This window comes from Nicotiana tabacum, chromosome 16 (assembly GCF_000715075.1).
Source record: "Nicotiana tabacum cultivar K326 chromosome 16, ASM71507v2, whole genome shotgun sequence".
NCBI lineage: Eukaryota > Viridiplantae > Streptophyta > Magnoliopsida > Solanales > Solanaceae > Nicotiana > Nicotiana tabacum.
Window position 1 is genome coordinate 9794378 of NC_134095.1, and position 72089 is coordinate 9866466.

General features: G+C 38.8%; 2 protein-coding genes across 3 annotated transcripts; both read left to right on the forward strand.

Annotated features, from left to right (window-relative positions):
• Positions 1 to 15443: 15443 nt before the first annotated feature.
• Positions 15444 to 22892, forward strand: LOC107831129 (uncharacterized). Of its 2 annotated transcripts, XR_001658286.2 has the most exons (5): positions 15444 to 16175; positions 19220 to 19705; positions 20085 to 20600; positions 22193 to 22463; positions 22680 to 22892. XR_001658286.2 is itself a non-coding variant. In XM_016658858.2 (4 exons), exons 1-4 carry the CDS (start codon positions 15675 to 15677, stop codon positions 22274 to 22276), a joined length of 1587 nt encoding a protein of 528 aa, XP_016514344.1. In that variant the 5' UTR covers positions 15444 to 15674; the 3' UTR covers positions 22277 to 22737. The 2 variants fall into 2 exon arrangements, 1 of the variants encoding a protein (XP_016514344.1); XM_016658858.2 differs by having other exon boundaries at positions 22193 to 22737.
• A 2888-nt stretch (positions 22893 to 25780) lies between these two features.
• LOC107831128 (patatin-like protein 2) lies at positions 25781 to 28849 on the forward strand. The gene is made up of 7 exons (XM_016658857.2): positions 25781 to 26051; positions 26157 to 26341; positions 26455 to 26641; positions 26780 to 26941; positions 27453 to 27755; positions 28026 to 28201; positions 28504 to 28849. Exons 1-7 carry the CDS (start codon positions 25920 to 25922, stop codon positions 28568 to 28570), a joined length of 1212 nt encoding a protein of 403 aa, XP_016514343.1. The 5' UTR covers positions 25781 to 25919; the 3' UTR covers positions 28571 to 28849.
• The last annotated feature ends 43240 nt before the right edge of the window (positions 28850 to 72089 follow it).

Genomic DNA, 72089 nt, shown 5'->3' on the forward strand with positions numbered 1-72089 from the left:
AGGGTTTTCACTATCAAGCCTCTCTCATTTTGGTTTTTTTTTCTTTAGCTTTCATCGCCTTATGGTGTCCGTGAAGATTTTCACCGATAAAACTTTCTTATTTGTATCACTTTCTAGCTGGGGATTTGGAGTGTTGCCGGTATGATTCTCTCTGCTGGGGATTAGAGTCCCTTCTGCTATGGAACAGAGTGTTATGTTCACCGGTAAGACTCTCATTTGTCTGACTTGGCATCTTTTGCACACTGATCAGAAGGTCTTTCTTTGGACCGTAATGTGGGATTATGGATTGGCTAGAAAGAAAGGGTATTAAAGGCTCAAAAACAAATCAAATTGGGGTTCAAAATTACAACATTCGGAACCATATTTGTTTACAACAAGCGCAACTCTTGCCCCAGTTTCTTGCTTGGGGATTTTTTATTTATTTTTTAAATTTTTATTACACCATGACCGAGCCGTGAGGCGCCTACGTATCCTCTTTGAGGAATCAGGTCGAACGTAGTTCCCAATTCCTCTGTTTTCTTCTGACTTTCTTTTGTTTTTTTGTTATCATTTTTCTTTTCTTCTTTTTTTTTTCATTTTTCTTTTGTCGTTTTGTTGATTTTTTTTCTTTTTCTTTTTGTGTTTTTTTTTCTTTTTCTTTTCTTATCTTTTTATGTTTGTGTTTCTACTCTTTGCTACTGATTCCGAAAGAGAGGTATGAAAGAAAACAAATAAGGCTCAAAGGGTTAACGAAGGAAAAAGTGTTTAGATAGCAGAATAAAATGCCTTCATCATTCCAATCTTCAAAACACGCCAAGCACAAACAACACCATTAAATATTCACCACATCTTCTGATTGTGCCGGACTTGATAACCATATGCATACATTTGCCTTTTTCTTTTGTCATTTTTAAAGCACCGTTGGGCAATACTGTCACTTGATTTTGTGGTTTTTCTTTATGTTTTATTTGCCCCAGTTCCACATGACTCGAGCTCCGAATAATCTCAAACCATCTGTATTCCTTTTAAATGTTCCGATCACCTCCCAATGGTTTTATGATTATCTTTTAAGATCAGGCCCAAACTGTGTGCGCATGTCATGTCACCAGAATCGGCGCTGAACAAAATTACAAAAGAACTAAACAAAAGACGACTGGAAATAATAAAAGACCGGATTTTGCATTAGACTAACGGTAAAATGGCTTGAATAACAAGACAAACAAAACAAACCAGAATACAATCTCGAAACAAATCTGGACAAAACTAAACAAACCGCTATGACAAAAAAATGGAAAGATAGGAAGGTTTGACACAAGGCAATATCCGAATTACAACCCTAAGAATAATTCGGAGAACAGAAATGCCAACAAAATAAGCCACCAAAAGCTTCTCTCATGCTAACCAAGGAACAGAGCGTCCTACCAATTATCGAACCTGGCATCTTAGCCACTGAGCTTCACATTAATATTGTCAAGACCATTACCAACTTCAATATCATCAATCTCAGTCAACAAGTTCCCAATAGGATTCGAGTGCTCCATGTCACTGTCATCGATCACAATCCTCCCTTTTTGGATCATTCTTTCTACTTCCCTTTTCAAATTTCGATAGCTCTCAATGTTGTGCCCTCTGACATTGGAGTGGTATGCGCATCGTGCAGCAGGATCAAAGCTTTTTGCACGTGAATCTGGAGTATATACGGGGAGCGGCTCAATCAAGCCAGCATGCCTTAGCCTTTCAAACAGACTTGCATAAGATACTCCGATAGGGGTGAGAGTCTTTCCTCGTTTCAGCAACCTCTCGTTCCTAAATGCTTGATTGGGCTGGAAACCTGATCCAGGGGGCTTCCGGTAGGCTTGTGAGGGTGGATAGGCCTTTTGTGGAGCTGGGTATTTGGAAAGTGAAACATGTCTTTGGGAGTCTCGTGGAGAGAAGTAGCGTTGGGTAGGGGAGTAGTGTTGACGAGTGATGGAGCTACTCGGGTAGCTGGGAAAGCTGCCATAAGTGGGTTGGGATGGAGAGTATGGGGGATCTTCCGTTATGGTATTGGGTGCTTGGGTAATGACAGAGTTCAAGAAGCTTGGCGGTGGAGGGGGTGGTGCTTTCCCAGTCATCCATGCCTGATACATGTCTGCCACATGTTGTCTCAGCATTTTCACTTCTTCTACCAACCCGTTGTTCCATTCGACCAGTTGTTGTCGGTCATCAGTACCGACCCACTTGGTTCTGAGGTTCTGAGGCATTGTCCTTTGACTTTGCTTTGCAGGGAGGAGCTACCACAACCAACCACTTTTCTATATATGAACAACAGCAAAGTGAAGCCATCACGTTAGTGTTAGGGCATTTGACAGATAATCATATATCAGAGATACGGTGCACCTAAGCAGTTAGACCGTTCTATCACGCATTCATGTGCGTCGTTCCGGCTTCTTGTAATTTTGCCCCTTTGAAAATCTCCCACATTTTCCTTTATTTTTCTTTCTTTCTTTTTTTCGATTTTTTTTTCATTTTTTTTTCTCTTTTTTTTTGTTGTGGTCGAATCTTATGGAGATTGCCTACGTATCATGACCCCGCATGAATCAGACCTTGCGTAGTTCGGACAAAATGAAAGGTAACAACAATGAAACATTTTTTTTCTTTATCAATTTTCATAATAAAACAAACTGGGTTTCAAGGGTTTAAAGATGACCTACAAACTCGAAAGTCAAACAACCCACATATTCTAATCAAAAGATTTACAAACTCAAAAACAAAAGGCCAGCTCCTTTTCTCCGTTTGACAAATGCAACCAAACGGTTATTTTTGCAAATGTGGCCCCTTTCACATGAATTTTGAGGTCGGGGAGGATTATTTTATGACACTTTACAAACTTGTCCGTTATTTTACGAAAATAGCCTTTCGACAACTGAAAGATACTCTAAGGCTATTTCGGCAAGAACAGTTTAAGACGCGGCCGAAGCTGGCTCGGCTTATTTTTGATTAAAAATCCAAATGGTATTCACCTGACCGCTGACTCTTTGTTTTTTTTTTCAAATTACAATAAAAACCTGGTATTGCAAACACGACCCTTTAGCGCCTCGGGGGCGAAGATTTTTAAGGCTGTGTGAGTCAGCTGGACCAAATCTAAAACAATGACCCACAGGTGGCTGTTTATGCAAAGTCAGCCTTCCGGCGTCCCTTTCGGGAACATTCGGCTATGTTTTGACAAAACAGCATCACCCGACTTCTTTATGACAAAATTAAAATTTTCACATGTTTTTATTTATTTGTTTGTTTTTGGTTATTTTAGCAAAAGGGGAGGTTAGACCCGATGAGGGTTGCCTACGTATCTCACATCCGGTGAGAATCAAACCGGCGTAGTTCGCCCCTCAGAAATAAAGCAAATAAGCTAACTCCTTTTTTTTCTCGAAAAAATACTTACAAAGAAGAGAGAAAATATTCCTGGATTTTGATTTTTGTTGTATATATATATATATATATATATATATATATATATATATATTTTTTTTTTTTTTTTGTTTTTGAAAAGAAACGACGGCTAAAAAAAATATATATATTTTTTAACTTCTTTTCCCTTTTTTTTTGGAAAGTTCAAAAAATCTTCTAAAGAAAAAAGGAAATATTTTTGGACTATTACTGTGGATTTCTGAAAGAAATACTACAAAAGAAAAGAAAAAATATTTTTGAATTTTGAATTTTCTTTTGAACTTTTAAACAAATATATTGAATTTTGAGAGAGATTAAAAAGAAATATTTTTGTATTTTTTTTTTGAGGTCTAAAAGACTGAGTAATCAAAAATATTTTTTTATTTATTTTTGGAATATGGTGGGCCGGAACCGAAGAGGTTTGCCTACGTATCTCACATTCGGTGAGAATCAGACCCGCGTAGTTCGGACAATTAACTGAACTATTTTAAACTTTTTTTTTTCATTCATTTTTTGCAGCAAATATAAAAAATAGACCCACATTTCTTCGCCAATTCTGGATCTTTTCCTTTTCGATTTTGGGCATTTTCATAAATAAAAAAAAACTATTTTAAAAATAATACCCTTTTTTTTCATTTTCATTTTCCATGGCAAGACAAACTATTTTCCTTTTTCTATTTTTTTGAAAGCGAGACAGAACAAAGATTCTCTTTTTTTTTCTATTTTTCCTTTGCTTTTAGTAAAACAAATTAATATAACATTTTTTTTATTTTCTCAAAATTTCGACAGAGTTTGACGGTATTTGGGCATTGGGTTTTTCAAAAATAAACAATTAACTCCCTAACCGCTAATTTTTTTTTTCAATTTCACAATATTCCTAATATTCAAACACCGGTCAGCATGCGGGCGCGAGACAAATAAATGCACGAAAAACAAATAGGATGCATCAGGATGGTCTTTTCATATCAGGTTGCTAGTCCTAGATGGACCCAACCCCGGTGTTGAGTCCCCTAAGTCAAATGCAACGTGATGCAAATAAGCGTTCCTACTAGGGATCTGACATGAAGTCACGTTATTCTATGTTCAAAACCTGGGTCGGTGTTCTAGACAGTGTACCCGAGCGGACAACTCGAGTTGAGGAAGGAGCTCCTTTCCGGGAACCAAAAGGTCGGCCGGCTTAGAAACTTTCCGAGCCTCTTTTATTTCAAGGTATGACACTAACAGAATAGGGAGTCTCAACCAGTAAGCACATCCCCGGAGGTAAGAAGAGAAAGGTTTCGGCACAGTTTATATACAGTTCAGATAATATCAAAGCGGTAAAAACATCATTTAGCACATTGAGCCTAACCATGTAACAAAATCAGATAGAACCAAATATAACAATTTATCTAAGCTCGAATTTCTAACCCTGAACCAGTGGTTCTGGGTTTTAGTCCCCAGCAGAGTCGCCAGAGCTGTCACACCTCCTTTTTCCGTCCCCGCGAGGGGTGAAAAAGTTTTTTCCAATTAAAGGACAATCGAAACAGGATTTGTTTATTTATTTCAGAGTCGCAACTTGGGAGATTTAGGGTGTCTCAAGTCACCAATTTAATCCCGAATCGAGGAAAAGAATGACTTTGTATTACAGTCTGCGAACCAGAAATCCGGATAAGGAATTCTGTTAACCCGGAAGAAGGTGTTAGGTATTCCCGAGTTCCGTGGTTCTAGCACGGTCGCTCAACTGTCATATTTGGCTTAAATATCTGATTTTTATACAATTATGAGCTCATGTGCAAATTTTTAACTCTTTACCGCTTTTATTATTATATTTTTAAAAGAATGTGAACATCGTTTAAAAACATGTCTTTGGATTGCGTCACATGAAATACACCCGTGATCCGGAACGTATTTTTATTCAATGTTTTGGGATTTGGATTTGGGTCACATAAATGCGCACCCGAGTTTAGGATTGTATTATTATTAAAATCGTGCCTAAAGCGATTAGCGTATTATTATTTCTGGGTAAGACCGTGGAATTTTGCCAAACGGTTCATCCCGAAGTCTAACCAATTTAAAAAAAAAATATTTACCGAGGGCCCCGCAATTTTTGTATTTTTATTCGGCGAGGCTCATCTCATTCTAATTTTTTAAGGAATTTGCAACGTCATGGACATGCATCTTGGACCACGTCACAATCAATGTACCCGTGATTGGAGACACATTTCGACTCCGTTGAGATTTGGATTTGGGTCACATAAATGTGCACCCGAGTTTTAAGAAGGTAAGATTAATTAAATCGCGCCTAAAGAGTCTAACGCGTTATTATCTTTGGGGAAGGCAGTGAAATTCACTAAATAGTCCATCCCTAATTCTAAATATTCAATTAAACATTTATTGAGGGCCCCGCAATTGGTGCGTTTTATTGGGCGAGGCTCATCTCATTTATTTTTAAAGGACAGTCCTAAAATGCTTACATTTTTCTCTATTAAATTTGTCTCTACAAAATAAAAGAGAAAATGTCTTAATTTATTTACATGCTTGAGTTGTTATAGATGGGTTTCGAATATGATTCATAAAATCTGAAAATGATGCAAACAGGACAGTCCGTTGCCAATGCGGGCCCAGGCTCAACGTGTATGGCATAAAACTAGACCTGAGCCGTCTTATTCACATGTTACTACCTAGTTACATTATACTAGGCATGTTCTCAGTTTGTCAAATTAAAAAAAAACTTAGCAATCTAATTTTAATCCTAGACCATTTACATGCTGAAATTAACCAATATTATTTAACTAAACAATATTCCTACCAAGTTCCGAAATGGTCTATTCGTTTGATTTTTAACTAGACGGAGTTACTGCACCATTTATTTATTTTTAGGCAATATATAGATAGTTCATCCGTTAAGCTATCGTCAGATGTTCCACTATATATATTAAAAAGCTACATGATTCTGATTTTTGTAAGTTAAATAATTTATATATACAAATAAAATTCAGAATATAATTAAAATAAATTTAGAACTTCAACTTCTCATTTTTTTTGTATTCATGTTTCATGTTTCAGTTTACAATAATCAGGTGTCAGTTGTGTACCTGATATTGGAAGCATAAGAAAAGGGAGATCAGCAGAAATTCAGTAGCATACAACAACAGCAACACCCAGCAACCAGCAATGAGAAACCAGTGACGGATTTTAAAACTCAAGATAAAAATCCAAAAAACACCAACAACGATCAACGGACAGAAGCCAAGAGAATCTTTTTAGATTTGAAAGACTAATTAATGTTCAACCCTTAATTTCTGAATCCGTTTATTAGAATATTTAAATTGTATATCAGGTGTATACTATTCTTCTTTTGAATTTCCAGAATGTTTTTCTTTTTATTTTTGGAGTCGTAGTATTTTCGGAATTTTTCTCTCTCTTTAATATCCAACTTTTTTTTTTCTCTATCTCTCTCTCTTTCTCTTCTCTTTTCTTTCTCTCTCCTTTCTCTTTTTTCTGAAAATCTGATCAAGTCTCCTTTTTATTACCATCTTTCAGCATTTTTAAACATAAAATCCACTATATTCCCACTCATCCCCCTTTTAATCTCACTACCTAATGTTTTATCCCCCAATACATTAAACAAATACACCATTATATCTTGTCCCCCATGCTTACATTAAACAAATACATTATTCCCCCCCCATTATATCTTGTCCCCCCATTATTGATTATTTTAATATTATTTTAATCCTAATTGACAGAGCACTCAAAATAAATAATTGTTCAGAATTTTAATTCCAAAAATACCCCTCTAACCTTACTGAAATTACCATTTTACCCCTGAACGTACTGCAAATTACCAAACTATCCCCATCAGCTATAACCAATCACATAATCAATCTCAACCAAAATACAGTAAATATGACCAATTTCTAAACAAATTTCAACAACAAATCTCATGAACACATTGAATCATACAACTTCAAATTAATGGGAATAAGTTAACCATATTGGGAACTAATCTTGGTTAACTTAGACCAAAAATGAATGAGCAAAGAGACAACAATATCAATCAACAAAATACATGATTCAAACTAAATCAACAAATCAAAAACCAAACACAAAAAAACTCACATTAAATCACTGGGGTTACAAACTAACTTCAAACAAAGATGAACATGAATTAAATATATTTTAAACAACAAGGATTCAAATGATTTAACCAACATTAACCATTTTTGAAAAAATATATAACAACACTTGAAACAAACTGAAGAAATAATTAATTAAACTTCAATTTGAATCTAACGACATTAAAACTAACAATTTGACATGAACAAACTGAAAAATTAACAAAACAATGAACACGAACAAAACAAAAATCAAACATTTACCGATTTTAGATTCGAGAATATCAAAACAAAATACGGACAAAAAGTGAAACTCAAAACCTACTAACCGGATCGAAACAACGAACAACGACTGACCAACGATGAACTCGAACTGTGTATGGACTGTTTCGACAAACCCCGACCAAAGTGAAGCAGCGACGAGCTACTGTGATGGAGAAGTCGAAGAAGAAAGCAGCAATGTTCGACGAGATGGACATGGTTGGACATAGCGGAAGCAACAGAAGGATCTTGGTTTTGGGAGTAGTCGCGACGACACAGGAGGGCATTTGGTTGGGAGCAACTGCTCGACGTCTTGGCTGGATCGTAGCAGAAGCAGCAGGAAGCAGAAGCAGGAGCAGCTTGGCCATGAAGACGATGAAGCCACGAGGGGCTAGCCATGCAGTCATGGCGACGGGTTGATGATGAAGATGCAGCAGCAGCCATGGGTGTCGAGCTCAAGCTCGAGCTTGACGAAGAAGATGAAGCAGCAGCGCGTTTGGATGGTGACACAGAAGAGGCAAAAGCGGTGGAGCTAGGCGGACATGGCTGGAGCTCGTCTGGACGTGGAGGAGATGGCTGCCATGAACGAGCTTCGAGCTCGACATGGAGAAAACGGGCTCCGTGGTGGTATGTCGAAGGTGATGGAGGTGTGAAGTGTGAGCGTGTGTGTGAAGGTGACGTGAGGGGGGGAGGCAGCCATGGTTGCTGCTCACGTTGGGGTCATTTGGGACGAAGGGAGAAGACGAAGAAGGGGGCGGGTAGGTGGTTTTTAGGGTTTGTCCTTGTTTTTTTTTGTTTTTGTCAAATGTAAGATAGGGGGTGTTGGGTATTTGGGTTATGGACCGGGTCGACCCGGTTCAAAATGGACCGGGTCATGGGGAAGGTTGGGTATTTTTTGGGCTTGTGGCTTGAATTTGAAGAAGAGCCCAATTCCGATTTTCTTTATATTCTGCTTTCTTTTCTTCTTTTATTTTTTCTAAAACTAAATTCTAAAAATCCTTAAATTATTATTAAGTTATAAAAGCGCAAATTAACTCCCAATAACAATTAACGCACAATTAAGTAATAATTAAGCATAAAATTGTACATTTGGACATTAAATGCTAAAAATGCAAAAGATGCCTATTTTTGTAATTTTCAATTTTTTGTAACACAAACTTAATTACTAACAATTATAGAATTAAATCCTACATGCAAATGCGACGTATTTTATATTTTTATTAATTTAAACAAATAAACATGCACAGACAAAAATACAAATAATTATACAAAAATACCACAAAAATACAAAAATTGCACACAAAAGGGAAAATTGTTTTATTTTAAATTTTTTGTAAGTAATTCTTTCATAGGGCAAAAATCACGTGCTTACACATATTTAATAAGGTTATTTTCTTAAATATGGGTGTGCATTTATGTAACCCAAATCCCGATCTTGACGGAGTCAAAATGCGTCAACAAATCACGTGTACACTGGTTGTGACGTGGTTCGAGATGCGTTTTCACGACGTTGCAATTCTTGTATAAAATAATAATAAGAATATTGATAAAATCGGTTTAGATGTTCCGGGAGAGAGCTTTTGTAGTGGGGCAATGCTTGGGCTTTCATATCGGCCATGTGGATCGTATGCATTTTTAGAAAATAAAAATCCTCATTTTGTACTGGCACCGCACTTTTGTCTTTCTAAGCCCTCATCCAAATCTCCATCTAGCCCAATCAACGGTCCACGAATTTTCGGGACTGACGACCTTGTGACACCTGCTCTAACGAAAGATCTAGAGAGATGCGGAACTGGCTTGGGAAGAACCCAAACTTTGCCAAATTATTTTTCCGACTCAACACTACAAAAGAGCCATCCGGCGATTGTCAAATGGATTCTTCCTCAGTGGAGGAGTGTTGTACAAAAGAACCCCGGATTTGGGATTGCTGAGATGTATAGACGCCAGTCAAGCCACGACAGTTATGACAGAGGTACATGCTGGAGTCTGTGGGCCCCATATGAGCGGATATGTATTAGCAAAGAAGATCCTTCGAGCAGGGTATTATTGGCTCACCATGGAGCATGATTGTATCAATTTCGTGCGAAAATGCCATCAGTGTCAGATACACGGAGATTTGATTCATTCTCCACCAATAGAATTGCATACAATATCGGCGCCATGGCCATTTGTTGCGTGGGGCATGGATGTCATTGGACCCATTGAGCCGGCAGTTTCAAACGGTCACAGGTTCATTCTGGTAACCATCGATTATTTCACCAAATGGGTGGAGGCCAAGACTTTCAAGTCAGTGACCAAAAAGGCGGTGGTGGATTTTGTTCATTCCCATATCATCTGCAGATTTGGGATCTCGAAAATGATCATCACGGACAACGGTACTAATCTTAACAGCAATTTAATGAAAGAAGTATGTCAACAGTTCAAGATTACACATCATAATTCCACCCCGTATCGTCCCAAGGCGAATGGTGCAGTTGAGGCAGCCAACAAAAACATAAAAAAGATTTTGAGGAAGATGGTAGAAGGGTCCAGACAGTGGCATGAAAAGTTACCGTTTGCATTGTTGGGTTATCGCACTACTGTTCGTACATTAGTAGGTGCAACTCCTTATTCGTTGGTATACGGAACTGAAGCAGTGATACCAGCAGAAGTTGAGATTCCATCCCTTCGGATTGTCGATGAGGCCGGGATTGATGATGATGAATGGGTCAAAGCCCGACTGGAGCAGTTGAGTTTAATTGATGAAAAACGATTGGCAGCAGTATGCCATGGCCAGTTATATCAGAAGAGAATGGAAAGAGCATACAATAAGAAGGTGCGCCCTAGGAAATTTGAAGAAGGGCAGCAAGTATTGAAACGGATCCTCCCACATCAGATCGAGGCAAAAGGCAAGTTCGCCCCGAATTGGCAAGGGCCGTATATTGTGACCAGAGTATTATCCAACGACGCTTTATGTCTGACAGATGTCGAAGGAAGATGCGTCGACATGGCTATTAATTCTGATGCAGTCAAAAGATATTATGTGTAATTTCTTTTATAGTTTATTTGTTTGTTTGTAATTAGCGCTTATCGGATAATGAAATGACGGAGGCAATTCTTTCTTCTATCCAAACATTTTTAACCTTTGCTTTACCCCTTTGAGCCTTACTTATCCTTTTATACCCCTCTCTTGGAGTCATTAATGAAAAATAAAAAAAATAAAAAAAAAGAAAAGAAGGAAAATAATAACAAAAACAAGAAAAAAGGTGAAGGTCGCAAGAAAAACAAAGGAGTCAAGTGAACTACGTTCGACCCGATTCCTCAAAGAGGATACGTAGGCGCCTCACGGCTCGGTCATAATGTAACAAAAATCGAAAAAATTCCCCAAGCAAGAAAACTGGGGCAGAAGTTATGTTTTTAAATTTTGAAAAAAAAAAGTTTGATTCCAAGAGTTGTAATATTTTACCCATCAAAGTTATTTTGAATTTTATATCCTTTTCTTCTAAAACCCATATTGATATCCAAAAAAGACCTCCCGATCAGTATCCGAGGGGTACCAAGACAGGCAAATGAAAGCCGAGAATAACACGCTGGTCCCCGACTAAATAAGGATCATGAGCTGAAAGAATTGATAGCCATAAGAATTCCCAGCAGAGAGGATCTTACCGGCAACACTCCAATCCCCAGCTGAGAGAAGCAAAATGAGAGAGTCTTATCGGTGAAAACCTTCACAGGCACCATAAGGCGACGTAAGCTGAGAGAAGCAAAATAAGAGAGTCCTATCGGTGAAAACCATTCGCGGACTGTTAAACAGAGTCATTCTTTCCTCGATTCGGGATTCAACCGATGACTTGGGACACCATAAATCTCCCAAGTGGTGACTCTGAAATAAATAAACAAATCCCGTTTCGATTGTCCTTTAATTGGAAAAAACTCCATTTTTGTACTCTCGCGGGGCGGAAAAAGGAGGTGTGACAATACGTCTCACATTTGTATCTAATATGCATAAAGTGATAACAAGAGCATCATAGTGAGGAAAAACCAAACTGTGTGTATCTGACTTATCAAAGATGATACTTTCTTCGAGTTCATCGTACAGTTCATGAGTGATCGACCGTTTGAGTTTTTGTGTGGTGTGAATTTTATGTTGTTGATCGATGCGTCATCGCCCCCTCCGATGATCATTTGAATGGTTCGAGTTGGAGAAGGCGGTTTTGGTAAGCCCTGGTGCTGTTCACATCCTCGAGCGAAGTTAGCCCTTCCTCAGTCGCTCAACAGCTCTTTCAAGTGCCCTTGGTGAAGCATGTTGACAACCTCTTGTCTTAGAGCGATGTAGTCCTCGATTTTATGACCTCGTTCCTGGTAGAATTCCCATAGGGAGTTTGACTTCCTGGTGTTCGGGTCGGACCTCATCTTCTGTGGCCACTTCACTTTTGGGCCGAGCTTCTCCAATGCGTAGACTATTTCTGAGGGTGAAACACAAATATTGTGAGCAGATAGTAAGGGAGACATACCTTTCTCGCTTCAGTGAGTCCCTGTTCTTGTCCTGGATGGGCCTTCGTCGTGGCAGGAAGACGGCATGATGACGCCTCTGACATATGGTTGATGTCTTTCTCAGTTGTATCGTGGACCTTCTTGATCCCTTCTATTGTCGTTTCTCATGTCTTTTATGGACTCGGCTTGTACTGAGGTTAACCGTTAGGTCAGTCCATTTAGGTCGTCTTCGTCAGCTCGGACCTCGGCACAATAGGCGTTGTGTATTTCATCCCAAGTGGTCGGGGGATGCTTCGTGAGCCGACTCAGAAATTTTCTGGTCGCCTTTGAGCCGCTTTTGTTCAACCTATTTTGGAAAGCTGCCATAACTATTTCTTCCGATACATTCGGTAAGGTCATCCTTACACGATTGAATCGAGTGAGGAAGTCCCTTAGTCCTTCTCCAGGTGATTGTTTTACGGCAAATATATCATTCACTCTTGCCTCTGCCTTCTTAACTCTGGCATGGGCCGTTACGAGTTTGTCGACCATCTCTTCGAATGTTTCAATGGAGTGCGCAGGCAGTTGTGAATACCAAGTTAATGTGCCCCCGGTGAGGGTTTCGCTAAAATCATTCAATAAGATGGAGGATACTTGCTGTTTGGCGAGGTTGTTGCCTTTTACTGCGGTGACATAATGAGTCACATGATCCTCAGGGTTTGTCGTACCCTCGTATATTTTCAGGTACGACGACATTTTAAAGGTTTTAGGTATGGAATATGGTGCGGTGTCGTCACTGTACGGTTGCTCGACAGACCGACAAACATCTCTTTTTGGTAAGAGTTTTGGGGCGCCCGGTATTTTGTCTACCTTTTCTTGATGCTCTTTCATTTGGTCTCAGATCATCTTGTTTTCGTTTTCCATCTCTTCCATCTTCCTTAAAATGACTGTGAGGGTATCGTCACCTGCATTATTAACATTGTGAATGATACCTACTGCGGGAGGAGGAGGGCTATGTTGCTCGACTGCTATTGGTGCAACGCAAGTTCTTGAGATCTCTTTGATCGCCTTTTGGGTGGGTTTGTCGAGGATGCTTGTCAATGTGTTTGTCAGCCAAGCTTCGAGCAGCTTCTTTACCCTGATGGTGCCTCTTCCGTTGTGGACGTAGAAGCTCCTTTACCGTGGGATGTTGTGATGCTACCATGAGGAAGGGGTGAGCCACTTCGCTTGGGAGAGGTATTTGGTGTTATATCCTCACCCTCTATTTCAGAGATCTCGTTGATGGTGTTTAAGAGGTTGGCGGTGAGATCGGCTACCGCCTTAATCTTTTCTTCTCCGTTACCTGCCATGTTAGATCTGTGTACACAAGAGAGTAAAAGGTTTTACATTTTTTTTTGCTGGTTATCGATCTAGAAGAAACTAAAATTTTATCTAGGAAATCCCCACAGACGACACCAAATTATTTGATAAAAAAATATGAGCCTTTAGTTAAACTAATTAATTTATTTATAAGGGGTTAATCCTAGTTAAAGATAATAACTTCAGATCTAAAATCGGCCTACGTGGGTGATGTAGAATAGTGTCAGAACATATTTAATGTAACATGTATTTAATGTTTCAAGGTCGATAATGGGATGAGAATTAAAAGCATTAAATAACAATAAACGACACTAAATGTAAATAAGGAGAATGATTCACCCAATATTGAATGAGGTGGATGATTCTTCTTTCTGACAGTGATGAGTGACAAACAACTATGAGAATATTTGAGACTTTCTCGGATCTGATGGAAAGAGTATAGAATAATTAACAAATCAAATCTCTTTAAAAATGTGGTGTTTGTATTTATCTAGAAAGTCTGCTTTCAAGAGAGTTCTTATCAGAAAATATTACATGCCTTTCACCTTATCTCTCTTTCTATTTATATGAGACATACCCCTCATCAACCTTAAAAGTACAAGTACAGAGAATATTCAATGGAATATTCTCCTAAAGACCCTATTACAAAACTAGCCGTTACTGTTGCTCTTGACATTTGACCTCGGCCATGATCGACTGCTCGGCGATGAGTTCCATTAGTCATTAATCGACCTCGGCCAAATTACTTCTAATAATACCTCTTCGTGCCGAATATATTTAGCCAGATTTTGACACATACACTCTTCTCGTCAAAGAAAAGTTTATTTGAGTCGAACGATTGATCATGAAAGGTTAAGATGTGGGTTGTATTTTTTTCTGCTCTCAGGGAAAAGTTAAAAGAGAGTGATTTTATTATTTGTAAGAAATTAGAATGCAAATTACTGGTAAAAATAACACGGTATAGCCAGTTTTCGGATCGATCATTCAAAAATAGCCAGCGCTTACCTAGTCAATGAAAAATAGCCACTATTTTGCTGCAACAGAGACCGGTCCAGCATAATATACTGCATTTCGATGCACCTGTGTATGAACTCGAGCATATTATGCTGGACCGATATACTTTACTGGCTCCAGTATAATATATTGGAGACTGGAGCACCGATGCTCCAAACACCAGTATATTATGCTGGACCGGTATACTTGCTGGAACTCCAGTATATTATGCTGGAGTTTTAGTGTACTTATGCTGGAACTCCATCATATTTATCCTGGAACTCTAGTATAATATGCTGGAGTTTAAGTATACTTATGCTGGAATTCCCGCATAATATACTAGTATATTTTTCGGGTTTTGAACAGTGTTTTCGCTCAGATTTATCTTTACATGAAAAGTGGCTAAATTTCAATTACTTTTGAAATTGAGCTATTTTTGAACGACCAGTTATAAAACTGGCTATTTTTGAATTTCTCCCAATTACTGGGGGCAGCAAACGGGCGGGTCGGGTTGGATATGAGCGGGTTGAAAAAATGTCTGTAAAAAATCGATAAAGTATTCGACCCAATCCATATTTAATACGGATAAAAATAGGTTAACCGACGAATAATATGGATATTCATATTATCCATGACTTCTTGAATATGATCACTTTTGGGAGAATTATTAGTCTTCCAAACTTTCATTTATTTGAGTCTTTACAAATGTAAAAGTTAAACCCATTAGTTATCTATTGGTTATCCATTTTCTAAGTACATAATATAGTTTTATCCATATTTGATCCATTTTTAAAAAATTCATCCATTATGAGATAACTGTTTTTTTTAACCATATTTCAACCACTATAAATTACTAATATGAACAGAATAAGGTGCAAATTATAAAAAAGAACATATACATCATAGGTGTAAAACCCGAAAAGCTCACACAGAACCCATCTGCGGTGAAAACGCAGCAGCGGCAGTTCACTAGTAAGCCACCACCCAGCGCCGTTTTCCTTTGCCCCTTATTATTTTTTTTTCTTGGCCTTTTTATCCAAGTCTTTTCTTCTCTATTTTTTATAAACCCGCCTACCCTTTGCAACCCTCTTTTAACTCTCATCATCTATGGCTTCCTCACCCGAAGAAAATCGCCGACGGCCGATCGACGACGACGACGACGAGACCGAACCCGACGAAGACGTCGATTACGAAGAAATCGAGGAAGAAGACGAAGATGAAGAAGAAGAAGAACAGCCAAAGCCAGTTACCGAAGAATCTCGAATGCGTTCCGATAGGGTTAAAATGGAGAGTTTATTCCGGCGGCTATCTTCAGAGCGAGTGCCTTTACGAGTCCACGATGTGATTATTAAAGGCAATACTAAGACTAAGGAATCACTCATCGAAGTTGAGGTAGAAGCCCTAAAAAATGCCACTACTGTTCAGGAGTTGCTTAAGGCGGCTAGTATTGCTAATGCGAGACTTCAACAGCTTGATATCTTCGATTCCGTTAATATTACTCTTGATTCCGGCCCACCGGAGCTGCCTGGGACTACTAATGTGGTTGTTGAGGTTGTGGAAAGTGAAAATCCACTTACTGGAAGTGTTGGAGTTTTTTCCAAGCCTGAGGTATTTTATCAATTAACTCTGTTTATCTGAGTTTGATGTGTTATGTTTGATTATACGTTTAAATTAACTCAAACTATGAACGATTGATTGATGTGTGAATGAGGAACATGTGACACTTTACAATTAAAACATTTAATTGGCTGCACTACTATGAATGACTCAGAAAAATGTGAAAAATGTGCTCCTGTTCATGTTCAATATTTGTCCCTTATTCAACCACTATACTCTAATAACTTAGATATGTCAGTTCCTAGTTTCATCTGTTTTAAGCTTGGAATGACAGCCAGTTGAACAGCCTAGGAAAGTGACGGCTTTATTCGTGGACTTGGACATCTTTGTGTATCTACAGTGTAACCTGTAGGTTCACTGGATCCAGTAGTTTTTGCAGGCCCTGTGTATGTATTAAGAAATTCACTAAATATCTATAAATATTTGACTATAAACCTTGTTATTTTCGTATAGTAACTTGAGGTCGTTGTAGGAACCCTTAAACTTCAAATCCTAGGTCCTCATCTTTCTATATTAAAATCTATTATACAGCATTGTTGGCATGTTCCCAAGTTCCAATCACTTTTTACCATGAGTGTGAACATGATATCCATGTCCCCCTTTGATATTATACATGGCAAAATTTTCTCCTCGTAGTATGGACTTGTCCTCCACGCAATAATTGATTTGTTGGATCAGACAATTTCCATTTCCTCCTTTTCCTCTAATTTCGGCCATCTGGTGTTCTTTCTTGTTGTCGTGGCAGCTTTACTTGAATTGTCCTATTTCTTATAGTCAGCTAAGTTTTGTCTGTCATGGATGTATGAAGATTTGCAAAATTATTCTCATGATTTATGTCTCAATTCTATCTTGATCGCCCTATCTTTGATCAAAACTTAGCTGGATTTTTATTACAGTTAACTAGGTTCAGATCGTTACCCCTTTTCCTTTGAATAAAATGACTTGTATATTTCTTTCTCCATTTTATATGTTCCTAAGTTTTGGTACATGTCATCCAAGGCATTTCCCAGCTTCGCCTGTCACCTCCTTAGCTTCTTTCTTTGCCCATCTTATACTCTTCAAGCTCCTAATCTGCTGTTGGTAACTTCATATTCTCTCATTTTGCTTTAATAGCTCTTTGCACCTCCTTACTCCTTTATCATGATTCTTATGGTTGAAGTCCTAGGCGTTTAGATATACCCAGAACTCCATTTGCTACTTTTTCTAATGCAACCTATCATTTCTTTCCGAAGGATGTCTGTATTGGCTTCTAAATATCATCCTCCTTCCTTCATTAGGTTGTCACTTCTGGTTTATGCATTTTAGCTTCTCTCACCAAATTTTTGGCTCCTCGTAGCTCTTCTAACTCTTTAGCTTCACATCCAGCCTCTAGGACCATCAGGTGGCTATGGCTTCTTTGGTATGATTTTGCAATTATTATACGTCTTATTGCTTGTTTCTCGTGTGTTCTTTATATGGATATCCAAGGGCAGAGGTCCATTCCCTTGACTCGTACTGATGAGAATTTGAGTCCATGAGAAATTGAACAAAAGGCCGTGGAATTAGCCTATTTCTTGCGTGTACTTTCAAATATTATCAACTGTGATTCCTTCTTTTAAAATAAGTATTGGTTAAAACTGGATCATAAGTTAGATGAGCCTCTAGACAGCCTTCCACTTATGCATTTTCGGATGCCACAACTATTTCTCCATGTGTTTGGTCGAAAGCGTTGCTCTATCTAGTTATATGTCCCCGCAGATCTCTCTCAAGAACTAATAAAGTTCTGTTGGTCATTACCTGTCAAAAAAGTAAATATAAATTTTGTTGGTCCTTTGAATTCTGTGAATGAAGGTATAGTATCTTCCGAATTTAGTTTAATTTCATCATCCAATGGTATTTGTAGACCATAGATATTAATGATACTGTTCCCTTAATAGTCTTAACGGGATTGTGAAAAAAGAAAAAAGAAAAAGAAGAAGAGAACTTGTCTTGGATTGGTTCTTGAAGCTTTTGTCTTCCATTTTCCTCTCTTTTTTGTACTCTTCTCATCCCCTTTAACGCCCTAAATACCGAGATTCATAAGCATCACAGAATTTGATAAATATTCCACACTACTAACCTAAACATACGATGAATCTAGAGCATTCTAGCTTATAACTATTTTAAATCCCTTGATCAAGTCAAAATAATGAGCAGCTTTAGTTTGTATGTTAAAGCAGGAAAGTCTGTCTCAGAAAAGAAACGTATGAAAGCAGGAAAGTAAACTATGTCGGGAAAAGTTATTGATTAAAGGAGCAATTATTTTTTGATAAGAATGATAAAAGGAACAACATATGCATATTATTGTTGAAATAGTCTCTCCGAAATAGTTTGCAATCACCAAAAAGAAAAGCGGTGTTACTTCATCAAAAATAAGAAAAGTGGTGCTGGAATTCTTTCTTTCAGAAATTTGGCGGTAACTGCACAATGAAAGAATGTGCTTCTTATCCCACATATGAAAGGGTCTATTTCTCAATTTTCAGAGAGAAGTATCTGTTATAAATCTCTAGGGCTTCATTAACATTGCTAGAATGAGGTTAAAGAGTAATTGGAAAAGTTGTTGAAACTCAGAGTAGGAATCAACATTTAGAGGAGGGACTCATTGCAAATATTATAATTTCGTGAAGTAAAATAAGGGAAGACCTTTTAGAACTTTGACTGGAAATTCAAATTGAGACAAGGGCCTCAATAGCAAACCCTGATACTATGAAGGATAAAAAGAGAATAAGAGTTTCTCGGGATAGTTGCCAAAGACCTAATATTTAAAGAAGAGAGTCAATAACCAAAGTTTGATACTATAGAGAAAGATGAGAGAAAAGACTCAAGCTGTTATGTTTTTTCCACTTCAGTTTGCATGTGTAACTAAAATCTGTTCTGTGATCTTGCTATTGGTGACAATATATTGGGTTCTCTCACATGGTGTGTGAACATGCTTTGGAATTATAGAAGCAGCATGCTTTCATCAGTTGCTGTTTTTTCTCTTGGATTTTGATTAAAACTTCAATTTGCTTCTGTAGGCTAGAGCTTGGTCGCTTGAAGGTTCATTGAAGCTGAAAAACTTGTTAGGTTATGGGGATATATGGGATGGGTCTTTGGCTTATGGCTGGGACCTCACTTCAGAGGTTAGTGCTGGTGTGTCTCTACCCAGATTCAAAAGATTGATCACCCCTGTGACAGCTCGATTATCTCTTCTTTCTCAAGATTGGCTGAAGTTCTCCTCTTACAAAGAACGAGCTTTGGGACTTTCTCTTGGCCTACTGTCATCTAGAAGCCATGATTTGACATACAGTCTCTCTTGGCGAGCCTTGACTGACCCATCACAAATGTCATCGAGAGCAGTGAGGAGACAGCTTGGACATAGTTTAATTTCAGCTCTAAAGTATACATTTAAAATTGATGGGAGAAACTCTCCTCTGAGACCAACCCGAGGATTTGCCTTTCTTTCATCTTCTCAAATTGGTGGCCTCCTACCAGATCACCGGGGGTTACGCTTTCTCCGTCAGGTTCGTACAGTTCATTGTCTGTTATTTTTTTTCTCAAATAGATTTTCCGTCTGTGTGACTGAAACCTCTTTAAGTTTTTCTTAAATAATGTCTGTTACTAGTGTGATATCTAGGTTTGTTTTGATGTTGAACAGTTAGATTTAACTGCAGTTTTCCTTCTACCCATTCTGTTTTGTTGTTTCAGTTGTAATCTATATCTCACTGTCATTTAGATCGACTGCTAGTGGCAGTAGAATAGTTTTGTAACTCGTTATCGCCATCTTGCCTGGTATCTATCAATCATATATTTCCCACCATTATGACAGTCTGATTCTGAACCTATATATGCTTCTGAACTATCAGATCCACAGTATAACAAAACTTATGGATTTCTGAACAGGAGTTGGACTTCCGCTATGCTTTACCTCTGGGATTTTATAATGCCGCTCTCAACATTGGAATTTCTGCTGGTGTAACTGTCCCATGGGGAAGTGGGTTCTTAAGTCTGCCTACCTTTTTACCTGAGAAATTTTTTCTGGGTGGTAATTCTTCTCCAGTTTGTGCACTTGGGGGGCCATCATCTTTATTGGGCTTCAAGACCAGGGGATTGGGACCTGCTGAACCTAGAAGGCAAGTTGTAGAGAATTCCAGTGATGAGAGCTATGATGCAGCTTCTGCAATGGATTTTGTGGGAGGAGATCTCGCTGTTACTGCTTTTGCAGACCTTTCTTTTGATCTACCATTGCGGGTATTGAGAGAAGCTGGGATTCATGGCCATGCTTTTGCTTGTACCGGAAGCCTGAACAAATTAACAGAAAATGCCTATAAAGATTTGTCTTTACAGAAATTCCAAGAATCATTCCGAGCTTCAGCTGGATTTGGTGTCATTGTACCGACCAAGCTCTTCCGAATGGAGGTAAGTAATCCATGTTAAGATCTGCTTGTGGATTTTCCTCCTCCGCTGTAAAAATTTGTTCCCTTGTCCATTATGCACATACAAGCTACGTGTCTTTTTAACTGTTGCACCGATATTCACTGGAGTTTCCACTTCTGGGGGTAAAGAACAAAAGTGAGACTCAATTCTGACCACCTGATGAATAATATGGTGTCTTTGGACTGGTCATCCTGTTAAAAGACGGGTGGAGAGGAGGGGCAGAGAGCGAGGTTCTGGAGGAGTGAGGGGGTTTAGGAGAGGAATGTTGTCAAGAGAATTTTCTTGAAATTGCTCAGTGATGCACCTCAACCGTTGAAGCAAATAATCTGTTGGGAAGAGATTGAATTAATAGTTTGGTTAGGCTAGTCTTTCTGCCATGTGGAGCCTATGATGGCTTGCTATGTTGACTTAGGAAATAAGAATAGAAATTACATTGAAAGAAAATGTTTCTTTTTTTAAGTTCGAACCATGCTGTAGACAAAAGCATGGTACTTAAGTGGAGAAGGGTAGAGGGCTGGGCTCCCGTGCGCCATAGGCCCTCGGGGATCTTTCGCTTATTGAAAAAACACATAGAAATGTTCCTTTTTTCCTCAGGGGGTTTGGGAAAAGGGGAGTTGGGGGTGGGTTTTGGGGGGGGGGGGGCTTGCTTGCTCAGTTTCTTTGCATTAGCTACTGAAGTGTATGCTGCTTTGGGATTTATTGCTAAGTGTTGTTAAAAACTAGCTTGAGGCGCACTTAAAACCTGAAACTAGTTGTAGCGCAAGCTGGATGTTTCACCTCACTTCGATGGCGCCTTAGTGCATATACTAAGGTGTGTCTCGTCACTCACAGGCCTGCACCCAGGAGGGCGACATGACATGATATTCATAGATCGTAAATTGAAAGAATGAATGTGTGAGCTTTTAGGAAAGAGAAATTTAGGATTTAGTGTAAGAAAACTATTTTGTAAATTTGAAAAGAAACAAATAGGGTACTTTTGCATCCGAAATTTATACATGGTTTTCAAAATTGGCCTTTCATCACTTCATACATTTCACTTAATTGTATAGTGTTTCAATTCCATTATCCATATAAATGCTTTTTGGTTTTATAGTATTTTGCTTGCATTGACAAGGGAGAGGTATATCCTATTGGGGTGTATCCTATTGGTAAGGATTCTCCACTCCTAACCTTTGGTTGGAGGTTGAGTCCCCAATGGGAGCAAAGTGAGAACAAGCAAGTGGTGCACTTCTGTGTTGGGTGGGTGGTTTTACCAAGCAAAAAAAAGTTTTATCTTTTTTCTTGTATCACATATATATGATTTTTATTTGCTCTTCAATTGGGCCTGTCTCCACTAAAGCTCCTTCAGAAATGCTATGTGCTTTGAGCAATAAGCCCAACAAATTTTGGCAGTTGTCTATGTTTCTTGCCTTTGGCAACACCTATGGCTCGATAATTATCTTAATCTGAATTTGGTATCAGATGTTCAGACGCATAAATGTAGTTGATAAGAGTCGAAATTACAGGATGATATTGGACATAAATTCTTTGAACTATTCTGTCTCAAGTGCTTGACTTTCTGATTATATCACCAGGTTAATTACTGCTACATACTGAAGCAGCAAGAGCATGACCGAGGGAAGACTGGTGTGCAGTTCAGCTTCTCTTCATCTTTCTAGATGCTCAACGTTGCATGTTATGTTGTGAATTGATAACGGCATAATTTTCTTCCAGTAAAATTGACATAGTTTTATCCCGCATTTCTCTGTTTTGTCTGAGATGCGAATTTAGTCGGCCCCAGGAAGTGCACTTCAGTTTCAAACTATGGACATTTTTCAACCCACTGTTACAAGCAAATAATTGGTGGTGAGTATTAGTATACATGGTTTCCCTCCGACTGGAATTTTATGGACGATGAATACTGTGATTTTCTAGCGGGTGAAAAGATCCTCTGCCCCACATTCCCTTTTTACTTCTTCTCATAATTCAGCTTTCGAATTGATGATTTCGATGTGCTATACCTTGTATGAAGAACTCACTCCATTACAGTTCTTTAACGGGCAACCTGTGATTTGTTTGCAGGATTCCTAAGAGATCTGCTCCTGCATGTCTTCAATTGTCCAAAAGTAACTTTTAGAAATGATGATTTATCTACTCCCCCTCCCCCTCCCCAACCCCCGGGAATTTAATTAGTAGTACTTAGTTATGATCGTATTGGCAAGACATCCTGCATGAGAAACCAAATAAACGAAGACATTCATTTATAAAAAAAATGTAGGGTTATGACTTTTCCAAGTTTATGTTGGTTTTAATGTTTGGGCAAAGATTGCTTTTGGCCTGTGGCTGAAATTATTTACACTTGGTAGCCACAAAAATGTATGAAATTACATATACAAAAAATATGAGTACAGTCAGACCTCTCTGGACCTTTCTATAACAGCATATCTATATAACAATATTTTTCACTATAAAAGCCGAACTTTTTTGGAACCAATTTTTATGTTATGTTATAATATATGCTCTATAACTTGTATATTTTTTCAGTGGTTATTTTGAGAGCCGCTATACAATGTCATTTTGCCTTAATATTTTCCGTTTATTAAGGTATTTAGATAAACAATCAAGCTATTACAAGCCAATTAAAAGGAGAATAATAAATTCATTACATGAAATAAATGGATAACACGACCTCTGTGCCGTGACCTAAGCCTGACACTGTAAATCGAAGAACAACATTAGGCATCACACACACAAGTTGTATTCTTTACCAAATGGAAGTACCTGAAAACTTAGGTATTTATAAATATTAGACCCAGTTTTTGCCATTTTCTTTAGAAACCTGTGGCTAGCTAGTTAGTTTCCCCTTTTTTTAAATTAAAATTAAAAAAAAAAACAATAAGAACATAATATGTAGTGTACAAATAAATATCTATGGTAACTTTACCCAAATACTTAACCGCCGTTTCATCCTATCCATTTCATAATGCAATCTCAGCCATTGTGCTGAGAAAGTGGGTAGGGCCGATATAGGTTGTATAAATCCAGGTCCATGACTTAATCTTTCATTAAGTCTAATGAAATAACCTAAATTTGTAGACAAGAGAGAATGTCCTATGGTTAGCTATTGCTTTTGACACACGTTAGTGGTTGCGGAAACAAATGCATGTCTAGTAGCATAAATTGACAAGAACATGTCATATAGAGAAACTACTCAATAGGGTCATGATTTACATTAATGGAAAATGGTATGACGATCATATAAACAGAGAAAGATCCAAGATTTGAATTTTATGAGTTTCTACAACGATTTTGATCTATATACACAATAATTATTGGGTTCACAGTTAAATATTTATAGATATTTAATGAATTTCTTAATATAAAGACCAGTCGCCAACGAGGTAAGTACAACAATTGACTACACTACACATATGAATTACATTCCAGGACGTCCTTATAGTTTGAAATTAAATTACTCTAGTTATAAATAATCTTTGAGATATAAAGAAATAGAATACCAGAAGTTCTGATGCATGTGATTTAAGTGAGGAAATTATAGAGGTACATTATATTAAAAAGTACATCGTTTACTATTCTACTTAGAAAATTATTGTGTTTGCAATAATATTATTATCGAGTATAAATGACAGTGTTTTATGTGTTTTCGTAGAGAAAATCTCTTTCGACGTTGATTAGTAAACTCATGCCAAACTTCCCATTTAACCAATAAATTAAAGAAGCTTGAAAAGTTCAGCTTCAATGATAGGGAGTACAAGAGATTAGTAATACTCGTCCTATGCAACAAGAGATATGCTCTTGACGACTTAATTTGACTAATTCTCTCAATTTAAACTCATTGCTTTCACGATAAGAAATATCGGCACTTAAAATAATAAGATAAAGAATAAGGCGAATAATCTCACAAGGTTACCACCAATAGAGGTAATGGGATGGATAAGATTTCATCGCCATTAATTAATGGTCGGTGGTTCGAGCCGTGGGAGTAGATAATTTTTTGATAGGGAGTGCTTGCCCTATATAGCGAATATAGATTAGTCAGGTCATTCGGCTCCGGATACCAACTACAATCAGACCGTTCTCTAACAACATCCTTATATAATAACACTTTACTCTAAAAACCAAGTTTTTTCGGAACCAAATTTCATGTTCTATTATAATATATATTTCTCTATAGTAATAATTCGTTATAACATCTAAAAATATCCGGAACAAATGAGGCTGTTATAGAGAGGTTTAACTGTAGTTGAACCATAAAACGAAACAAATTTCAGTAGGTTGACAAATCAAATCTAAGAAAGTGGTCCTAATTCTCTCAATCTAATCTCATTTCTTTCACGATAAGAAATATTAGCACTTGAAATAAAGAAGTTAAGACTAAGAATAAGGCAAATAATCTCACAAGTTTAGGTTACCATGCACCAACGGATGTAGCGGGATGCATAAGATTTTTTGGCCATTAATTAAAGGTCCCGGGTTCAAGCCTGGAGAGTAGAGAAATTTTTAGTTGCGAGCGCTTTCCCTTAACATGCCCTATACAGCGAATCCGGTTACTAAGTTCTAGATACCAAATGGTTGAACCAAGAAAACAATAAAGATTCACTAGTTTGACAAATCAAATCTTAGAAAGTCCATAGTACTTAAGATGTGGTCCAATGCATAAACACACAAACTTGTACGAGTAATAATACTTTACGCTGGTGGCTTTAATATCTTGCTTATGTAGATTTTGAATCTACATAACCACTAAACTACACTTTTGGATTGTGTTAAGAGTATTCAAAATTTAATATATAGAGATAAAAAAAATAGATTTTGCCTTATATATTCAGTGTAATTTTTCGGCGAAGGGTGTTCGGGTGAACACCCTTGCGCCCCCCTAAATCCGCCCCTGGCTGAAGCCTGAACAAGAAATATTTTCAGTATAAGAAAATTCAAATGTTTATTTGTCTTGTTCTAAGTCCAATTTAATTGAATAATACCAATTCTCTAGCGTGTTTAATTTTCGCTTCACGATATTCAGTCCTCATTGCTACATATTTCCCAGAATTTTCTTTAACTTTTCATAGAAACGTACATTCTCCATTTGATAAGTCAATCATTGACCCTTAAGTCACCAAGTCTATGTAGAGCGAGGCCTATAAATATGTTTCCTTATACATTGCAAAAGATATCATAAACTACTTCAATAATATTCTCATTACATACACTTCATAAGTTCAACAGTATTGTCCAAGCCTTCTAGATCAGTTTTATTACCCTCTTTTGATTAGAATATCAGTTTAAAAGATTAAATTATCATAAATGGAGAGAAAAACATCTCAAATCCAACCTCCAACTTACGGTGATTTAATCACTGTTCTTAGCATTGATGGAGGTGGCATTCGAGGAATTATTCCAGCTACCATTCTCAGTTTTCTTGAAGCTCAACTTCAGGTCAATTTTCTTTTACATACATATGTATGATATAATGATCAATCCATTTCCTCTTTTTAATTTTTGCATGCATGGGAAATAAAATTTATAGCATGAAATTTGCAGGAGTTAGACGGCAATGATGCGAGACTTGCAGATTATTTTGACGTGATTGCTGGAACGAGCACTGGTGGTCTTGTGACGGCCATGTTAACTGCTCCTGACGAAAATGATCGTCCACTTTATGCAGCCAAAGATATTACCCCATTCTACTTAGAGCATTGTCCAAAGATCTTTCCACAAAAGAAATGGTATATATACAATTACTATATAAATTTCTCTCTGGTACTGTACGTTTCCATTCTTTTTGTGCTAACGATAACTAACCGAATTTTACAATTTTGATGAATTAACAAATATGTAGCGGTTTGTTTGCTCCAATTGGGAACATGGTGCAAGCTATAATAGGACCAAAATACGATGGAAAATACCTGCATGAAGTCGTCAAGGAGAAGCTGAAAGATACTCGTCTTAGCAATACGATTACTAACGTTGTCATTCCTACTTTTGATATCAAGAAATTGCAGCCTACCATCTTCTCCACTTATGAGGTACATATCTGTCTAAGTTCGTCTTAATTCATCACTTAATCATATTAACTATTTTGGTTTGATGCAAACGTACGTGAGTACATGTTTACCTTTTATTTAGTTTTTACCAAATATGGGATCTTGATTATTTGGATGCAGACGAAACGATCAGCATGTTATGATGCAAAACTCTCTGATATTTGTATCAGTACATCAGCAGCTCCTACTTATCTTCCTGCTCATTATTTCAAAGTTGAGGATGGCAAAGGCAATGTAAAAGAACATCATCTCATTGATGGTGGTGTTGCTGCAAATAATCCGGTATATATACACACTTTACTACTCTCTCCGTCCTATTTATTGGTGATGTTTAAATATCGAGAGTTAAACGAGTTTGTCTTTGACCACAATCTTTTCATATGCCTTTTGAATATTACTCCATCAATTTTAATTTATGTGAAACTATTTGACTGTGCACAAAGTTTAAGAAAGAAATGAAGAATTTTAAAACTTGTCCTAAACAAGCCATAATATTTGTGTGGTTATATTTCTTTTGAAACTTGTGGTGTTAAATATGCGGGAGTAAATAGCTATAAAAACTTCTCATTGAGGGTAGGATTGGAACTTCAAATTAAATTCTTTCCTTATCTAGAAAAAGATCATTCTTTTTTTGGAACTGACTAAAAAGGAAATCACATAAACTGGAACAGAAGAAGTATAAATTATTAATTATTGTGACTTATATTACTTTTTATATAGTTTCCAAATATATAAATTTTATTTCTAAAAACTTAAAAATTCTATGTTATATATTGGCATGTGTTTTCTGCAGGCTTTGATTGCAGTATCAGAAGTAAGCAAAGAAATATTGAAGGACAACCCAGATTTCTTCCCTATAAAACCAATGGATTACGGGCGTTTCCTTGTAATATCAATAGGGACAGGATCTGCAAAATGGGAACATAAATATAATGCATCAATGGCCGCCAAATGGGGTATTGTGGATTGGTTATTTCACAAAGGTTCCACACCACTAATCGAAGTGTTCACCCAATCAAGTGCTGATTTGGTTGATTACCATAATTCTGTTGTTTTCCAAGCTCTTCGCTGTGATGATAATTACCTTCGAATTCAAGTATGTAGTGTCATTTTTATTCTTAATTATGTTTTTTTTCTCTACTATAGTCTATAGTGGAAGGGGAGCTTTGGAGCAACGGTTAAGTTGTCTCCGTGTGACCTATAGGTCACAGGTTCGAGCAGTGGAATTAGCTACTGATACTTGTATCACACCTCCTTGGAGTGCGACCCTTCTCCGAACCCTGCGTGAACGTGGAATATTTTGTGCACGAGACTACCCTTTATTACAATGGTTGATTAATATTTTCTTGATTATTGAAATTAACAGGAGGATGAACTGAATGGAACAGAAGCCTCAGTTGATATAGCCACAAAGGAAAATTTGGAAAGGCTAGTGGAAATAGGGCAAAATTTACTAAAGAAGCCACTTTCAAGGGTAAATTTGGAGACGGGTTTGGCAGAACCAATTCCTAAAGGAGGAACTAATGAAGAAGCCCTTAAAAGGTATTGAAACATTGATAATACTTTGATAAATTAAGGTAGGAAATATGTCAAAAGTATAAAAACAAAATAACGCTTTTATTGGCCACATGTGCATGGTAAACTTTGTGTATAAAAAACAGGGACAACTAGAAAAGGTGTTAGAAAAGTCCTCTCTTGTCCTTTGTGAATAATATAATTTAATTTGTTCTCTCAGTACGTAATTAAGTTAAACTTAATGTATACAATCACTTGAAGTTATCTTAATTTGAAAATATGAAAACAAGTTAACTTATTAAGTGTTTGTATATTTCTTTTGATGACAGGTTTGCAAGGTTATTGGTGAATGAAAGAAGACTTCGCGAATCAAGATCGCCACTTATCAATAAATAAAGTCTCGAACTAATGCAGTCTATCAAGAAAATCCTATATATATTCTTGAAATCCAAGCAATATGTTAATTATTTTAATTCCAACGAAATTTCCCTTTTTTTTGGGGGATTAGGTATAGAATATTCTGTATAGAATTTATTTATTTATTTATATTTGCGGCAATAATTTAGAAGTGTGCTCACCACCATTCAATTTGACATATGTAAGAAATGCTCTATAGAGTAGTATGTTGTATGTAACATCCCCGTAATTCATACTAATGTAAATGTGTTTTACTCATGATAGTATGTAGGGCTGATCATATAATTGTTATTTTTTTCACCACAGTCATATAACTTGTTTCCTCATACAAAAATTATAATGATCAGAAAACACAGTTTATGATAGTATTTTCTTATTCTATGTTTTTATTTTTTATTTTTAATCTAATAAATAATAACTTTAAAATAGGTGAAATATATATTTTTAGCCGCTATATATATAGTTTTGCCCTACAAGAATACTCTTACAAAATCCATAAAAAATAGTTTTCTAGTTATTTTTGATTTTTGTAGAATTTCTAGGAATTGCTATTTATTTGTTTGCATTTAGTTACATTTTTGTGTATATTTAATATCTTAAAATTATAGAAAAATCATAAAAATCTTCAAATCTTCATTCCATATCATTTTAGGTTTAATTGCATTTTTTGGAATTAATTACTTATTAATTATAGAATTAATACATGAAAATCACAACAAAAGTACATTGGTAACTTTACATGCATTATTAGTTAATTATTAGAAAAATAGGTAAGTAGATTTAATTTTACAAATAAGATTTGAGTTAGGATTTAATTTAGGATTTTAATTAACTTGGCTAGATTTTTAAAATCAAAGTAAGAAAGAAGTAGGCTTATTTGGATCTTTATAATGCATATGGGCCAGTTCATGGTGAGGCCCAAACTCCACCAAAAATCCGCCCCAGTCCATTCCCAAAATCGGTCCAGGTCCCCTTTAGCCAAACGACATCGTTTTGTCAATTCTTATCCTTACCCTTCATCTGCCTTGATCCGACAGTGCAGAACTCACCCACCCAATCCCTTAAAACTGTCTCAAACATCCCCTCAAAACCTAGAGACACTCCCATTCTTCACCTGCCTCACTCCCTCTCATATCTCTATCGAACCCTAGCCACCCAAAAACCCTTTGCCGGTGGTACCACCCCAATCGACCCCAAACTAATACTCGTAATCCTCGTCCTCTCCCCATCCCATATCCCCTTTCAATTTTCTTCAAGAACAACCTAGGTTTCTTTAATTTTCGGATCTGAGAAATCTCAAAACCCTAGTTTCATCCCTCTTTGATTTTCTTCAATGGTTCCTAATCAGTTTGGCTTAAAACTAATATTGATCTATTGCTCTTGTCAAGAGAAACTAATTAATGTAAGTTTTAACTTATTTTCGAAGCCGGTCCATTTGGTTCAACATGTATATCTCTATGCTCCATTTTTTGCTCACGTTTGTTGTTATGGAGTTTTTCGTTGCCTCATGCTTGTTGGTCCATTAGTTCTTTGATTTTTTGTTAGATAATCAAACTTGCATGTGCATTTTTAGGTGTTTAATTTCTTAATTGCTTATTGATGATTGTTAATTTGCCGGTCATTAAGTAAGTTTCTGTGTTATTTATTTTATCATAACCATAATCAATTAAACAAAAGTTTTATTGCTGATTAATCAATTTAGGATAATTTGATTTGGTCGTTTGAAAGAATTGAACATTTGAGCTTGGGCAGTAGTTTTGAAATCCTTTGGATTTAAGCCTAGTTTAGGATGTATGAAATTAGGCAGGGGTAAAAGAAAAGAAAAGAAAAAAAAGGGAGAGTAGTAATTAATAGAAGATAAAATGGATTAATTGGGAAAACATAATATAGAATTTAGGGTAGTTATGTAAGACGCTTCTAGAGAGGGATTAAAATGCAATAGGAGAAAGAAATTAGGTCAAATTTGGGGTAAAATGGGTCATTTCAAAAGTTTATGGGGTTAGAAAACAAGAAAAAAAATATCTGAAAACGCAGAGCTGTACAAAAATCTATTGAAAAGATGCCCTTTTTCTTAGTTTTAGGGACTGCACATTCCTAAGATTATTCCCTCATCATTTTGCACATAACAGATTCTCACTCTCTATATAAGACCTCACATTCCCTCACTTACACACACCTAATTCTCTGCAAAAACCTCACACGTATTTCTTCATTCACATTGATTTTTTCCTAAAAAACAAAAGCTGAAAGTTCAAGTTAAAAACAAACAACAGAAAACAAAAAAAGAGAAAGATTCAAAGTTGCTTTTCTTCTAATTTTTGCTGGTTCAGCTTTACTTTTCTGGAATTTCGAGTGGTATTCAAGCTTTGAAACTTTTTGTTAATTGTAAGCTTTCTGTTGTTTATTGCTGGATGGATCCTCACCTTTCATCTTTATTTTGTCAAATCCATCTATTGATTCGGCATCTAGGTATGTGGAATTTTCTCTGTAATTCTCTATTGAATATGGATATGACGAGTGAACTGTTGATTCCATGAGCATTTCTAAATCTATGTGTTCCTAGTGCTGGTTATTATATTTGCTTACGTTTGTTCTGTTCATGAAATTGTATACTTAAGCTAAAATTTAAGCTGAGATCACCTGCTACTTCAAAGACTTCATTTGCTGATCTATTATTTGGTTCGATCTCTACCTAAGTATGCTTAAATATGTTGCATTGAAATGGAATTTACCCCCTCCCCCCAATTTGGAAATTAGTTTGGTTTGGTCCGGTTCATCAATCATGCTTAAAGAGCACTTGTTAAAGTTCATCAGTCTTCAAGTTTGATCACCAGTTGGCCAAATTTGATGATTGAGAGGTTCCAGGCAGTATTGAAATGCGTCAGTTGATAGTCTTGCCCTTTTGCGAGCAATAAGGAGGAATCTGGAATCAAAACATGGGCATTCTCATATTTTCTTTTAGCTATTACGGTTGTATTTGATAGGAATAGTCACTGTGATGTACTAATTCTATGTCACGACCCCGGTTCACCCTCCATGAACCATCGTGACAGCACCTAGTCTTCTACGACTAGGTAAGCCTAAATTGCGGAAGATAACCAAAGTGCAGAATAAAAACAAATTAAAACAAAATGAAGAGTGTTAAAACAATGTTTAAAAGCGCCACTCGGTATACACAATATTTAACTCTCAAAAACCAATACGTATCTCCAAGACTCGGAAACCCATGAATCACAAGCTAAGGATCACTACACAGTACTCTAACTACAGAATATCTAACAAGGAAAGGAAATGCAGAAGGGCCAATGTTTAAAAGCTAGAATAGAAAGGGAATCCTCGGTCTGCGGACGTGGCAGATATACATCGAAGTCGCTGGAGCAGTCGCTTCGCTTCAAGGGTGATAGGACTGAGTCGCAGTATCTGGATCTACACATGAAAAACATGCGCAGAAGGGGCATGATTACACCATATCAGTACTCAGTAAGTGCCAAGCCTAACCTCGGTCGGGTAGTGACGAGGAAGGTCAGGACCCTACTAAGGTTAAATAAAGTATAAAGTTTGGCAGTGTAGAACAGAACAATATAAATAAATACAACAGTAAAAGTAACACATGATATAAAAAGGGCAACAACAACTATTACAAAGACAAGGCAAAACACGGAAGGAAATGCGACTTAGCACCCAAAATAACAACCGGGGATCTCCCAGGATACCATCCTGTAGTCCCATATATACATATCCAATGGATCTCTCCGGATCCTATCCCGTAGTCCAACTCATAGTACGCGGGGATCTACCGAAATCCCGTTCCGTAGTCCCAAATGTAAATACCCAGTACTGGGGGAATCTACCGGGTGCATTCCCGTAGTTCCATATAACTGTGCAGGGGGATCTACCGGAATCCCACATCCGTAGTCCCAATGTAAATACATAGCAGCAACAGGAAAATATTCAGAAATGACAATTTCATATTAAGGCGAACAAGTAATTATAGCCTAGCATGCTGCACAGAATTCAGATAAGGCAGTTTGAGAAAGTAAAACAATTAAGTCACTTAGACATGCTTTCCTAAGCTAACAACATGCTTAATAGTGCAAGTAATAAAAATAGGAAAGGAAACATACTAGTAATTACTTAATGAAAATCGGATTTCCAATAATTAGCACAAGTATGAACTCGTCACCTCACGTACAAGGCATTTCAATTACCAAATATACCAAATCCTAAGGGGAAGGTCCCTCACACAAGGTTAGACAAGCCACTTACCTTGAACCGACTCAAAATCAACCCGAAACCACGCTCTTACCACGAGTACTCGACTCCAAATGACCCAAATCTATTAAATTCAATTGCATAATGTAAATAACACTTCAAGTAACTGATTCTACAAAGAAATTCTAAGCTAATACGCAAAATTAGGTAAAATGACCAAACTGCCCATGGGGACCACGTCTCGAATCAGGTAAAATTTATATTCAGAATCCTCACACTCTCACGAGTCTAACCATACCAAAATTATCTCAATCCAATGTCAAATCCCCAATCAAAACTTAAATTCTTGGTCTAAGAACTTTCCCCCAATTTTCATACAAATTCCGAAATTAAATGATGAATTCATGTTTAGATTAATGGGTTACAAGCAAAAAGGAGTTAAGAATCATTACCCAATCGATATCACTGAAAATCCCTCAAAACCTCGCTCAAATCCGAGCTCCCAAGCTTTAGTTTTCACAAAAATGGCTAAACCCTCGACTTTGAAATTTTATATCTGCCCAGGTAAATCCTTCTTCGCAAACATGGTCAAAGCCTCGTGTTCGCGAAGCACAAATTGACATTGACCATTTTTCCTTCTTCACGAACGCGTCCCCTTATTCGCGAATGCAAAGGCTCTGTTTCCTAGCCCATCGCGAAAGCGGCTCCCTTCTTGCGAATGCGTAATTCAAAGACCCCAGCCCTTTGCGAATGCGGGACCTCCCTCGCGAACGCGAAGACCAAACCTTCAGCTCCACATCCTAACCCTTCGCGAACGTGAGGGTCCACTTGCGAACGCAAAGAACAACTGGTGTGCAACATACACAACAGTTTTCTACAACTTCAAACATCATGAAATGGTCCGATTGACCACCCGAAACTCACCCGAGGCCCCCCGGACCTCAACCAAACCTGCCAACCAATCCTAAAACATCGTTCAAACTTGTTCCAATCTTCGGAACGCTCAAAACAACATCAAAAAACCTATTTTTCATCGGATTCAAGCCTAATAATTCCAAAAACTCTAAAAATACGTTTTCGATCAAAAAGTCTATTAAACCTCGTCCGAATGACCTGAAATTTTGTACACACGTCACATTAAATACTACGGAGCTACTCCAACTTCCGGAATTCCATTCCGAACCTTGGATCAAAATCTCACTATCGAACCGAAAACTTCAAAAATTCAACTTTCGGCATTTCAAGCCTAAATTAGCTACGGACCTTCAAAACACAATCCGAACATGCCCCTAAGCCCAAAGTCACCCAACGGAGCTAACATAACCATAGGATTTTCATTCCGAGGCCGTCTTCACACTATTCCAACTACGACTAACTTTCCAACACTTAAGCTCTCATTTAGGGACAAAGTGTCCCAAAACTCTCCGAAACTCAAAACCGAACATCCCGGCAAATCAAAATAGCAAAAATAAACTTGGGGAAAGCAGTTAATAGGGGATCAGGGCGTAAATTCTTAAGATGACCGGCCGGGTCGTCACATCCTCCTACACTTAATCATTCGTTCGTCCTCAAACGAGCATAAAGACATACCTGAAGTAGTGAAAAAATGAGGGTAACGGCTGCGTATATCTTGTTCGGTATACCAGGTCGCTTCCTCGACTGGATGGCCCCGCCTCTGAACCTTTACTGATGCAATATTCTTTGACCTCAGCTTTCTAACCTGCCTGTCCAATATTGCCACTGGCTCCTCAACATAGGATAGATCCTTGTCCAACTGGACTAAACTGAAATCCAACACGTGTGACGGATCACCGTGATACCTCCGGAGCATCGAAACATGAAATACTGGATGAACTCCGGCCAAGCTGGGAGGTAAGGCAAGCTCATAAGCAACATCCCCAACACGCCTCAATATCTCAAAAGGGCCAATAAATCTCGGACTCAACTTTCCTTTTTTCCCGAATCTCATAACGCACTTCATAGGCGAAACCCGAAGCAGAACCCGCTCTCCAACCATATAGGAAACATCACGAACCTTCCGGTCCGCGTAACTCTTATTTCTGGACTGGGCTGTACGGAGTCTTTCCTGAATCAACTTAACCTTCTCCAAAGCATCCTGAACCAAGTTTGTGCCCAACAATCTAGCCTCACCCGGCTCAAACCAACCCACCAGGGATCTACACCGTCTCCCATATAAAGCCTCATACGGCGTCATCTGAATGCTAAACTGATAACTGTTGTTGTAAGCAAACTCTGCCAATAGCAAGAACTGATCCCAAGACCTTCCAAACTTAATCACACACGCACAGAGCATATCTTCAAGAATCTGAATAATGAACTCGGACTGTCCGTCCGTCTGAGGGTGAAATGCTGTACTCAACTCCACCTGAGTACCTAACTCATGCCGAACGGCTCTCCAAAACCGTGTTGTGAACTGCTATCTGAAATGATGGAAACCAGAATACCATGCAGACGAACAATCTCCCGGATATAGATATCCGCCAACCGTTATGAGGAATAAGTAGTACACACAGAAATAAAGTGAGAGAACTTGGTCAGCCAATCCACAATCACCCAAATAGCATCAAACTTTCTCAAATTTCGTGGGAGCCCAACTACAAAGTCCATGGTGATCCGCTCCCACTTCCACTCTGGATCTCTATCTGCTGAAGCAACCCACCCTATCTCTGATGCTCATACTTCACCTGCTGACAGTTGAGGCACCGAGCTACAAATTCAACTATATCTTTCTTCATTCGCCTCCACCAGTAGTGCTGCCTCAAATCCTGATACATGTTCGCGACACCCGGATGAATGGAATACCGCAAACTGTGGGCCTCCTCCAGAATCAACTCCCTAAGCCCATCAACATTGGGTACACAAATTCGACCCTGCATCCTTATTACCCCATCATCACCAATAGTCACATCTCTGGCATTACCGTGCTGAACCTTGTCCTTGAGGACAAGCAAATGAGGGTCATCATACTGTCGCTCCCTGATACGATCAAATAAGGAAAACCAAGAAACCATGCAAGCTAGAACCCGACTGGGCTCCGAAAGATCCAATCTCACAAACTGGCTGGCTAAGGCCTGAACATCCATCGCCATAGGCCTCTCCGATGCTGGTAAATAAGCTAAACTCCCCAAACTATCTGCCCGGTGACTCAAAGCATCGGCCACCATATTGGCCTTGCCCAGGTGATACAGAATAGTGATATCATAGTCCTTCAGCCACTTTAACCACCTCATCTGGTGCAAATTTAGATCCTTTTGCTTGAAAAGGTGCTGCAAGCTCCGATGGTCAGTATAAATCTCACAAGGCACACCGCATAAATAATGGCGCCAAATCTTAAGGGAGTGAACAATGGCAGCTAACTCAAGGCCGTGAACAGGGTAATTCTTCTCATATATCTTCAACTGTCTGGACACGTAGGCAATCACCCTACCGTCCTGCATCAATACCGCTTCGAGGCCAACCCTCAAGGCATCACAATAGACCATATAAAACCCCAAACCTGTAGGCAATATCAAAACTGGGCTGTAGTCAAAGCTGTCTTGAGCTTCTGAAAGCTCGCCTCACACTCCTACGTCCACTGGAATGGTTCACCCTTCTGGGTCAACCTGGTCATAGGGGCAGCAATCGATGAAAACCCCTCCACAAAACGATGGTAGTAACCCGCCAAGACAAGGAAACTACAGATCTCTGTAGCTGAGGATGGTCTGGGCCAACTCTGCATGACCTCTATCTTCTTCAGATCCACCTGAATACCCTCACTCGATACCACGTGGCCTAGGAATGCCACTAAATCCAACCAAAACTCACATTTCGAGAACTTAGCATATACCTTCTTCTCTCTCAAAGTCTGAAGCACAGTCCTTAGGTGCTGCTCATGATCTTCCCGACTCCGGGAATACACCAGAATATCATCAATAAAGACAATGATGAACAAGTCAAGATACGGCCGGAACACACTATGCATCAAGTGCATAAAAGCTTCTGGGGCATTGGTCAGCCCAAATGACTTGACAAGGAACTCGTAATGACCATACCGAGTCCTGAAAGTAGTTTTCGGGATATCTGGCTCCTGAATCTTCAACTGATGGTAACCTGAGCGCAAATCAATCTTAGAAAACACCCGTGTGCCTTGAAGCTGGTCAAACAGATCATCAATACGAGCCAAAGGATAACAGTTCTTCACTGTAACCTTGTTTAACTGGCGATAATCAATACACATACACATAGAACCATTCTTTTTCTTTACAAACAAGACAGTAGCACCCCAAGGTGATACACTGGGCCGAATAAAACCCTTATCAAGCAATTCTTGTAACTGATCCTTCAACTCCTTCAACTCAGGAGGAGCCATACGATACGAAGGAATAGAAATGGGCTGAGTGCCCGACAACAGATCAATGCCAAAATCAATATCTCTATCAGGTGGCATGCCCGGAAGATTGGCTGGAAACACATCGGGAAAATCCCGTACTACTGGAACTGAATCAACTGAAGGGGTATCAATATTGGCATCTCTCACATAAGCTAAATACGCGTCACACCCCTTCTCAACCATACACTGAGCTTTAAGAAAAGAAATAACTCTACTGGGAGTGTGATCTAAAACAATCCTAAAATATCGTTCAAACTTGTTCCAAACAAGTTTGAAGCCTAACTTCCAAAACAACATCAAAACACCTATTTTTCATCGGATTCAAGCCTAAGAATTCCAAAAACTCTAAAAATACGGTTTCGATCAAAAAGTCTATCAAACCTCATTCGAATGACCTGAAATTTTGCACACACGTCACATTAAACATTACGGAGATACTCCAACTTCTGGAATTCCATTCCGACCCTCAGATCAAAATCTCACTATCGAACCGAAAACTTCAAAAATTCAACTTTTGGCATTTCAAGCCTAAATTAGCTACGGACCTCCAAAACACAATCTGAACACGCCCCTAAGCCCAAAATCACCCAACGGAGCTAACAGAACCATCAGATTTCTATTCCGATGCTGTCTTCACACTGTTCCGACTACGGCCAACTTTCCAACACTTAAGCTCTCATTTAGGGACTAAGTGTCCCAAAACTCTCCGAAACTCAAAACCGAAAATCTCGGCAAATCAAAATAGTAGAAATAAACTTGGGGAAAACAGTTAATGGGGGATATGGGCGTAAATTCTTAAGACGACCGAACGGGTCGTCACATTCTAGTAGATATGAAGCTTTGTCTTTTATTATAATTAACCTGTAGTGTCACATACGTCATATGTTTTTTTTGTTGTTGTGTTTGAATTTGTAACATTTACACCCCTTTGTTATATGTTGAGTTTTGAAGGCGACAATACTCCTAGATTTATTGATTTCTGAGATGTATGAAATTGGATCTTTGAACTCTAATTTTGCTACCATTGTTTATTTGCTCTTTAATTACTTGATTGTTAGTGGATTTATGTAATCATATATGCTTGTGGGGCTGTTGAGCCACTTGGGACAAGAAATTAAGCCCCAAAAATAATTTAATTGAAATAGCTCGTCAGAAGAGTTCACGTGGACTCATCATAAGCTATGGGTTAGTTCAGAACATTTTGGCCCACTACAGGAGCCTTAAATAACCCATGAGTTTCGATAAGAATTAATCCAAATCATTTTCCTAAATACTTAATTAGCTTAGCTCCCCATGATTGACTAAGTCATAAGGAGCCTGAACTTAGAGGCATCACAACTCTCTTTAATTCACCCGGAGCGAAAAGTTTGGACTAGTTGGACACCTCCATAATTCTGGACCTGCACAATAATCTCGAATCTAGGAAAATATTCAAACTCATAAATATCGTAGTTTGCTTTAAGTGTGATTAATAAATTCATCATAACTATAGGTACGGTTCCTGTGGTATAGTCATGATACATAACCCCAATCCAAGTGCGCGTTTCACGCGACTTGACCATAATTTCAAATAATAATAATAATAAACTTGTTGTAAATCGCGGGTGCATTTCACGTGATGTGATTTGCAATATGTACAAAAATAAATGAGTGAGCGATATCGCGACTTGTTCAAATAAATTCCATAAATACTCAAAGCGATTAAATAAATATTTAAAAGTAGATATAAATTAAAATTGCACATAAGTCTTAAAACATGTGATAATTTAGATAATCAAGCCAAGTTTTAATTGTTGAGCTACCATGCTAATACCACAGAACTTGGGAGTGCCTCACACCTTCTCCCGGGTTAACAGAATTTCTTAATCGATTTTGTGTTCGCGGACCGTAAATAGAGTTAATATTCTCGATTTGAAATTTTAAAATAAATCGGTGACTTGAGATACCATAATAAATATTTCAAGTGGAGACTCTAATTAAATAAATAATCCTATTTCAAATAATGTTACTTTAATTGAAAAAACTCCTTATCTTCGAAAAAAGGAGTTGTGACAGGTCTGGCGGCTCTGCTGGGAAACGAACCCAGTATCTCTGGTTCAGGGTTCACAATTCAAGCTTAGATAACTATTATACTTGGATTTTATTTATTATCTGATTATTTTAATATGTTTAAGTCTAATATGATAAATGCCGCTTTTTACCGCTTTGATATTATTTGAACTGTATATAAAACTTTTACGACACCCTTCTTCTCTTTGAGCCTTTTAAATCTTCTAGGAAGTGTGCACTTCGCGTGACTTCTTTTCTATTAGAGTCATACCCCTAATTTTTGAACGAGGATCGGAAAAGTTGCAAAGTCGGTGAAGCTTCTATATTTTCGATATGCTGCCCCTCGGCTCCAGCTGTTCGCTCGGGTCCAGGTCTAGAACAACACACTCTAGGATTTAAACCTAAAATAATATAGCTTCATGCCGGATCCCTAGTAGGAACGTTTGTTTGCATTACATGCATTTGACTTTCGGGACTCAGCACAGGGGTTTAGTCCATCTAGGACAGATGTACCCAATATAAAAGACCATCCTGATGTATTTTTGTGTGCTACTTGTACATATGTCTTGTTTCATATTGCATGTTGATCGACTGCTAGAACAAGGAAAGAAAACCAAGAGTTAGGCAGGAGAGAAAATTCACCTGGTACCTAAAAATCTAGGTATTTGAGAATCCCGAAACTCTGCTGAAATTTAAAAAAAAAGAGAAAAAGAAAAGGTCATTTCAAAATAAGTCAAATGTTTTCAAAAGTCATATTTTTGTTGTTTCATCACTTATTGAACTACGTGGGTTTGATTCTCACCGGATGTGAGATACGTAGGCAACCCCTATAAGGTCCGGCTTCATTTTTGCAAAATTGACCAAAATAAGAACCTTTTTGAAATATGGTCATCACCCGGGGCCGTTATTGTCAAAATAAGCTTAAAACATTCTCCTAGGACGAAGGAAGGCTGTTTACCCAAGTCAATCTTTTCCCTATAATCAATATCAGTTGGCAGAAACAGCCCTAAAAACTTTCTTCAAGTGCTGAAGGGCCGTATTTGCAAAAATAACCCCTGTTTTGTTACTGAGTTTGTTAAACTGAAATTTGTCCAATTTGAAGAAGAAAACTATAGAAAGCTTCCGTGAGTATGCCATCAAATGGCGCGAGCAAGCCGCCAGAGTAAAACCTCCGAAAGACGAGGCAGAAATGGTTACAGTCTTCCTACAGGCCCAAGAGGCTGATTACTTTCAAAATATGATGTCTCTTATGGGCAAGCCATTTACTGATGCTATCAAGATTGGGGAGATGGAAGAGAACGGTATGAAAACGGGATGTATTTTGAGTCAAGCCACCTTGAAAGCTACATCACAAGCCATCTAGAATGGCTCAGGGGGTTTGGCTAATCACAAAAAGAGGATGAGGGAGCCATGATGGCTTAGGGTTCAAGAGGGCCTCCACTTCCCAGAAGTAACCATCCCTACCAAGCTCTATATAACCCTCGCCTAGAAATAACCATCCCTACCAAGCTCCGTATTACCCTCGCTCACTACAAAGCACACATCAACATAATCCACGCCCTCGTGAGACTTCTAGGAGAAAAAATTTCACCCCTATTGGTGAATCTTACTCTAGCCTGTTTTAGAAGTTAATCCAACTGGGTCTATTGCGACTGGTACCTCCCAATCAGCAAAATCCCGAATCCCCATCATACAGGGCTGGCACCAGATGTGCATACCATTCAGGAGCAGAAGGCTATGATACAAAAGACTGTTGGACCCTCAAGAGGGCAGTCAAAAGCCTAATCGAAGAAAAAAGAGTAGTGTTGAGGGACGAGAAGATCCTTAATATGACCAACAATCTATTACCGGCTTACAATAATGGGCTGATCATTGGTATGATTTGTGATGACAAAGAGTTTGAACAGATATTGAAGGATATTGTTGCCATTGCCAATTCAGAGGCAAGACCTAAAACGACGGTGAAACTAGTCAAAGCCGAAAATAAAGTTGCTCGAGTTCCTCAAGCTGTTGAAATAACAACTGGGCCAGCACCTGCCAAGAACGTTGTTCTTTATGTTCCTAATGCCCCAAGAAAAGAACAAATTATCTTCAACATACTAAGAAATTCATGGAAAGGAAGGCTACAATTAATGTTCCAAGATTATATTTATCAAAGGAGACCTATATGGCGCGGGGGCTGGTAATTTCACCAAGGCTTACTAAGACCATGCTTATCAGCTGCGCACCATAGAATCCCATGAAAGATCCCACCGCAATCCCTTGGAATTACAACAGAACCTTGGTTACTTATAAAGGGAAAAAAGTAATGGGAGAAGTAAACGAGATGAATCAGTTTGGGGTGTATGTGTCACGACCCAAACTGGAGGGCCATGACTAGCACCCGACCATACTTGCCGGGCACCAATGTACATTTTATCTAACCTTTTTTTATTATCTTTTAGGGTTGACGAGATCAATATAAATGGTAGACATGGATCATGGACAACCAACAATAAAATAAGATGGCATGAACATACATAACAGAGGATGACCAGACAAACAAGAAACTACATATAAGGTACGAGCTACCACGCTACCATGAAAGACTATACAACAAAAACCAGCCGACAAGGCATACCAAACTATACATGAGTCGACACCTGTCTATAAGCCTCTAAATGAACATAAGTGCTGCAACATAGCAGGAACAGGGCCCCGACATACCCATAATGTCTATAACAAAAATGCATACCAAGACTATGGCAAGTACGGAGAAGGGATCTCGCCAATCACTGCTGAACTGGACAACCTACTATGGTGGGGGAGATGCACCTGCCTGTCTATTAGGGCCTACAACACGACATGCAACATCCACAAACAAAAGGACATCAGTACGAATAAAGTACTGAGTATGTAAGGCAGGGAACCATAAATACGAACAGTAATGTAAGCAGGGATAGAGAATATACAACCTGGAACATCTGAGTACCTCTGAGGGCTACTGACATGAAATGCATGATACATATGTATGTATACATAAACTTTTAAAACATACGCCTCTGTGGGCATCATCATCATCATATCATACCCAACCATAATAGGCTCGGTAAAAAACGTACCCAACCATCATAAGGCTCGGTAGAATCGTACCCGACCACATGGAGCTCGGTAAAACCCAACTGATCAGTGGTTGCACAATAGGTGCCGTACCCGGCCAACTATAGCGCGGTTCAGTAGAGTAAAATAGATACATATATATAATGCATGCTCGACTCATGGAATCACATTCTAAACCTTTCGGAGTGATGTAAGGTCGGTATCCTCTGTACACATTATTAGGACTAACTCTTCACTATGAACCTTATAAGAATCAGGAAGTACCAACAACATTGATAACATAAGAATAAGAGAAGCAACATTAACATCAATCGTTCCATAAGAGGGAAAGCAATGTAAGTACTGCTAGCTTCTAAGAGTAGAGTATATTTGGAAGCTCATTCATTACATTATGTATAACCGGAGTCGTGCAAAAGAAGGAAAGGGATAGCCTCACATACCTTGTATATACTGCCCCAATTGCAAGCTATGCAATTGTCACAACTCCTTAGTCTACAATAAGAGAAACGATACTATCGTTATCATTTAAGCGTCATAACTATTACTTATCGACCACAACCTACTTTACGTTGAAACGGACAATACCTCCCCTATATATATGACTTCACACCATTCTAAACAATCACCAAACAGCCCAAACAAAATCAATAATAAATATATTGAGCCTCCCAAAATAGTCCACACACAACCTAATTACATCATGCATACTATGGCCACCGTAGTCGTGTCAAACGACCCAAAAATGTTACGAATAACTATCATCCCACAACCCTACATATATATGGTGCTTCTCCACATCCGTCCATCTACAAAACTCCACAAAACAGTAGTAAAACACGTATCCCAACAGCATCACAAAACAGTCCACAAAACAGTCCACAAAACAGTCCGCTACAAGTGAATAACTCGAACTCACGACTTCCGATCATCGTCTCGTGAGTTCTTACATGTATAGAACGAATTACCATGAATTAAAAGCAAAGAAAAATGTATGAAAGATGGCAGTAACTTACCTTACTTGTTGGATAACTCAGCCCTTCCCTTGGTTCTTCAAACTCTAGGTTTTACCTTCAAATAGAACTTGAAAGAGAGGGAAAATCGATTAGGGTTTGTGTGGGATTTTTGGGGAGGAGTTGCAGGGGTTAACTTTGGTTTTGAGGGTCTGAAATATGGATGAAATAACTGAGTTCATAACCCCTTAAAAGTCCTCTCTTGGCCGACTTAGGTCTTTTAATTTTGTCCTATCATTTTGGCAAGTAGGTGATGCACCTACTTGTCATCTACCAATCTGCGCAGGCTTGCGAAAATATGAATATCTCTATACTCCGAGATCGTATTGACAAACGGTTTAATGCGTTGGAAACTAGACACATAGATATTTAATTTGGTGGCTAGATCACCCCGTAATTACTTGTAAATTAGGATAAATGGTTAGAAATATTTGACCTAATATTTAAGTAAAATTATGAACCTAAGTTGCGACAACGTTTGTCGACTTTTATTTCATAACTCGTTTGATTTCAAGACTTATGATACAGATATTATATGATTCAAATACCTTAATACATGACCTCTTGAGTGTATTAAGAACCTCTAGGTTTACCTGAAAATACGAGTTACAACATCCTTGATTTGTTTAACTTCTAATACTTGTTAATCACCTTTATACACCTTTGTATTACTTAAGACCAATAGGATTAACTTCTTATCATCTCAAAGGTAATTCCTTCTTGGATTTATGTTAACTAATATATGGCATGAACTAACACATGTGGATATGGGTTGTAACACCCTTCCCCCCTTAGGAACATTCGTCCTCGAATGTAAGGGTTCATGGGGAGTTTAAATCATTGTGGATTCCGGCCAAGTTTCTCCCATAAATAGAGGACAAACTTGCAAGCGGTTAACTCAACGTATTGCCTTACAAGAGTATGCAAAGCATTATGGACATGTACATTATCTGCATATCGCCATTTTGTATTAAAGAAGAGTATTCTCAAGTTATTACTTACCTCATAGAGCCATTTCACCTTCCAATGTATCATGAGTTCCGCCAACATCCTTGTTATCTTCATTCTGGAATAGGTACGGGTATTTAGACTTCATCTCCTCTTCTGCTTCCCATGTCATTTCTTCCATATTCTTGTTCCTCCACAATACTTTGATGGAAGCAACATCTTTTGTTCTCAGCTTGCGGACTTGTCGATCTAATATAGCCACTGGCACTTCTTCATATGATAGGTCCTCTGTAACCTGTACATCTTTGATAGGGATGACTCGAGAAGGGTCTCCAATACATTTCCTCAACATAGATACATGGAATACCGGGTGGACAAATTCCAATTCGGATGGAAATTCTAACTCATAAGCAACCTGTCCAATCCATCGAAGAATTTTATACGGCCCGATATACCTTGGACTCAGCTTACCTTTCTTCCCAAAACGCATAATACCCTACATTGGTGAGATCCTCAGGAAAATCCAATCACCAACCTCAAACTCCAGATCACGACGTCGGATATCGGAATAAGATTTTTGCCTGCTTTGTGCCGTCCTCAATCGCTCCTGTATCACTTTCACCTTCTCAATAGCTTGGTGAAAGTTTGTCATGACCCAAACTGGAGGGCCATGACTAGCACCCGACCATACTTGCCGGGCACCAACGTACATTTTATCTAACCTTTTTTATTATCTTTTAGGGTTGATGAGATCAATATAAATGGTAGACATAGATCATGGACAACCAACAATAAAATATGATGGCATGAACATACATAACAGGGGATGACCAGACAATCAAGAAACTACATATAAGGTACGAGCTAACACGCTACCATGAAAGACTATACAACAAAAACCAGCCGACAAGGCATAACAAACTATACATGAGTCGACACCTGTCTATGAGCCTCTAAATGAACATAAGTGCTGCAACATAGCCAGAACAAGGCCCCGACATACCCATAATGTCTATAACAAAAATGCATACCAAGACCACGGCATGTCCGGAGAAGGGGTCTCGCCAATCACTGCTGAACTGGACAACCTACTGTGGTGGGGGAGCTGCACCTGCCTATTTAACAGGGCCTGCAGCACGATATGCAGCGTCCACAAACAAAAGGACGTCAGTACAAACAAAGTACTGAGTATGTAAGGCAAAGAACCATAAATACGAACAGTAATGTAAGCAGGGATATAGAATATACAACCTGGAACATCTAAGTACCTCTGAGGGCTACTTACATGAAATGCATGATACATATGTATATACACATAAACTTTTAAAACATTCACCTCTGTGGGCATTATCATCATTATATCGTACCCAACCATAATAGGCTCGGTAAAAAACGTACCCGGCCATCATATGGAGAGCATACCTTGCTAAAGAATCAAACTGCATACTGTACTCTCTCACACTCATATTACCTTGTCTAAGGTTCAAGAACTTATCAGCTCTAGCTCGTCGTATCTCAATTGGAAAGTAGTGACGAAGAAAGGCCTCAAAAAATTCCTTCCACACAGCTGGAGGAGCTTTCAGACCCTGGATCTCTCCCAACTATCATACTAGAGAACCGCTAAATCCCGTAGCCGATAAGAAGCTAACTCTACTGCCTCTGTATCACTAACATGCATAACCCGCAGTGTACGATGAACCTGGTCAATAAAAGTATGCGGGTCCTCCTTGGGGTCTGATTCGGTAAACACTGGAGGGTCTAAATTAATTAAATCACGAACTCTCGTACTAACTGGTTTATCAGCAACACCCGTATTCTGCCTCTGAGCCAGAGCAGCTACCAAGCTAGTCAATAACTGCAAAACACTCCGCATATCCTGGTTTGTAGTGCCAGATGGAGGAACTGGAGGTGTTGGGTGCCTCCTAATATCCTCTGGAGGAGACGGAGTAGATGAGGTATTAGACGACATCTTACTGTGAGCCTCACTTTGGCCTACTCTGGCTTGGGGCACCTGACTGGTACCCTCTCCCGCAGCTGTATCAAGCCGTCTACTAATTTTTTGCTTCCTATTCGAAGGCATCGCTGAAAGAAAACAAGGTGACTATTAGAGACGAACACTTACGACTCAACTCTACGCACAATCTAGATTCAGGAAAAGGTAACAACCCTAGATGTCATGTAGCCTCCTGATTATAAATGTGGCGCGCTACACATCCATAATCAAGACTCTACTAGACACGGCTCATAGACAATCCCTAGGACAGACTTGCTCTGATACCAAGTTTGTCACGACCCAAACTGGAGGGCCATGACTAGCACCCGACCATACTTGTCGGGCACCAACGTACATTTTATCTAACCTTTTTTATTATCTTTTAGGGTTGACGAGATCAATACAAATGGTAGACATGGTTCATGGACAACCAACAATAAAATATGATGGCATGAACATACATAACAGGGGATGACCAGACAATCAAGAAACTACATATATGGTACGAGCTACCACGCTACCATAAAAGACTATACAACAAAAAAACAGCCGACAATGAATACCAAACTATATATGAGTCGACACCTGTCTATGAGCCTCTAAATGAACATAAGTGCTGCAACATAGCCGGAACAGGGCCCCGACATAAACATAATGTCTATAACAAAAATGCATACCAAGACCATGGCAAGTCCGGAGAAGGGATCTCGCCAATCACTGCTGAACTGGACAACCTACTATGGTAGGGGAGCTGCACCTGCCTGTCTATTAGGGCCTGCAGCACGACATGCAACATCCACAAACAAAAGGACGTCAGTACGAATAAAGTACTGAGTATGTAAGGCAGGGAACCATAAATACGAACAGTAATGTAAGCAGGGATAGAGAATATACAACCTGGAACATTTGAGTACCTTTGAGGGCTACTGACACGAAATGCATGATACATATGTATATACACATAAACTTTTAAAACATTCACCTCTGTGGGCATCATTATCATCATATCATACCCAGCCATAATAGGCTCGGTAAAAAACATACCCGGCCATCATATGGGGAGCATACCTTGCTAAAGAATCAAACTGCATACTGCACTCTCTCACACTCATATTAGCTTGTCTAAGGTTCAAGAACTTATCAGCTCTAGCTCGTCATATCTCAACTGGCAAGTAGTGACGAAGAAAGGCCTCAGAAAATTCCTTCCACATAGCTGGAGGAGCGTTCAGACCCCTGGACTTCTCCCAACTATCATACTAGAGAAGCGCTAAATCCCGTAGCCGATAAGAAGCCAACTCCACTGCCTCTGTATTACTAACATGCATAACCCATAGTGTACGATAAAACTGGTCAATAAAAGTATGCGGGTCCTCCTTGGGGTCTGATTCGGTAAACACTGGAGGGTCTAAATTAATAAAATCACAAACTCTCGTACTAACTGGTTTATCAGCAACACCTGTATTCTACCTCTGAGCCTCAGCAGCTACCAAGCTAGTCAATAATTGCAAAGCACTCAGCATATCCTAGTTTGTAGTGCCAGATGGAGGAACTGGATGTGCTGGGTGCCTCCTAATATCCTCTGGAGGAGACGAAGTAGATGAGGTATGAGATGACATCTCACTTTGAGCCTCACTTTGGCCTGCTCTGGCTTGGGGCACCTGACTGGTACCCTCTCCCGCAGCTCTATCAAGCCGTCTACTAAGTTTTTGCTTCCTAGTCGAAGGCATCGCTGAAAGAAAATAAGGTGAATATTAGAGACGAACACTTACGACTCGACTCTACGCACGATCTAGATTCAGGAAGAAGGTAACAACCCTAGATGTCATGTAGCCTCCTGATTATAAATGTGGCACGCTACACATCCATAATTAAGACTCTTCTAGACACGACTCATAGACAATCCCTAGGACAGACTTGCTCTAATACCAAGTTTGTCACGACCCAAACTGGAGGTCCAGGACTAGCACCCGACCATACTTGCCGGGCACCAACGTACATTTTATCTAACCTTTTTTATTATCTTTTAGGGTTGACGAGATCAATATAAATGGTAGACATGGTTCATGGACAAGCAACAATAAAATATGATGGCATGAACATACATAACAGGGGATGACCTGACAATCAAGAAACTACATATAAGGTACGAGCTACCACGCTACCATGAAAGACTATACAACAAAAACCAGCCGACAAGGCATACCAAACTATACATGAGTCGACACCTATCTATGAGCCTCTAAATGAACATAAGTGCTGCAACATAGCCGGAACAGGGCCCCGACATACCCATATATCTATAACAAAAATGCATACCAAGACCATGACAAGTCCGGAGAAGGGATCTCGCCAATCACTGCTGAACTGGACAACCTACTATGGTAGGGGAGCTGCACCTGCCTGTCTATTAGGGCCTGCAGCACGACATGCAACATCCACAAACAAAAGGACGTCAGTACGAATAAAGTACTGAGTATGTAAGGCAGGGAACCATAAATACGAACAGTAATGTAAGTAGGGATAGAGAATATACAACCTGGAACATCTGAGTACCTCTGAGGGCTACTGACATGAAATGCATGATACATATGTATGTACACATAAACTTTTAAAACATACACCTCTGTAGGCATCATAATCATCATATCACACCCAACAATAATAGGCTCAGTAAGAAACGTACCCAGCCATCATAAGGCTCGGTAGAATCGTACCCGACCACATGGAGCTCGGTAAAACCCAACTGATAGTGGTTGCATAATAGGTGCCGTACCCGACCGAGTATAGCGCGGTTCGATAGAGTAAAATAGATACATATATATAATGCATGCTCGACTCATGGAATCACATTCTAAACCTTTCGGAGTAACGTAAGATCGGTATCCTCTGTACACATTATTAGGACTAACTCTTCACTATGAACCTTATAAGAATTAGGAAGTACCAACACCATTAATAACATAAGAATAAGATAAGCAACATTAACATCAATCATTCCATAAGAGGGAAAGCAATGTAAGTACTGCTAGCTTCTAATAGTAGAGTATATTTGGAAGCTCGTTCATTACATTATGTATAACCGGAGTCGTGCAAAAGAAGGAAAGGGATAGCCTCACATACCTTGTATATACTGCCCCAATCGCAAGCTATGCAATTGTCACAACTCCTTAGTCTACAATAAGAGAAACGATACTATCGTTATCATTTAAGCGTCATAACTATTATGTATCGACCACAACCTATTTTACGTTGAAACGGACAACACCTCCCCTATATATATGACTTCACACCATTCAAAACAATCACCAAACAGCCCAAACAACATCAATAATAAACATATTGAGCCTCCCAAAACAGTCCACGCACAACCTAATTACATCATACATACTACGACCACCGTAGTCGTGTCAAACGACCCGAAAATGTTACGAATAACTATCAGCCCACAACCATACATATATATGGTGCTTCTCCACACCCTTCCACCTACAAAACTCCACAAAACAGTAGTAAAACACGTAACCCAACAACAACACAAAACAATCCACAAAACAGTCCGCTACAAGTGAATAACTCGAACTCACAACTTCCGATCATCGTCCCGTGAGTTCTTACATGTATAGAACGAATTACCATGAATTAACAGCAGATAAAAATGTGTGAAAGATGGCAGTAACTTACCTTAATTGTTGTATAACTCAACCCTTCCCTTGGTTCTTCAAACTCTAGGTTTTACCTTCAAATAGAACTTGAAAGAGAGGGAAAATCGATTAGGGTTTGTGTGGGATTTTTGGGGAGGTGTTGCAGGGGTTAACTTTGGTTTTGAGGGTCTGAAATATGGATGAAATAACTGAGTTCATAAACCCTTAAAAGTCCTCTCTTGGCCGACTTAGGTCTTTTAATTTTGTCCTATCATTTTGGCAAGTAGGTGATGCACCTACTTGTCATCTACCAATCTGCGCAGGCTTGCGAAAATATGAATATCTCTATACTCCAAGATCGTATTGACAAAAGGTTTAATGTGTTGGAAACTAGACTCATAGATATTTAATTTTGTGGGTAGATTACCTCGTAATTCCTTGTAAATTAGGAGAAAATCTTAGAAACATTTGACCTAATGTTTAAGTAAAATTATGAACCTAAGTTGCGACAATGTTTGTCGACTTTTGTTTCATAATTCGTTTGACTTAAAAACTTATGATACAGATATTATATGATTATGATTCAAATACATGACCTCTTGAGTGTATTAAGAACCTCTAGGTTTACCTGAAAATACGAGTTACAACATCCTTGATTCGTTTAACTTCTAATACTTGTTAATCACCTTTATACACCCTTGTATCACTTAAGACCAATAGGATTAACTTCTTATCATCTCAAAGGTAATTCCTTCTTGGATTTATGTTAACTAATATATGGCATGAACTAACACATGTGAATATGGGTTGTAACAGTATGATACCCCAGAAGAGCTGAAAAAATTCCAAACTAAACAGGGATAAACGGATGCCATCCAAAACAATGAGGAAGAAAAAGAGTTCTTTAGGAAGATGAAAACTTTTGAATACTCAATAGTTGACCAACTCCGAAAGACCCCTTCCCATGTCTCACTCTTATCTCTGCTGTTAAGCTTAGATGAACACCAGAAAGTGCTCCTCAAAACAGTGAATAAAACATATGTCCCAGTTGATACTTCTGTCGAACAATTTAAAAGAATGGTCGAAAGATTCTTTGAGGTCAATAGGATTTCCTTCAGCCGCAATGATTTGCCCCTAGAGGGAGCCACCCACAACAAAGCCCTCTACCTGACTGTCAAATATGAGGGCTATTATGTGAGAAAAGTGATATTAGATGGTGGGTCTAGGGTCGATATTTTTCCTCTCTTAACATCTGTGTACGAGCTTTTGATGGGGTCAAGAGAGACACAATAGGAGAAATTTATCTGATTCTGACTATTGGCCCCATAGATTTTGAGGTTATCTTCTAGGTGTTGGACATGGAAACCTCATACAATTTCCTCCTGGGTAGAACATGGATTCATGCTGTCGGAGCTCTTCCCTCCACTCTTCACCAAATGGTAAAGTTTGAATATGAAAATAAAGATATTATTGTCCATGGAGAAGATGAGCAATCCATCTACCGGGACCCTTCAGTCTCATGTCTTGAAGCTAGGGAAGGCAGCGAGCATATTGTATACCAAGGTTTTGAAATTGTGATCGCCGACCAATTTGAAGAAGGGTCCCCATTACCTCAACCTTGCTTGTATAATGCTTCGGTCATGATATCCACCCAAATGATTTGAAATAGGTACTTTCCTATAAAGGGGCTCGGGGTATTTCTGCAGGACATTATTGAGCCGATTAACCCAATCACCAATGAGAAGTGTTTCGGTGTGGGTTTCCAAGCTATAAAGGCCGACAAAACATGGGCTAATGAGCCCAAAGAAAAAGGGTGGGTCCTATCCCAGCCTATTCCACATCTCGCCCAATCATTTGTCAAACCCAAGTATGTGGAAGAAAAAGAAGAGGCCTTCATGATCGAAGAAATCGATGATATCTATGAAGCCTTGAAACAAATTTTATATGAGTCCCACATGGTCCAGCTAGGGGAAGGCACGAGCAATGCTGAGGTGTAGTATATAGGGCTAGATTTCAAGATCCAAATTTGGGAGGCTACCCCATTTCCTGTTAGGCGGGAGTCCCGGTAGTTCAGTGTTGCCATCTCTTCTACATTACGAGTTATTTCAGGGTGTAACTCAAATGTTTTACTTTATTGTCTTTTAATTTTGATGTAAACCCTCATATTTTCAATTTAATTAAATGGAATCAGTATTTCATCGTCCATAGATGTCTCTTTTCTTTTGTTCTGATTTTGCTATTTTTCTTATCTTTTTCTTTTCATTTCTAATAATGCGGACTTAAATAACATGACATGCTTGTGGACTTCATGCCCATATCCTAAAATGCTGTCTAACTTTGAAATAATGAATCAAGAGCCAGAATGTGATGAAGATGAGGCTTTTAGGGAAATAAATCGAGAATTGGAACATTTTGAGAATAAGCCTAAGCCAAACTTAAACAAAACTGAGCCAGTTAATCTGGGAAATTTAGAAGATGTTCGAGAAACCATGATAAGCATTTATGCTGACGAAAGGACTAGAGATGCCTTGATCCAATTTTTGTTTGAATTCAAAGATGTGTTTGCATGGTCTTATGATGATATTCCAGGGCTGAGCATTAATTTGGTGGTACATAAATTGTCTACCTATCCCGGTTATCCACTCGTCCAACAGAAGCAAAGAAAGTTCAAAACTGATATTAGTGACAAGTTCAGGGAAGAAGTCACCAAACAACTGAAAGTTGGTGTAATTCAAGTGGTCCAATACACCACATGGTTAGCTAATGTGGTTCCAGTGCCGAAGAAAGATTGAAAAACCCGAGTATGTATTGATTACCAGTATTTGAATAAGGCGAGTCCCAAGGACAACTTTTCACTGCAAAACATCCATATTTTCTTTGACAATTATGCTAAACATGAGATACAGTCTTTCGTGGATTGTTATGCCGGGTATCACCAGGTTCTGATGGATGAAGAAGATTCAGAAAAGACTACTTTTCACCACACCTTGGGGTACTTACTGTTATAGGGTCATGCCATTCGGTCTGAAAAATGCCAGGGCAACTTACATGAGAGCCATGGCTGCCATCTTCCATGACATGATGCACCAGAAAATTGAGGTGTATGTGGATGATGTGATCATTAAATCCAGAATGCAAGAAGACCATGTGCCGGATTTGAGAAAGTTCTTTGAGCGCCTGCGCATGTATGGCTTGAAATTGGATCCAGCTAAATGTGCATTTGGAGTTCCATCGAGGAAACTTCTAGGGTTTATAGTCAGTTGGAGGGGTACTAAGTTAGTTCCGACAAAGATAAAGTCTATTCGGGATTTGCCAGCTTCGAGAACCAAGAAAGAGGTCATGAGTCTGCTAGGAAGATTGAAATTACATCAGCAGATTCATCGCTCAGCTTACTACCAATTGTGATCCTATATTCAAGATATTGAAGAAAGATGCCTCAATCAAATGGACAGAGGAATGCCAAGAAGCTTTTGATAAAATCAAAGAATTTCTGTCAAATCCGCCAGTGTTAGTTCCGTCCGAGCCAGAAGACCTTTGTTTTTGTCCCTAACAGCCCTAGAAAATTCTGTTGGCTATGTTCTCGGGCAACATGATGTGACCGGGAAGAAGGAACAAGCAATATACTATTTGAGCAAGAAGTTCACTAGTTATGAAGCCAAATACACTTTGTTGGAAAGAACTTGTTGTGCCCTAACTTGGGTCGCCCAGAAGGTCAGACACTATTTGCTGGCTTACACAACATATCTCATAACCAGGATGGATCCTTTGAAGTACATATTCCAGAAGCCAATGCCCACATGAAGTTTAGCAAAATGGCAAATCCTGCTCACCGAGTTTGGCATCGTCTATGTCACTCGCACTATGATGAAAGCTTAACCCTTGGCAGATCACTTGGCCGAGAACCCGGTCAATGATGAATACCAACACCTAAGCACTTACTTTCCAGATAAGGAAGTAAATTCGGTTGAGGTAATTCCACAGAACACCAACGCTTGGAAAATGTTCTTTGATGGGGCTATAAATGCAAAAGGTGTCAGGATCAGAGGAATTCTAATTTCGCCCATAGGTCAACACTATCCGGCCACAACCCGACTTCGGTTATTCTGTACAAACAACACTACTGAATATGAAGCCTACATCATATGCATGAATATGGCAGTTGATCTGGATATAGAGGAATTATTACTTATGTGGGATTCTGATTTAATCATTCGGCAAGCCCAAGGTGAGTGGGAAACTCGAGACAACAAACTCATCCCATATAGGCAATATGTGGAATGATCTTTTAGACTTCAATACCATACAAGAAGGGGGTGATTTGTGTGGTATCCAACTTTCGCTTAACTTGATTATAGAAGGACCTGGTTCTTCTATGTGTTCCAACTACTACCTTTGCAGAATAATAAGTACCGAAAATAAAGAACACAAAGATTTTACGTGGAAAACACCTGGCTCAAAAGGTGAAAAAACCACGACCTACTTTTCAGTAGGATTTTCCCAAACTCTCCACTAATATCACTGAGCCAAAAACTACATTTACAAAAAATTCTTTTGTAAACCTAGGATTAACTCTAATCCTGTTGTGGCACACAACCTCAACTGTTGCGATAACTTCAAGTTAACTCTAACTTGAAAACTCTAAGTACCTAATACAATTGCTTCTATAAAAGCTGAAAGGTACAATGTAAAATCACCTACTATAATTGAACTAGAATAAAAGATAGACACTTGAAACTGGTTCTTTTATCTGGTTCAAGTAGCTTCAGGATTGCACGCTTAAATCACACACAAATTGCTTGCAAAATTGCCTTGCTATTTTGCTCTCAATTCACGTTTAACTTCTGCTTATGTGCATTACCTGTAAAAGAGAACAACACTAATATTTAAGGGGTTAGTAATTAGAGATTGACTGGGATACAGATGCTACTCTTCTATGGTAGAAGAGTTCTAGTTGATCTCATACTCTAACTCTACCCTCTTCCTAAACTGTGTTCTCTTTGTGTAAGGAGTATTTCTCTCCTTATCCAATATGAAACCTTTTCGATCAGATCAGGAGATATTACTTTTGATAAGTTAGATTTATCTCCTTCATATGCATCTCACATGTTTGGGTTGATCACGACTGTGATTCACAAGATGGGCCTGTTCCATGTCTGAGTTCTTTTGTCAGTCTTCAAAACTTCACATTTACTTGGGCCAATAAATTTCCCCTTTTTGATGATGACAAACTCTGTGCTTTTTACTTACTTAGACCCTGTAAGAACTCAACTTAATCATTAATACAAAGTTTAGAAAGATTCACTTATCATCAAGGACCAGGTTAATTAGGTTATAAATATCACACATTCAGAATATGTAAAGCACAATATCTCTTCTCCCTTTGGCATCATCAAAAAGTTGCATAAACAAAGTATGAGTCCCAAATTTTAATAAGTACTCATGGCCACTAGGGAAACTGCAAGTGCAATCATGGATTAATCATCATTAATCAAGCAAACATATTTAAACTATCAAGGAAATATTAATAGTCAACGAGAGCAAAAATAGTAGATATCATTGATAGAAGATATGTTGCTACCACAATCCATAACCAGAAAGCAAAAATATTCAAAACTTGAGCAAAAAGAAAGAAAAATCCCTAATCCGGGTCACTGATGGTACTAGACAGGTTCAGGAGATAAAGGCTAGAATTACTAAGGCTTGGGGGAGCTATAGGGTTGGTTTTGGGCTTGGAGAAGATTCGACATATTGTGAAGAATACCATCATTCTTCTCTTTTTCCTTGGTAAGCTCAGTTCTAAGAGCATCCCTCTCAGATTCAACCTCTGCTAAACGAGCCTTCAGCCTAGCTATCTCAGCATCTTTGGCCTCACTTTCCTGAACTAAAGCCCTAACTTTACTATTGATAGGTGTCTTCTTGGATGAACCAGGTTCATTTGGAATAGCATTGAATAGATAGTCACAAGCAATCAGAGTATTAATTCCAAAGTAGTCCTTGCTTATTGCCATTTTCCATTTCTTCAGAGGCACCTTGCATCTATCCAGAACAGTAGTCAGAATAAAATCATAGGGGGTGGTATAGGCCTTGGAGCCATTGATAACCCTATCTAGTAGCTTGATAATGAATGCATGCCAGTTGATTTGCCTTCCACTTTCAAGGTACTCCATCAGAACTAAGTCCATATAGTTAGCAATATGCCTTCTTTCCTGCCTGGGCATTAGGCACTTGTTGACAAACTCAAAGAGGACTTTGTGCTGTGGCTTCATTTCACTCTTGTGCACAAACTTGACATCATTCACTTCTTCAACATCACAGAATCTCCTAGTGATTTCAAGGGTAGGAGGAAGGGAATCCAGACTTGACCATCTTTGTCTGGTGTAGTCATCATATCCCTCAGCAGGGATGTCAAGAATCTCTCTGAGCTTCTCTACATTAAATGTCACTTGAACTCCTTTGGTTGGTGACTCTGCCTTCTTTGACCTCAGCATTTGCCATGAATTCAATGATCTCATTCCTGGCTAGCCTTCCATCCATCTGAAAGACCATGTCCTTCCAGCCCTGAACAACTAGGGAATCAACCAAACGAACCATTCCTGGTTCCACTAAGTCTTTCAGCAATCTTCCCTTCAAAATTTTTCATTTGTCAAACTTGGCAAGCTTGTCTTTTTCACCATCAAACTCTCTTCTTCACCACTCCATTCCTCATCTTCAGAAACTCTAACTTGTTTGCTTTTCACTGTAGACCTTGTCCTCTTGGCCAATGAAGGTTCAGTAGCCTTAGATACAGATGAAGTCTTCTTGGAAGAAGTCTTGGTCTTTTCGGGCTTGGGGATCTGAACCTCCATTGTTGTATGGTCCTTATAATGGACCTGTTCCATCTACTCAACATCAACAGCTTCAGAGGACTCCGCAACCTTACCTTTTCCTTTATCCATCCTCTTCTTCTTACTTTTAGCCAAAGCCTTTTGTAGGTCACTCTCACTTTGTTTCACCCTGCTTCTTGTGGATCTTCCTTTTGGCAAGGGAGTTTTAGTAGTTGTTGGGGAGGAAGCCTTTCGTTTCTTGGAAGGTTTAGCAATACTGGGGGCTTTTGGTGTTGGAGTTCTCCTTTTCTTTGGATCATAACTGGCACCTACTTTCTTCAGAAGGTCTGCTTGGGTCTCCTCAATAGATGAATCGGGTTCATCTACCTGTGAACTTAGATTAACTAACCCTTCAGCATCCTCCCCTGAACCACTTCCCCCTGACTTCTTGCCGCTTTCTTCCACAGTTGCCTGTGCAACCCCACATATAGCTAGTAACGGCAATTCAGAAGCGGGTGAAGAACCAACCACCCCTTTCCCTTTTCCCTCACATCACCACATACACCCTCTCTCTCTTTTCTTTTTACCTCCACTCCTTCCCAATTCAGGCATTTCCACATCCCTAATAGGTCCAACCAAAACAAACCTATTTTCTAAATTTTTAGCCAAAGCAGAACTTACCTTAGAAGGGGGTTTTGAGTCTTCTCAGAGTCAAACGACCTAGGTCCTTCCCCTTCACTTGCAGATTTGAATGAATCGTCTGATTTCTCAGAATCTTGGGCTTGGGCAGCCTTCAATTGTACGTTTAATTTCTTTGACAATGCACCTGAGGCTACAATTTTTCGTGCTAGGATTTTAAATCGTCTTTTCTTAGGCTGGGGGTTTGTACTGGGTGGAGGAGGCGTGGAGAAACTAGAAGGGGATGGTGGTGGAAGAGTCTCTGGGTTATCTTGAGGGTTCGACATTGTAGCTGATGGCTTGAGAGAATTTGTGAATTAGGCTTTTGGAGAAGAAACCAATTTAGAGTGAAAAGTATTTTTGACGGTTTAGAATAATGAGGGTGACAGAAGGTAATAATGGGTATTTAAAGACAAAGAGTCATTTAATGGATAATGGTAGCTTTAGCAGTCAATTAGAGGTCTAATCAACCTAAAATTGCAGGCTGAACGAATGGTTAGGCTTTCCTAGATTTTAGGCATTTTTGTGATGAGAATTCTAATAAGGACGGAACTGGTTAAAAAACAAACGGATAGGATTTTCTAATGTGTTGAACAATGGTAGGACTCTGCTCATGATTTAAATATTTATATTTCTAATTGTGCAGAGTATAGAAACAAACGGATTTAAATATTTAGGAATTTTTGTGGTGAGATTTCTAATAAGGACGGAACTGGTTCAAAAACAAACGGATAGGATTTTCTAATGTGTTGAACAATGGTAGGACACTGCTCATGATTTAAATATTTATATTTCTAATTGTACGAAGTATAGAAAACATACCTTCTCATTCAGATGAACCAATACTGTTGAACTAGGTTCTTTATTTAGAGTTCTCTTGATCATGCCTCAATTTACCACAATAGAGAAAATTTTGTTAGAGATCAGTGAGTCATATCAACACATCTCATAGGAGTATACTATTTACAGTATGAATCTGAGTAAAAATTAATCTAGATATTTACACAAGTTTCAGATTTTCTAGCCAATTTTGTTTTCAATTTTTTTTCATTGTGCATTCTGAGATGGTCCCATTAGGTGATATTAATCATCCCTAATTCTAACCTGTTCTTTTCAAAGCTTTCTCTACTCAGTTCTTTAGTAATGATGTCAGCAATTTATTTATCAGTAGCACAAAATTCTATGGTAATCAATCCTTTCTCATAGTTGTCCCTTAAGAAGTGATGTCTAACATCTATGTGCTTAGTCCTCTTATGATGAACTGGGTTCTTTGTCATACTTATACCACTAGTGTTATCATAAAAGATAGGAATGTAACCAACTTCAATGCCAAAATCTATCAGCTGTTGTTTGATCTATAGCAATTGAGCACAACAAGAGACAACAACAACATATTCAGCCTCAGCAGTGGATAAGGCCACTGAATTCTGCTTTTTAGTGGCCCATGATACAAGACATGAACCAAGAAAATGAGCCATACCTGAGGTGCTCTTCTTATCCACAAGGAAACCTGCATAGTCAGCATCAACATATCCCACTAAATTAAAGTTACTAACTTTAGGGTACCAAAGACAAAGATCAGTAGTGACTTTCAAATATCTCAGTATCCTCTTGACAACAATCAAGTGATATTCCTTAGGGTTTGCCTGAAAACGAGCACAAAGCCCTATACTGAAAACTATGTCAGGTATGCTAGTAGTAAGATACAAAAGTGAACCAATGTTACCCCTATACAACTTCTGATCAACAGATGAACTAGGTTCATCTATGTCTAATTTAGTAGCTGTTGTAATGGGTGTGTCTATTTCCTTTGATTCATCCATTTTAAACTTCTTAATCTACTCTTTTGCATATTTTTGCTGATGGATCATGGTTCCATTTGGGTTTTACTTGATCTGTAAGCCTAAGAAAAAGTTAAGCTCACCCATTATACTCATTTCAAACTCATTCCCCATTAATTTGGCAAAGTCCTTACTCAGTTTCTCAGTGGTTGCCCCAAAAATTATGTCATCCACATATATTTGTACTATAAGAAGATCCTTACATTTTTCCCTTAGGAATAGAGTACTGTCAATTTTACCTCTCTTGTAGCCATGTTCAAGCAAAAATTTGGACAGTCATTCATACCATGCTCTAGGAGCCTTCTTGAGTCCATAAAGAGCTTTGTCTAATTTATACACATGTTCCGGACACTCGTTGCTCTCAAACCCTGGAGGTTGTTTGACAAACACTTTTTCTTTTAGGTAGCCATTCAGGAAGGCACTTTTGACATCCATCTGATGAAGAGTGAATTCCATGTGTGCTACAAAGGCTATGAGGAGCCTTATTACCTCCAGTCTTGCAACTGGAGCAAAAGTCTCATCATAATCTATGCCCTTATCTTGGCTATAACCTTAGACCACCAGTCTTGCCTTATTCCTTGTAACTGTTCCATCTTCATCAAGCTTGTTTCTGAAGACCCATTTAGTGCCAATTACTGATCTGTCCTTGGGTCTTGGAACTAGATGCCAAACTTGACTTCTCTCAAACTAATTGAGTTCATCTTGCATTGTGTTTACCCAATCTGCTTCTTGCAAAGCCTCAACACCATTTTTAGGTTCAATAAGAGATAAGAAAGCATCAAAAGCACATAGATTCTTTAATTGTGATCTAGTTTTAACTCCAGATGTTGGATCAATAATTATGTTCTCAATAGGATGAGAACTTTGATACTTGTAAGGTTTCACAACCAACTGGTTTCTATTTGATGTTTCTCCCATGTTCTGCTACTGAGGAAAAAGCTCATGGACAGGTTCCGTTAGGGGATTGGTTAAAGTTCTTCTTTGCTCAGTTCCCCCTATCAGGTTGCCCTGGATGGAAGAACCTGTTCCATCACCTGTTCCTTCTTTTGGTGCATCTTCAGCTTGAGCTGTGACTTCACTCAATTGTTTTACCAGCCCAATAGCTTCATCTTCATCTTCATATCTCTCAGAAAGAATGTTAGTTTCATCAAAAACTACATGTACACTTTCTTTTACACACAAAGTTCTTTTGTTGTACACTTTATAAGCTTTGCTATGTGAAGAATATCCCAAGAATACTCCCTCATCACTTCTGGGATCAAACTTACCTAGGGAGTCCTTTCCATTATTGTGCACAAAGCACTTGCATCCTAAGGCATACCAAATGCCTTTAAATGGTATATATTTGGTTTTCTCCCTTTAAGTAACTTACATGGAGTCTTCTCTATAAGAGGTCTAGTCATACATCTATTAATGATGTAACAAACAGTATTTACAGCCTCTACTCAGAAGTTATGAGGCAGTTTACTAGAAAGAAGCATAGTCCTATCCATATCTTCAAGAGTCCTATTCTTTCTTTCAACTACTCCATTTTGTTGTGGAGTCCTAGGGGCAGACAAATTATGATCTGTGCCATGCTCATCACAAAATTCAGCAAACTTAGCATTTTCAAATTCAGTTCCATGATCAGACCTAATTGATGCAAGTTGATTACCTAGTTGTTTATGAGTTTTTCTAACAAAAGAAGTAAACATGTCAAATGCTTCATCCTTAGATGTTAAAAATAATGTCGAAGTAAACCTAGAGTAATCATCAACAAGCACCATCACATATTTTTTTACCACCTCTGCTCAATGTCCTCATTGAACCACAAAGATCCATATGAACCAGTTCCCTCGTCCTGGTTGTGCTTACCATTTTCTTGCTTTTAAAAGATGATCTTACTTGCTTCCTCCTTGCACAAGCCTCACAAACTTTATCTTTCTTGAACTTTTTGTTAGGTAACCCTATCACCAGGTCCTTGGAGACTAATTTGTTGAGTTGATTCAGACTTGCATGCCCAAGTCTTTTGTGCCACAGGAGGGGGTCATTGTCCAACACACTCAAGCATGTGAGTTCATTTTATGAAAGAGTGGAAAATCTACAATGTAAATATTGTTAACTTTTTTTCCCTGCAAAACAATCTTGTTAGTGGTAAGATTAATCACAAAATATTTGGTAGAGGTGAATGCTACCATATTACCTCTGTCACACAGTTGTGATACACTGATTAGGCTATATTTCAAGCCATCTATCAAGTAGACATTCTCAATGGAATGTGAGTCTGTCTTACCTACCTTTCTAACCCCAATGATCTCACCTTTCTTCCCATTTCCAAAGGAGACATTACCTCCTTTTAGATCCTCAAGTGAAAGGAGCTGGTTCTTGCTTCCAGTCATATGCTTTGAGCAACCACTATCCATGTACCATATTTTGCTACTTTCCTTCACTTGAACCTACAAAACGAAATCAGGGGCTAGTCTTAGAAACCCAAACTAGTTTGGGTCCCTTTCTATAGGCAAAGGGGTGAATTAAATTCCTTTTGGCCCATCCAGACAACCTATTTTTCTCTTGAACAAAGGTTTTGTTCTTTTGACTGGCCTTTTCTTTTGCATTACATTCACTTTTGTAATGACAAGCCTTGCCACAGTATGTGCAGATTTTATTTTCAGGAAGTGTGATGTATTTGCTTTTGGAATCCCACTTAGGTTCTGGGGTCCCATAGCCAAGTCCTCTCCTGTTGCTACTGTGGTGCTCTTGTAGCCAAGATAGTGCATCAGAGGACTTATTCCATTTGCACATTCTATCTAGTTCATGCTTCACCTTGCCTAGATCTTCTTTTAGGACTCTTATCTGCTCATTTTTATTGTAGAACTCATCCTTCATCTTTCCTAGATTTTCTTCTAAGGTGAGATGTGTGTGATTAACTTTCTTCTTACCTATTTATAATTTTAGTTTTAAATTTTCAGACCTAAGTTCTAAGATACTGATGTCAAGTTCAAGAACCTGGCTCTTCAACTCAGCATTTTTACTATCACTTTCACTAGCCTTGAATTCTAGATTTTTGCCCTTGGCTTTTAGGATCACACATTCCCTAGACAGCTGTTCCTTCTCATTATTTATGACCTCAGACTCAACAATGAAGTCTAGCAATAATTCAGATAGCCTTTCTTTAGACAAAAATTTAATCTTGTCTTTGAGATGAATAACACTTACCTCTTGTTCATCGGCTGATTCTCCAATGTCCATAAGTGCTTGTTCATCTCCAACTTCATCTTCTGAATCCTCATATGAGGGTTTTCCCCAAGCAGCAACCATAGCCTTTGTTGATCCTTTGTTCCTCTTGGGTTGAACCTATTCCTTCTTCCTGTTTCTACGTTCAGCCTTTTCCTTCTTCCATTCAATTTCCCACTAGGAACAATTTTTGATCATGTGGTTAGTCTTACCACATTTGTAGCATCCCTCGTTGGTCTGTTTTTCTTGAGCCCTTGGTTTGCTGAAGGTTGCACCTCTTGAAGAACCCTTTCCTCTTATTAGGTACTTCTTGAAATCCCTTGTGATCATAGCCATTTCATCATCATCCAAGTCTGCTCCTTCAGCAATTCTGAGAGCCAGGCTTCTTTCCTTTTTGGGAGCATCCATCTTCATGGGTTTCCTTCTCAGTTCATAGGCAGTGAGATTCCCAATCAGTTCATCCAACTTGAGGGTAGCAATGTTCTTTGATTCTTTAATAGCCATGATTTTGCTTTCCCAAGTTACTGGTAAGACCCTTGTCAAGATTTTCTCAACGTTGTCTTCTTCAAGGATAATTCTTCTAAGAGACTTAAGTTCATTTGTTAGTGTTGTGAATTTTGTGTACATCTCTTGGATGGTTTCTCCTTCCTTCATGGAGAAATTCTCATATTGAGAATATAGTAGTGTTCCTCTTGATCTCTTTACTTGAGGAGTTTCTTCATGGGCCACTTGTAGGGTGTCCTATATCTCCTTAGAAGTGGTACAACTTTGAATCCTGCTGTACTCGTCTGGACCTAGTCCACACACAAGCCATTTCTTGGCCTTGGCATTCTTTTCCCATTTCTTCAAATCTTCAGCAGTACAGTCAACTCTTGTCTTTGGCACGTCCACTCCTTCAACATTCTTCTTTGTAGTAGCCAGGGGACCATCAGTAACTATGTCCCAAAGTTCATAGTCTTTTCCTATGATGTCATCCCTCATCCTGTTCTTCAACTAGGAATAGTACTAGCCATTAAAGAGTGGAGGCCTAATAGTGGATTTCCCTTCCCAGTTTCCAGGTGGTGCACTCATCTTGATCTGTTCCTAAGGTGTTAGCCTCTTCAAGGATAACCCTCTCTGATACCAATTGATGTTTTAGACTTCAATACCACACAAGAGGGGGGGGGTGATTTGTGTGGTACCTAATTTTCACTTAACTTGATTATAGAAGGACCTGGTTTTTCTATGTATTCCAACTACTACTATTACGGAATAATAAGTACAGAAAATAAAGAACACAAAGATTTTACGTGGAAAACACCTGGCTCAAAAGGTGAAAAAACCACGACTTACTTTCCAGTAGGATTTTCCCAAACTCTCCACTAAAATCACTGAGCCTAAAACTGCATTTACAAAAAACTCTTTTGTGAACCTAGGATTAACTCTAATCCCGTTGTGGCACACAACCTCAACTGTTGCGACAACTTCAAGTTAACTCTAACTTGAAAACTCTAAGTACCTAATACAATTGCTTCTATAAAAGCTGAAAGGTACAGTGTAAAATCACCTACTATAATTGAACTAGAATAAAAGATAGACACTTGGAACTAGTTCTTCTATCTGGTTCAAGTAGCCTCAGGATTGCACGCTTAAATCACACATAAATTGCTTGCAAAATTGGCTTGCTATTTTTCTCTCAATTCACGTTTAACTTCTGCTTATGTGCATTACCTGTAAAAGAGAACAACACTAATATTTAAGGGGTTAGTAATTAGAGATTGACTAGGATACAAATGCTACTCTTCTATGGTAGAAGAGTTCTAGGTGATCTTATACTCTAACTCAATCCTCTTCCTAAACTGTGTTCTCTTTGTGTAAGGAGTCTTTCTCTCCTTATCTAATATGCAACCTTTTCGATCAGATTAGGAGATATTACTTCTGATAAGTTAGATTTATATCTTTCACGTGCATCTCACATGTTTGGGTTGATCAAGACTGTGCTTCACAAGATGGACCTAGTCCATGTTTGAGTTCTTTTTCAGTCTTCAAAGCTTCACATTTACTTGGGCTAACATGGAAGATCTCAACAAAAAGTTCAAGTCCGTCGAGTTCAAGTATATTCCTTCATTCCACAATGAGTTAGTTGATGCACTAGCTACTTTGGCCTTAATGCTGCCGTACCCGGGTAATGTTCATATTGACCAGCTAGAAATCTAGGTTCGAGAAAGGCACGGTTATTGTAACGCAATTGAAATGGATCCAGATGTTCAGCCATGGTATCATGATATCAAAAAGTTTTTGAAAACAAAAGAATATCCCGAGCAGGCTAGCGGAGATCAAAAGAGAACTATCAGAAGGATTGCAAGTAGTTTCTTTTTGAGTGGAGAAGTCCTATACAAAAGAACTCTAGATCTGAATCTTTTGAGGTGCGTAGATACTGAAAAGATCATGAACGAAGTGCATTTTAGAGCATATGGGCCTCACATGAATGGGTATGTCCTTGCAAAGAAAATCCTCCGGGTAGGTTATTACTGGATGACCATGGAAAAAGATTGTTTCAGTTTCGTCCGAAAACGCCATCAGTGCTAGATACACGGTGACTTGATTCATGCATTGTCTTTAGAGTTACATCCTATGTCAGCATTTTGGCCATTCGTTGGCTGGGGCATTGATTTTATTGGGTCGATCAAGCCAAAAGTGTCAAATAGGCACATATTCATCTTGGTTGCGATTGATTATTTCACAATGTGGGTCGAAGCAGTCACCAAGAAAGCAGTGGTAGACTTTGTGCATTCCAACATTAGTTGTCATTTTGGTATTCCTAAAACTATCATAACAGACAATGCTGCAACTTTGAACAGCCACTTGATGAGGGAAGTATGCGAACAATTTAAAATTACTCATTGTATTTCTACCCTTTATCGACCTAAAGCTAACAGTGCTGTTGAAGCTGCAAACAAGAACATCAAGACTCAGGAAAATGATTCAGGGTTCCAGAAAACGGAATGAAAAGCTGCCCTTTGCACAATTGGGATATCACACAGCCATGCGCACATCAGTTGGGGCCACCCTTACTTATTGGTTTATGGCACTAATAAGTAGATATTTTGATCACTTATTTGCTCTCTTTTACTTGCGTTTTAGCTCAAAAAATGCTTAAAGGTATACCCGGAAATTAACAAGTGCTTCCTTGCAAGAATATTGGAAAACGAGCCAAAGAAGTCAAAATCAACTCAAAAAGGAGTCAAAAGTGAAAAAGAACCAAAATCGGGCAAAACGTCTAGCAGTGCAGACCACACAATTCTAGTGCGACCGTAGAATAAAGAATCAGAGAGTAGTATTTTGGGCAGCTCAAGCAGTGTAAACCGCACCAAAATTGTGCGGCCGCAAGAGGTCAAGTACGGCCGTAGTCATTATTATGCGGACCGCAAGATTGAAGATTCAGAGTGTTACTTCAAATCCAAAAGCAGAAGAGTCTTACAGACCGCATCACTTTTGTGCGGCCGCATAATCAGAAGTGCGGCTGCACCCACTTTTATGCGGACCGCAGAAGCCTGAAGTTCCAAGCCCAAATTGCCAAGACTGCGGACCGCACCAAAATTATGCGGCCGCACAACCTTTGCAGTGGCATTTTTGTCCGATATTTTTAGCTTAGTATAAATAGTACTTTTTGTCATTTTTAGATTAAGTTCAGTTTCTAGAAATGCATCTGAGCCGTTTTCTTTACTTCTTTGAGTAATTTTGTATTAGATTAACTTCTAAACATTATTTTCTTTATTTAATCAATGATTATGCATTCTATTTCAATTTCTTCTTGTATTTCTTATTTTCCATGAGTAGCTAAATCTATAGCTAGGGTTGTGACCCAACCCTAGTATGGGTACTTAATGAGTATTTAATTTTAGGACTTGTTTGTGATTGGGTTAGTGATATTTAGCCTTGTTTATCCTTGAATTCTAGAATTAATGGTTACAAACATTGATTCATGCCTTTTTGACCTAGTCTTTACTTGAGAAAGAGAGACTAAGTCTAGAAAAACTTGGCTAACAGGGAATTGGGGTGAACTCAAGAAATTGATAGCCCCAATTAAAGGGTCAAATGTAGAGATAGTAAGAACCGATTTGAGCATATATCACTTGATTTGTGCAATACCCGTTTGGGCTTGAGAAAGCCAAATTAGGCAAAATCACTCAAACTACCGAAAGGTATAGAGTGGGTAGTTGCGTGTAATTGTTATATCACAACCTCGACTAATGAAACTTTCCCTTTAGTTTATAACCAATTAGGTATCCACCTAGGTGGAATTCACGACCCTAGATCCTTTATCATTTGAAAAAACACCCAAAACCAAAAATATTTTCTTCTAGTTTATTATTTGCAATCATTAACTAAAAGTAGAAATAGAAACAACCAATGAATATGTGGAAATACAAATTGAGGCACATCATACACTTACTCTAGTTATATACCTAATCCCATATCTAACTCCCTGAGGAATTGACCTCGACCTGTGTTGGGATATATTATTGCTTCGACTGCCTCACTACATAATTGTAGTGTGAGTTTGGGTGACACCAATATTTGGCGCCGTTGCCATAGAGTTAAACATATTTAGGTATATATCTAGTTTTTAGTTGTTTTGTCTTATTTTCCTTCTGAGTCACTAATTTTATTTTTGAATTGCTTTTAGGTACGAAAATGGCTCTCAACAATGAGCCCATCAGAAATGTGCCATTGGGGGAGGAATTGGATGATGATCAAGTTGAGGAGGTTCCTCTTGAACCTCAAGAAAATAGACGAGGCGGTCCACCTCAAGATAATGTTCCCCTCCCTCCCCCACTCCACCCATAGCAGCAGCGCACCGACAACTACCGAATGAGGGTTATGCAAGTGTTATAGTCCCGCCCCGTATTAGGGCGGGAAACTTTCAAATCACTAATGTTATGCTTACATTACTTGAGCAACAGGGATTCTTCACCAGGGCTCCAAGTCAAAATGCCTACAAGCATCTCAAAGGGTTTGTCGATACTTGTTGGGGGAGCAAGCAAACCAATGTCTCCAAAGATGCGATGCGGTTGAGGTTATTTCCCTTTTCTCTAAGGGGAAATGCATTAGACTAGTTAGAGAGATTTCCCAATCATTCCATCCACACTTGGGATGCGTTGGCGGAGAAGTTCATCTCCAAATTCTTTTCTTCGGGACATATGTCGGCACGTCGGGATGAGATTCTTGCATTTAAGCAAGAATCAAATGAGCCACTGTACAAGATTTGGGAGAGATATCGTACCATGGTTAAAGAGTGCCTGAACAATGATATGACTGAGGCCATGATCCAACAGACCTTCTACATGGGGATCAACACAACAAACCAATGTGTGGTTAACCAACTCGCCGGGGGGAACTTCATGAACATGCCATATGCCGAAGCTTGTAAAATTCTTGATGAGATGGAATATACCTCTTCAACATGGCAAAGTCGAGCCAATATTCCGCAAGGTGACCCGATCGTTGTTCACCTACACAAGGAGCTACATGATCATGGACAAGCTATTGTCGAGTTGACAACTACCATGAACCAATTGGCCAAAACTTATATTCAACAAGTTCAAGGGCCGACACAAGTGAATACAATGGAAGGTGTGAATATGATGGTAAACAAGAGACGACAATAAGGTCGACAAATACAAAACCGTCCGGAACAATTCATGCAAGAGGATAGTGGTTATGAACAAGGTGATTCATTCAATGAGCAAGAAGAAGAAGTTCAATATGTCAACAATTATCAAGGTCAAAGAAACAATGCTCAAGGACAAAATCAACAACAATGGAGGTCACAAGGGAACCAAGGTAATTGGAACAATCAAAACTACCAAGGAAATTGGAGTGGTGACAATCCTAATCAAGGCAACTGGAACAATCAAGGAAATCAAGGCAATTGGGGTAATCAAGGCAATTGGGGTGGCAACAATAAAAAAAATTGGGGAGGAAATAACCAAGGAGGGTGGAACAACAACAATAACCAGGGGTCGGATTTTCAAAGGCCCCCGATGTTCCAACAACCAAGCAATACACCTCCCTATCCTTCTCAAGGCCCAAGCTCTTATTCCAATAAGATGGGTAGGATAAAAAACATGTTTAAACAGATGATGGAGAAGAGTACCGACTCCGATGCTCAAATAGTCTCGCACAACACTTCTACTCGGAATTTGAATGTTCAATTAGGCCAAATCTCACAAGCGTTGAATACTCGACCTAAGGGGACACTAACTAGTGATACGGTGGTGAACCCGAAGGGTGAAAATAATACGGGACATGCTATGGCCGTGACTACTAGAAGTGGAAAAGATGGAGATGATACCACCTCAAATCAAAGAAGGATTGTGGATGAAGATGTTGTGGTTCAAGAAGATGAAATCCCAAGAAATATGGTTTAAGCTAATGAAGAGGCGAGAATTGATATAGATGAAAGTGTGGAGAAGATGCAAGAAGAGGTGAACCCGTCTAGGGAACACGTGATTGACATGCCAGAATTGGTAGTTCCAAATGTTAAGACATCAACGTCAAGTCCTCCTCCTCAATACCCTCAAAGGCTTGCAAAGAAAAATAGTAAGAACCAATTCAAAAAGTTTATTGATATGATGAAAAGTTTGTCGATTAATGTGCTATTGGTTGAGGCATTAGAATAAATGCCAGGATATGCAAAATTCATGAAGGATTTGGTAACCAATAAAAGATCAATGAATTGTGAGACAATCAAGATGACTCATCAAGTGAGTGCTATTGTGCACTCAATGGCTCCGAAGTTGGAAGATCCGGGCACTTTCACAATCCCTTGCACTATTGAGAGCACCGCTTTTGCCAAAACATTATGTGATCTCCGGGCAAGTATCAACTTGATGCCCTACTCGATGTTCAAAAGTTTGGGAATTAGGCAACCAAGATCTACATCCATGAGGTTGTAAATGTCGGATCGAACAATGAATAAGCCTTTGGGTATTATTGATGATATATTGGTTCAAGTTGACAAGTTCATCTTCCCAGCGGACTTTGTGATTATTGATTGTGAAGTGGACTATGAGGTGCCTATTATTTTGGGTAGACCTTTCCTTGCTACGGGGAAGGTTCTTGTTGATGTGGAAGCCGGTAAGCTCACTTTTTGGGTGGGTGATGAAAATGTGGTCTTCCATGCGTGCAAATCAATGAGGAAACCAAATAGTAATGAAGTTTGTTCGTTTGTGGATTTGGTGACGGATGTGATAGTTGATGATGCTAGTGCAACAACGAACGTTGAGGACAAATTGGAAGCCGTTTCGCTCAACCTAGATGATGAGGAGGAGAGTGATGGCTATGTGAAGTGTGTAAATGCATTGCAAAGCATGGGGTCGTACACTTATGAGCCCTAAAAGCTATCTTTGGATCTTGAAAACCGGAAGACTCCTCCAACAAAGCCCTTAATTGAGGAGCCTCCTACATTGGAGTTAAAGCCATTGCCCCTGTATCTCAGGTATGAATTCATTGTCCCTTCTTCTACTTTACTAGACATTCTTTCTTCTTGCTTAACTAACATGCAGGTAGAGTCCACATTGGAGGTGCTACAAAGGAGGAAAGGAGCAATCAGATTGACTTTGGCGGATATCCGGGGCATAAGCCCCGCCTTTTGCATGCACAAGATTATCTTGGAGGAGGGTGCCAAACCCTCCGTTGAACATCAAAGGAGGCTAATTGAAGCAATTCAAGAGGTGGTCAAGAAATAGATCATAAAGTGGTTGGATGCCGGGGTTGTGTACCCCATTTCTGATAGTTCATTGACTTCTCCAGTGCAATGTGTCCCAAAGAAAGGGTCCATGACCGTGGTTACCAATGACAAGAACGAGTTGATTCCTACAAGGAAGTTGATCAGTTGGAGGGTGTGTGTGGACTATCACAAGCTCAAAAAAGTTACAAGAAAAGATCACTTCCCACTTCCCTTCCTTGATCAAATGTTTGATAGGTTGGCCGGGCGTGCTTTCTATTTTTTCCTCGATGGGTATTCTGTCTACAATCGAATTCTCATTGCTCCGGAGGATCAAGAAAAGACTACATTCATTTTTTCCTATGGTAATTTTGCATTCTCACGGATTACCTTTGGTTTATGTAATGCACCGATAACTTTTCAACGGTGTATGATGGCCATTTTTACCGACATGGTGGAGGATATTCTTGAGGTCTTCATGGATGATTTCTCCATGGTTGGAAACTCTTTTGATGATTTCTTGAACAGTTTGTATAGGTTCTTGTCTATATGTGAGGAAACTAATTTGGTGTTGAATTGGGAGAAGTGTCATTTCATGGTTGAGGAAGGCATTATCCTCGGCCAAAAAATTTCAAAGCATGGTATTGAGGTTGATAAGGCCAAGATTCAGGTAATCTCCAAACTCCCTCCCCTACATCCGTGAAGGGAGTGAGGAGCTTCTTTGGTCATGTGGGTTTCTATCGCCGATTCATCAAGGATTTTTCCAAGGTGGTAAACCCATTGTGAAAACTTTTGGAGAAGGATACCAAGTTCCACTTCCATTAAGATTGTATGAAGGCCTTCGAGTTGCTTAAGTTCAAGTTGACTACTACTCCTATTATTACTGCACCGGATTGGAGCTTGCCTTTTGATCTCATGTGTGATGCTAATGATGTTGTGGTTGGATCGGTGTTGGATCAAAGAATCAAAAAAATCTTCCATCCAGTCTACAATGCTAGCAAGACCATGAACGATACCCAAGTCAACTATACAGTGACCTAAATGGAGCTACTTGCTATTGTCTTTACTATGGAGAAGTTCCAGCCGTATTTGATGGGTACTAAGGTGATATTTAACACCGAACATGTGCGCTTTGGTATTTGATGAGCAAGAAAGATTCTAAGGCAAGGTTGATGTGGTGAGTTCTTCTATTGCAAGAGTTTGATATAGAGATTCAAGATCGCAAGGGTAGTGAAAACAAAGTGGCGAACCACTTGTCTCGATTAGAGGATGAGGGAAGGCCGCATGACAGCCTTGAGATCAATGATTCATTATCCGACGAGCAACTCCTAACCGTTTCAATGACCGGGATGCCATGGTTTGCCAATTTAGCCAACTATCTTATGAGCGGTATTGTCCCGAATGAGTTCTCTTCAAACCAAAAGAAGAAGCTCAAACGTGATTGCCTTGATTATTATTGGGATGAGCCATATCACTTTCGGATATGTACCGATGGTGTGATATAGCGACATATGCCGGAGGAAGAACAAGTGGGGTATTCTTGAGGCTTGCCATTCTTTCCCGTATGGTGGTCACCATAGTGGAGCAAGAACGACGACAAAAGTTTTGAGTTGTGGATTCTATTGGCCTATGCTCTACAAGGATGCTAGCGAGCTTTTCAAGCATTGTGATGAATTGTAAAGGGCCGGTGGGATCTCTAAGAAGAATGAAATGCCTCTCACCACCATTTTGGAAATAGACATCTTCGACGTGTGGGATATTGATTTCATGGGTCCGTTTGTTAGTTCTTGTGGGAACACCTACATTCTAGTCATGGTTGATTATGTTTCCAAGTGGGTCGAGGCCCTTGCTTTGACCAACAATGAAGCGAGGAGTGTGGTGGAATTCTTAATGAAAAGCATCTTTACAAG

Bases quoted from the DNA above. Each gene is read 5' to 3' on its own strand.
- LOC107831129 (XM_016658858.2), top strand. From the start codon at position 15,675: ATGGCTTCCTCACCCGAAGAAAATCGCCGACGGCCGATCGACGACGAC. The intron at 16,176-19,219 runs GTATTTTATCAA...TTGCTTCTGTAG, and splicing joins GAGTTTTTTCCAAGCCTGAG to GCTAGAGCTTGGTCGCTTGA. The intron at 19,706-20,084 runs GTTCGTACAGTT...ATTTCTGAACAG, and splicing joins GGTTACGCTTTCTCCGTCAG to GAGTTGGACTTCCGCTATGC.
- LOC107831128 (XM_016658857.2), top strand. From the start codon at position 25,920: ATGGAGAGAAAAACATCTCAAATCCAACCTCCAACTTACGGTGATTTA. The intron at 26,342-26,454 runs GTATATATACAA...ACAAATATGTAG, and splicing joins ATCTTTCCACAAAAGAAATG to CGGTTTGTTTGCTCCAATTG. The intron at 28,202-28,503 runs GTATTGAAACAT...TTTTGATGACAG, and splicing joins AATGAAGAAGCCCTTAAAAG to GTTTGCAAGGTTATTGGTGA.